Source organism: Antechinus flavipes, chromosome 2 (genome assembly GCF_016432865.1).
Source record: "Antechinus flavipes isolate AdamAnt ecotype Samford, QLD, Australia chromosome 2, AdamAnt_v2, whole genome shotgun sequence".
Taxonomy (NCBI): domain Eukaryota; kingdom Metazoa; phylum Chordata; class Mammalia; order Dasyuromorphia; family Dasyuridae; genus Antechinus; species Antechinus flavipes.
In genome coordinates this window covers 256,627,222-256,687,407 of record NC_067399.1, presented here as the reverse complement: position 1 = coordinate 256,687,407, position 60,186 = coordinate 256,627,222, and the positions used below count along the sequence as shown (strand labels likewise).

At 35.1% G+C, this 60,186-nt stretch overlaps 1 protein-coding gene across 11 annotated transcripts; it reads right to left on the bottom strand.

The window, feature by feature from the left end:
• Positions 1-250: 250 nt before the first annotated feature.
• Positions 251-44,525, bottom strand: TPD52L2 (TPD52 like 2). Of its 11 annotated transcripts, none has more exons than XM_051976804.1 (10): positions 44,357-44,525; positions 26,223-26,365; positions 22,465-22,613; positions 21,291-21,350; positions 18,601-18,660; positions 13,818-13,919; positions 9,502-9,528; positions 7,790-7,831; positions 5,765-5,813; positions 251-5,145 (listed from the first exon to the last, which is right to left on the bottom strand). In XM_051976804.1, exons 2-10 carry the CDS (start codon positions 26,319-26,321, stop codon positions 5,050-5,052), a joined length of 684 nt encoding a protein of 227 aa, XP_051832764.1. In that variant the 5' UTR covers positions 26,322-26,365; positions 44,357-44,525; the 3' UTR covers positions 251-5,049. The 11 variants fall into 11 exon arrangements, with proteins under 11 accessions (XP_051832764.1, XP_051832760.1, XP_051832762.1 ...); XM_051976800.1 differs by lacking the exon at positions 44,357-44,525 and adding an exon at positions 31,400-32,460; XM_051976802.1 differs by lacking the exons at positions 18,601-18,660; positions 44,357-44,525 and adding an exon at positions 31,400-32,460.
• Between the last annotated feature and the right edge of the window lie 15,661 nt (positions 44,526-60,186).

Below are 60,186 nucleotides of genomic sequence, written 5' to 3'. Positions count from 1 at the left end.
CTTGAAGTTGGAAACACATCAACATTAAGTTAAAAAAAAAAAACCAACAACCAGCTAATAATTGATATGAAGTTAAAAAAAAAAAAAGTCATAGGAAAAGCAGTACAAAGACTAGAATACTAAAGAGTGAAAAATAGGTAATTTTAAGTCAAATTTTTCCATTTAAAGCTATTCTAAAACAGCTGTCAGTAGCCCAGGTGAGCCTATTAGATCTGGCCATCTTCAAGAGATTCTGAAACATTCACCAAAAAAAGTTTTGGAATTTTTTATTTCTTGTGGATCTGGAAGTCTTTTCTCCAGTGAGATGAACTCTTATATAATGATATAGTGAAAAGCAGAATTGTCCTAGAATTACAGAAATTCCTAAATGGACATAAATGCTGCAAATATTTACAAGTACTATAAAAGGATCATGCATCATGCCATAATTCATGAAAGATTAAGAAATTAATCCAAGAGATAGAATTAACATGTCTTTGTAGTCTGAGAATACCCTTGATTTAAACCCTACTGAAAATGTATGGGCTATAATAAAGGGTAGGCTTGGAAAAAGTTAATATTTGTCAAAGGTAAGCTTAATATCCAATATAACAAGAGGATGGTTGAAAAATGAATTAGAATGTTAAAATCTTGTGAACTCAATGCTTAGTTGCATAAAACAAGTGATTTTGATAAAAGGATATATTGCATGTTTAAAATGTAAAAATGTAATGTTTATTTTATGTCAATAAATTATTTTGTCCTAAGTAATTTTTCCCCCTGAGGCAATTGGGGTTAAGTGACTTGCCCAGGGTCACAGCTTAGTGTTAAGTGTCTGAGGCAACATTTAAACTCAGGTCCTCCTGATTTCAGAGCTGGTGCTCTATACACTTCACTACCTAGCTGCCCCTGTCCCAAGTAATCTGAACATATGGAAAGGTTCAAAGTATTAGTTAGCAAGAACAGTGATTCTAAATCAGTTTTCACTCATACTATCTCATTGCTTATTAACCATTAAGTAGGTTGTTTGGAAATAGGCTTCTAGCAAGTGTAGGCAAGGATCTCATACAATTGAGCCAGCTGGTGTTTATATCATTTCACTTTGGCAGTTGATGTAGCTTTAAGAACAATTCACAGATAGAAGCAAATCTTAGTATTGAAAAAGAAATTGAAATGTTTCTCTCCTTAGATAGTTTCTCAGCTTTTTGGTCTCTTGACTTTTGAGCTTTATGTATCAAACTCCTCCCTTCATTCTTTGATTACAGAGGCTGCCTCAGCTTTAAAGCACATATTCTTGTGTGTTCTACCACCCTGCTATTTTCTATTTTCTTCACCCTCACTTATTAATTTTTAAAAAGGAAATTAGGATTACTAAATTAGTAAATGAGGGGTATATTTGGGACATAGTTTATGTACATTCTAGTAAATTTTTTGATAAAGTATATTACTCATGTGAAGAAGCTGGATTAGACATTAATACACTCAAATAATTCCAAGAATACTTGCTAATGGTTCACTGTTACCATAAGAAGGTCTCAAAAAGAAGTTGAAATTACATCATTTTACAGAATCATAGAATCCTAAGCACCCAGGGATTTATACTCAGTATCCCTGCGCCATTTAATATTTATCTCAATGATATGCTTGTCAAATCTGTGAACATACAAAGCTGGGAGGAATAGCTAATACAGTGGATGACAGCCTCCAAAAGAATCCTGAAGGACTACAGCATTGGACTAAATATTATAATAAGATGAAATTCAATGCTGAGAAATGTAAACTTATACTTTGGTATTTTAAAAAGTTCACAAATATAAAACAGGAGAAAGATGGATAAATTCTGAAAAGGATCTAGGGGTTTTAGTGGACTACAATTTAGATGAGTCAACAGTATGATGTGACAGCTAAAAAAGCTTTAATGGAAATGGGCTGCATAAGGATCTAGTTTTTAGGAACAGGGAAGGAATACTACTGCTGTAATCTACCTTTGTCAAAAATCTCTGGAGCACTGTATTTACTTCTGAGCATCACAGTTTAAGAATTTTTATTAGCTGGAAAATGTCCAGAAGGGGACAACCAGAATAATGAAAGGCATTAAATCTATGCTATATGAAGATTAAAGGAGTTGGCATGTTTAATTTATTGAGTGGGTGGGAAAGGAAGATATGGTAGTTTTTTTCCCCAAGTATTTTTAAGGGTTATCATGTGGAAAAGAGATTAGACTTATTCTGATGGGCTCCAGAGGAGAGAACTGGGAACAATAGGTAGAATTTGCAAGGAGGCAAATTTAGGCTTAATGTCAAGAAAAACTTCTTAATTTCCTCAAAGTGGAAGAAGCTGCCTTCAGAGGTAAATCCTGGGATTTACAACTGAAAGTAACTTTAAAAAAATCGATGTATTCTGATGGAAGTGGATCTCTTCGATAAAGAGAGCTAATTCAGTTTCAACTGATCAAGGATGGACAGAAGCAGCTACAAAGAAAGAACACTGGGAAATGAATATAAACTGCTTGCATTTTTGTTTTTCTTCCCGGGTTATTTATACCTTCTGAATCCAATTCTCCCTGTGCAACAAGAAAACTGTTCGGTTCTGCACACATATATTGTGTCTAGGATATGCTGTAACCTATTTAATAGGTAAAGGACTGCTTGCCATCTCGGGGAGAGGAAAAATCAGAACAGAAGTGAGTGCAAGGAATAATGTTGTAAAAAATTACCCTGGCATGGGTTCTATCAATAAAAAGTTATTTTTTTAAAAAATCATCTTTTCTACCAAAAAGTTAGATGACCATTTTACTTACTATGTTATGGGATTTCTTCTTCAAGTACTGGTTGAACTAGATAATTACTGAATATTCTTACAATTCTATGCAATTCTTTGATTCTTATTCTTTGATACTTTAAACTATTTTGGTCCATCCATCCTGCAATTGAATGAACTTATACATTAGGAGAAATCTACAAAGGCATGTTGATTTGGGTCCAAGTTGTTGCAAAACTCAATTGAGAAAGTACATGTAGAACTTTTTGAACTTTAAAGCGCATCTATTATTATCAATAATATAGTATTCCTAATGATTTAAAAGAACCATATTTAAGAACTATTTACTAAATCTTCAACTGAATAACCCAATTACATTTATAGCTGTATAGCCTGCAAGAACATTTTTATCCTCCACAACATAACAATAACACAAAAATACTGGACATTTGATCATTAGTATTTCTGCTAAAGATTCAGAAATTCAAATCTCCCCCTGTAAAACAAACAAAAAAACCTGTCATATAAACTCAGTTTTTCTTTTACCCTGAAAGAAATAATTTATTGACAAATATCCAACATTCAGCTTAAGGAGAAGATCAGTTACCATTCCTTCAACCTCCTGCTTCTTAGTGTTCCCCAAAACAATTTCAGCCACATATAATAAAACCTGATAAAAGGACACTACACAGTATGTTTTCTTCTTCATTTGTCTCCTAACATCTTGTGGAATACAGCCCCTAGGATTGATAAACAGATACTGATGTATCAGAACTTGCTTCTCTAGAGTAGGGAGAACATTAAGGCTGAACAAAATAGAGTTATCTTGGGCTGGAGGGAGTATTCCTTCAGCCAGCGAGATTTTATTGATATGTATACAAGCAAACAGATTTTAATCCCACTGCTGAGAGCCAATAAGGCACAAAACTTCACCCTCAAAATCATGCTCACACTAGGCAGGGCAATTGCCATGAGAAATAATGACAAATGGCATCATTTTAAAAACAGGGAAAAAAAAGTTTCAGAGCTTCTAAAAATATTGATATTAGAAAGTTAACAAAAACCCAAGACAAATTCCTGCTAATCCAAATCAACTCTCCATCGATCTCCAGCTTGTCTTGGGGGAAGGTCCAGTCCTACTTCAAATTAAGTCTTTTCTGCATTCATATCTACTGTAAACAATGGCCGGTTCAGATTTACTGACCAATAATGTACAATCATTTGGGCTTATTCAGAGTAGAATAGCCAGTAGGACGGGGATGAGTTGTTGTCCCTTAAATGTTGTTTAAGATTGAGGTTTATCTCTCATCTAGTTATGATATTCCTTGCCGGCTAGAAGCCTTTGAGCTGATTAGCTAAAGGCAGGGACCTGCTAGGAGCTGCTACAGCAATTCAGAGGAGAACAGAGAAGCAAGTTTCATACACTCAAATGAAGTTAAAGAGTAAGCTAAATAAACACACAAACTGGCACAGGCATGCTGCCATGAGGGTTAAATGCAAAACCACACAGTGCTCAAAACCCAGCTTTAAAACCTTTAAGTTCTTTATATAAAAAGATTATAAACAAGTAAAGCATAAGGTGATGTAAGGCTTGCATTTCGGCTTCAGATTTCCAAGATAATATTTCCCTAATATGAGGCAAAAGCTGCTTTGCTTCATTTTGATTTTTGAAAAGTCCACTGCATTTAAAAAATAAAGATTTTGTCTTGTTAAAGCTTGAGCATTAGTGTAACAACCAGGCAACTGCTAATTAAAATCTTCTTTCTGGAAGGCACAGAAAAATGGACAGTTTCATATCTTAATAATAAATTTTTTTTGGGAAAAAATGAGCTAGTTAGAATCTTCTAGGTTATTTATAGGAACTTTCAGAAACTGAAAGGAGAAAAAAAATAACATTTTCAAAAAGTTTGGTTCATAATTATACTTCTTTTCATTCCCAAACAAAAATCTATTTGAGCATTCAACTAAGCTATAGTGTTTTTCAAATGGAATTCATGCTTTGGCTTCTATACCCAATGAGGAAGTTCTGTCCATTTAAATGTACCCCCCCAGAAGAATAGCACAGTGATACATTTTACCTATAAACTTTAGTGTAAAATATCTGTGTACAAAACTTTTTTGTTCTCTATTTTACTCAAATCCAGCAGCAAGTGTCTATTTATGCATGAATATGATTCTCAAAATTGGATTCTGTCCATTTCCTGGTTTGAATGGTCATTATATTGGTTTTTTTTTTCTCAGAGCTGCTCATGACAAATTGAGAGGGTTCTTGAACTCATTCTGTGGCAGAGATTAAAAATCCAAAAGGGTCTAGAATGGAGCATGATCCTGCAGAGTTTTGTCACTGCTTCCTGTTGGTGAAGGAAGGTTGTCACTGCCATTCTCCCTGCCACCGACGACTTTGGACTGTGAAGGGGAAAAAACAAAGGAAAAATATATAAAAGCAGTAGGTCTAAAATAGATATATTTCCTAAGGATCTGGTCAATGCAATGACGAGTCCTGACTTTAAAAGACTAATAATTAGGTATGTCATTTTCCCACCTTTTGATAGAAAGAAAGCAAATTGCAGCAGAAAAGCCAAAATGAGCTATACCTTTTCAGACATAGGTAATGTGTTGATTGGTTTTACTTAATTATATTCATTTGTTATAAGGAAGATGTTGCAGGAAAAGTGGAAGGAAGAAAAAAGTTAACAGGAATTAACAAAGGGAAACAAAAGGGAATAAGACAAATTCAGAAATGTTCAGAAAGGACATGAACAGCATAATTTTCCTATTAAGTTTGATACACTATTAATAAACTGTAGACAAAAGAAGTTCAAAGTTTAAAATATATTATTTGCATACTGAAATATTTGTATTGACAAATTCATAATAAAACAATTTAATTTTAAAAATAGGTATATTTCAAAAAATGTACTCAGAATAGATCCTGAGTCTTCTCTTTAAACTTTTCTCTTAAGTAGCTATACCAATTACATACATACAAAAAGAAAAATAGTAGATTAGTTATAAGTACTACTACCTTTATGGTCCCAACTCGATCTTCAAAAGACTTGAAGGTTGCAGAATTCCTTTAAAGAGATAGAGGGGATATCAATGCCAAGGAGCAAATGGTTGTACATATATTCCTTCACCTGAAAAAACTGCCTCTAGAGAGAGGCTTCAATTAAAAACATCTCCCTGGGATCCTGACATTAGCCAAAGACAAGAAAAAGACATATAACATGATCGATTTTGCCAGCACCCTCCATTGCTGTTATCTCTGGGACTTTCCCCAACTTGTTCCACATGTCTAGAATGCATTCTCTCTTTATCCATACCCAAATAATCCTTAGATCTGTTCAAAACTCAGCACAGGTACCAGTTACTCCATGAAAGCTTTTCTGGTGCCCCTAATTATTAGCACTCTGCATCTTAAAATTAATTTGTATTGTTTGGTTTACTTGTACTCTTGTTGTATACTGACTCCTTCTTCCCAATAGAATGTTCACTGCTTTCAAGCAGAAGAAACTAATTTTTGTTTCTATTTCTAGCACCTTGGATAGCGCTTCATATTTGGCTCCACTTAATCAGGGTTTGCTAAACTGAAATGAATCACCAGTGACTTCTCCCAATGTTTTTCTCATCAAATAACAATATGGTAAAATGCAGACATGATCTTATAAAAAATTTCTCCTAACACTTTGACTCTCTCCTTTTTATCTTAGTTATTTATGTACAGCTTTTCTCCCTCCCTCCTTTAGATTCTAAATTTCTTGAAGACAAGAACTAAGAAATAGGATAATTTTGCTTTGTGCTGAGCAGTACCTTGTATGCAGTAAGAATTTAGCATATTTGTGGGCTGTGTCAAGTAAAGATATGATGCGGTTATAAACTACAACTGCTCCATAAAACAAAAGGCTTCTTTGATGAAATTCACTCCTATAATGTACAATCTAATTTTTAAATGGAGATTATCCTATATAAGTGACCTCCAACAAAACTGAGGTATAATTAGCAGTTTGGATTGAAAATTATGGTCTGAGTTTAGCAGCAGACAAGGAGGTGTTAGTTTACAAACAAGTATGTTTTCCCTTTATATGAAGTATGTATTCATGTCCTAACTTACTGTATAAAATCAAGATAACAGAAATTCAAAACTGTAAGTTCTTCATATTTTACAAAAGTTACTTAAATAACAATAAAAGAAGAGCTGCTGGTAAGGAGTTAAGAAAAAGATTTTTTAAAAAGAAGAGACAGAGAATAGGCCAGCCAGACTTCTCCAAAGTGACCTCATTTTACACAATCCTATTTTCTTCAAAAGATAAGTCACCTATTCCACCCTGGAACATTTAGTTACAAATGTATATATGACCTCTTGGCAACAACTGGCTTAGAGGAAATTCAGGATGTAAAAATCAGATTTTTTACTAATGGCCACAGGGAGTTTAAAATACAAAGAGAGGTTTACTGAAAAGTTAGCTCCAGGGCCATTAGAGAATATTCAATACAATTTAATTCAAAGATAGGCAGATTATATCTATAGGAATTTTAAAATATTTCCCAGGCCTCCCCTATCCAGGCTCAAATAAAATAATTTCACATGTGCCACCTGAAGGCAAAATATTTGTTACAAACTTGACTTCCTTAGTAGAAAGCCAAAGTATTCAGACAAAGAAATGTCTGTAAGAAGTAACTTTTTGATGTAGAAGGCTACTACCTGATTAGTTTAACAAGCAAAGTCATCAGTTAAGGCTCCTAAAAGTTCTTTTAGATGTACAATATTATAGCACTGTTGGGCAAGAGAATAATTTTCTCTAGAAACTTTATTAAAAGCATCATACCCAACCGTTTGGCTCTTTATTATCAACTCAAGGCAGGTCTTTTTTTTTTTACAATATCTTGGGCTTTTAGGGAGCTAAGGAAAACTGATCTTTTGATGAGGGTTCTTCTGCAGGAAAAGCCTGAAAATTATGGGAAAATGGTAGAAAGGTGATCAACTTTTAAAGACAAGTGTAAAAGGAAATACCCAAGTCTTGGTGAGTAACTGAGATCATTTATACATTACCTCATAGCTGGCATACTTATTGAATGACGAATGGAGTAGCTGCTACTTGGAAGCATTATAAAAGCAAAGAAGGAAGTAAGAATTAATAATAAAATTCAGATAGAAATCTGCGGTTCCTTAACATCCATAGGGTATTAAACATTAGTTTACAAAATCCTGCCATATAGAATGCATAAGATAATGCATCTTGATTACTGTTACACAACACAACTTGATGGAGTGAGTTGTCAACTACAGAAAAGTCTTAAGAGCTCCTTCCATAATGGTAATAAAAATATTTCTGTTCATACCAAACTACCTCTTTCTGTGTTTGATACAGTGCTATTACCTTTTAATCCCTTACTAGTTTGCTCTGGGACTTCAAAAAGTTTTTAAGAAAACTGATGTTATTGTAAGAAAAAAACTAACCACTTTCCAAATCTTTTGGTATAAATAATCTAAAGATTTCCTTAACTGATTTTCTGCAACAGTTCAAATAAAGCTGTGATAAAAAAAGAATTAAACAAAGCTAAAGAGATCAAAATGTTAAAAATGCACTGCATTTTTATTTGTAATTGGGATATCAAGATATAAGGAATAAATTAGTTAGCATAAATAGCAAACCCGTTTTTGTTAAAATTTTCAGTTCAATTTTCTTTTGAAACATAGAGTGCCAGCAGCAGAAATAATATCTCAGTGAATCTTTTCTAAGTTCCAGGGTAGAAAGAGCTCCTAAGTGCTATGCAGTAAATGGAACAAAATTTAACTTGGAAACAGACACAATACCTTTGTAGAAAATTAAGAAACAATAATAATTTAAAGGAAAAGTACATACTCCTAACCAGATGATGAAACAGTTAGGGTCTGTATATCCCTTCTGCATGACAAAGTGTCATTTTAGGATAGGCTACACTGTTACCTTGAACATATTCCCCATAAACAATGAACAAAATGAATGAAATGTTACTTAAAATTTATCTACCAATGCTGCTAGAGCTTTCCAAATCTGCTTTTTTTCAGTATAAAAAGACTTCCTTAATAAATGCTTATTTAATTTAGAAAATGGCCATACAACAAAATTTATTTTAGGGAATATAAGTAAAGAGAGGAAGAATGCATATCTGCTCTGCATCTTCACCTTTTGAAAGCTTTCACCAGTAGTCTTTAGTCCTACTTCATCTATAAAGTTCACTCGGATTCACCCAACTCAAAATGTTCTTTCTCCTCAAATCCTCTTAAGACTTTCTGTACTTCTCCTTTATGCTTATCATAATCTATCTTAGAATATATTTAATGTACCTGTCACATCCCTTTTACTAGACTGTAAGCTGCTGAAGGGTAAAGCATGTATTATCTTCCATTTTTATATCTTCCCTGACACCTCACAAATAACAGGTATTTATAAGTTTGTTGAATTAAGCTGTTATTCAAAAGAGGGGGGAAATCACTGAACAAGTGTGAAGTATGCAGCACCAAGAACTGTCATTGAATTAGTATTGAACCCAACATCTCAGGTCATAGTTGAGGTTCTATGAATTCTAAGAATTATGAAAATTTTCCTAAAAATATTGCTGAGTTGAAATAATAGTGTGGCAGAGTCTAGGATTGTTTAGGATATATCACACATACATATATCTCTCTCCAGTGCCCTGACAGAATCAATTCAGAGTATCAGTTTATCCTGTTTTTTGGAAAAAGCCTTTCATCTTATATTTATGGTAGGTTAGTCTTACCTAAAGGAATGTGAGAAGGGATGAGCCCTAAAAGACACAAAATAATTGGCAGCAGGAAGAAAGAAAAAAAAAAAAAAAACAAAGTTAGGCAAGGAAATCCAGCAAGAAAAGCCACTCCTCACCACCAATCTCTTTAGCAAGGCACTTAGAAAAGATTTTTTTTAACCTCTGAAATACATTCCCTATGCCCTATCAAGCTTGAAGTGAGGCTAACAAGCCCAAGAGCCTATGTATGCAAACTCATTAATAAGATTCAACAATAAATACTACCTCTCCAAAACCTGAGTGTTTTAATAGCTGATGTTGCTCATGAGAGAGCGCATAATTATACTACAGAATATCATACTAGATTCCTAAGCTCAAATTACTCAAGGACTACTTTAAGGATTAACTCTTTATAGTCTATATTGCAGTAAGAAAAATGGCAGGCCCAAACTGAATGCATAGCTATTCATGTAGCAGACATGGTATTTTTATCTTTTTGTAGTTTATATTTAATACCATTCAACAATCATTTTCAAGGAAACCCATATGCATTCAAAACCCTTATGTGGAACAACCACCAAAAAAAAAGAGCATTAAAAAATAACAAAGACACAAACTGTGAAGCAATTTGATCTCCATACATGCAGTATTTGGCTCTAATTTTGGCTCAAAATTTCCATGTGATAATTAAAGGGCATTTCAGACTTTCAAATATGTATCTGTCCAGTTGATAGTTTCTACCATTTAATATCTCATAGCCAAGTATCACATCCATGTTAATTAGCTTTGCATCAATAATTTAAAGTGCTTTTTTCAGCCAATTGAATGATTATCAAGGTACACTGTGCAAGTCAATTGAATGAAAAGTAGAGATACTTGAATTAGCTGGCTTAGTTAAAATGTTTATTTTCAAATTTGTAATAAAATTTTAAAATAAATCCATTGTAGACATATCACATAAGCTTCTAACATTCTTTTTTTCAAACACTTCAGTGACAAAGAATCACCTTCATAATGATTTAATAGTCTAAAATTAATGCCCTTCTATTCTAAACAATTTGAAGATCACATGAAGTTTCTCACTGTGATGATGAAATGATTTAAGAACATTAGAAATATAAGACTAAGTTGGAGCAATGGTTCTAAAAGCTAAGGATGCTAATTTGGACAGGTGCACGAAGGGACATACCTTAGAAGAGCTACATACTTACTTTCTGTGACAATGCTCACAAAAGATTTAGAATGTATTTTGAAAGTTCTCATTATAACAGTACAGTATGGAACTACCTACCCCCTTCATGGATTTATCTAAACCCTGCTTGAATCTATTCTTTCAAGGAATGGAATGGTGTATATGCTAGGTTTAAAACTCATGGATGGAGTCAAGGATCTTACTTCAGCCAGTTTATCTAAGAAACAGAACAGGAGTACATTAAAAGTGTACTTAGAACTTTCAGGGAAGAAACTCTTAAGGAACATGCAGTTAATTAAATGGAGGCCATTGGAAAGTCCATTTGGGAACTATGACCAAGGGTAGCCTATGTTTAGGAAACCTTGAAGGAATACCAGCTCTAAGAAATCAGCAAAAAAAAAGTAAATTCCTTTAGTTACCTTAATATTAGCTAAATAGAAAATGGCATTTATTAAAGGAGGAAAGCAATGAAATCAAGGACATTTAATTTCAAATTCTAACTCCCTACCTTCTCCTTGTCCAGAACATAGACACACACAGATCAACAAGGCAAAGTAGAAAAAGTGGCAGATTAGTGTGAAGAAATACTGCACATTTTACTCATTCAAAGGAAATCTTTCCACTGCAGGCAAGTAACTACAATTCCCCATAATCTATGATCACATGCACTGGGAACAATGAGTCATAATTCTCATAAATGGAAGTCTTCCCATCATTCTAAAAATTTAACTTTCAATTTCAGTAATCACAAATTGTACAAAGTTCCAGAACCTGAATAAACATTCTTAACTCTAGCACCAGACAAAGAAGATGTAATTCCCCCAGCAAATATATAGAACTAGAAATAAGATCATGTTAAGTCTTTCCATAAGGAAAAATGTTTATTATATCTGACTAAACAAAAAAAAAAGGTTAAGTCAATCTTCTAAATCTTACTTAGTTTGCTGGAGTCAGCATTAAAATTTTAGTCAATCTTGACCCAATTTCCATTCAGGATGATTTAGAGAGACATCTAATTTTAATATTTTGTTGTTGTTTTGTTGAAGCAATTGAAATGACTTGTTCAAGGTCACATAGCTAGTAAGTGTTGAACTCAGGTCTTCCTTTATAGTCTCTATTTAGCATCTAATTTCCCCAACATCTAATTTTAATAAACTGGTGAAGTTCTATATGTGAATAAGCCAAAAATTTTAAAAAAGAAAACTGTCATACTTTTTCATTTGCAAGATATATATCAATATTGACCAAAAGATCTCAAACTAAAAATGTTGCACAAGAAGTGAAACAGCTGTCAAACAGCTGTTGCTCTCCAGACCTCTTTAGCTATTTCTCAAGCTCTAAAAAAGTATTTCAAGACAAAGGAGGACCAATAAGTAGCACTATTCTTAGAAACTACATTCCCAAAGTGGCTCAAAGTATGTTATTTAAAAAAAAAAATTAATCTCTGAATGACTTTTAAATAAAATTTTCTTATAATTAATATTTATCTCTTCTCAACTCCAAGGCAATATAGACAAATAAATTATAAGGAGAATGAGAATGTGACACTAAGCAACATGTGATCAGAGATTATTACCAGTGCTTACCACCTTAATTCCCCACAGGCCCAAGGAGGGAAGGAGGAGTCCTCAAAAGTGCAGCTTCGATGAAGGAACTGTCCAGTATAATTTCAAATGAAACTTGTTACTAGAATTTGCACAAAACACCTCGAGAGTTTGCTTTTTAGGGGTTGTACTTGTCAGTTTACTTAAGACTATTATCTATTAGCTTTTTATCAGAGACAAAGATCTTTTTGCTAAGGATCTTCCAAAAGACTTCCCAGACTACATAAAGCATGGAGAAGATAATGTTTGTAACCATTAGTTAGAAATACTAACAAAACATACTATTGTCTCTCTTACCTTAGAGGGAAACAAAAACATAGCAATACTTACTTTAAAATAATATCTTTCACTAGATGAGAAAGCTAGCTATAAACTTTGGCTGAAAGATACACTGAAATTCTCTTGTTTTAACTTATCTAGAACTAATGTATATATCAAGCAAATATAGGAGAAGCAACTCTAGGACAATATTACTTTATATTTGTTTCCCAGTACACACTTTCTTTGCTCACAGCTGACTAGTACAAGAATTGTACAACTCTGAAGAAAAATAAACATCAAATAAAGGAAAAAAATCACTTATGATACACAAAAGAAAAATTAGATTACACAAGAGGTTCAAATACCGACATTATAACTTTCTTATGGTCAGTTTAGGTATTAAAAATACTCATGAATCTCAATATTTAGATAATTCTTTTACAAAATCTAAAATTCCATCAGATGTTGATTAAATTATTGATTCTGAACTCCACAAAACTTAAGATTTAGCAACTGCCTTTCATTAACATATAAAATTTAAAAAATCAAATTGATAAAGGAAAAAAAAATTACAGTAGCTAACCATAAGGATGAACTCAGTTTGTGGGAATATTTTGTATAATGTATACTATTGTCAAAGTCAGATACTGACATCATATATGAATTTATGGTATCCAGCATATATACTGACATTAGTATTCTATAAGAAGCATCATGAGCCAAATCTCAATGATCTGAAATAGAAAGAAATTAAATCCAAAACAAACTAGAAAAGAGGCTTTAAAATGGTTATTATCAATATTTGCTATTAATTTGCTATGTAATTCTGGACAAATCTTTAAGTTCAGTTTTCTCATCTTAAAATGAGCTAATTGGACTAGATGATTTCTAACTTCTAACTCTACTTCAAAATTAACTCTTAATATAGTCTATTCTAAGATTACCTATTATTACCTTATCACTACCAAACCTAGTGTGGCTGCCAAAGAGCAAAATATACTAATTTCCTAACTTCCCTTATGTCCTGGGGTACTCAAATGGACATGCCATTAAAATCAGGCAGAAAGAAAAAGGGATAAGGAGCTGAGATCACTGTATCCTATATTGAGTTTGAGAATACTGTGTTCCACAGGCTTTTCCATTCCAAACAAGACCCCATATTCCGGTAAGTCACAAATTTACAATCAAGTTTTATCCTCACTCTAATAACAAACTCTTTCCTAACAGAAACTCAGACCAAAGATTAAAGGCATTTCAAAGGAAGGAGGTCCTACCTCATATCTCCAAGTTTCCTGCTGATAGCAGAGCCCACATTGGACAAAGCAGCTGAAGTCTTCTGTCCTGCCTGGGAAAGAGTTTCCTGAGTCTTCTTGTAACTAGACAGAAGAAAAATAAGTTAAAACAACCGAACAAGAATGAGAAGGCTTCCACCCACCAGGCAAGGAAAAAGCACCCCCACTTTTTAGAAGAATTTCCCCAAAGGAAAGATTCAAATAAGTTAGTAGTGCTGACACAGAAAAAGCTGCTCCTCTACTTCCTAGAGGGCCCTTTTTATGGGGCCCCTAAGAAAGGGAAACAGCCTCACCTGTTAAGAGCTTTTAAGCAGTATTAAACCACATTTTTTCAAAAGCATGTAACTAAACTAAATTTGGATTTATCTTATGGTTCACATTCCTTGTCTCCTACTACTCATACTCATTTTCCCCTTTCCTCAAGGATTACTGAGAAACAAAAAAGATTTGGATGCTAGTACAAAGAAACAGAACTAGAATGACAAAGATCACTATGGATGTGACAGAGGACTAATGCCATTTTGAGGCAAGAGCTAGGAAAGTCTTCAAAGTTACTTTTAGCCACACTTAAACATTAAGCTAAATAGTCACCATTTTTATTACCTTAATTCATACTTTTCTCATCATGAGGACATCAATATTATGTAGTATGCAAAGAGCAATTAATAGCCAAGATTCAGAGAAAAAAAGTCATTTTTTTTTATCATCTATGGTCTAAATGCACACATTTTCATTGTTTAGAATTTTTCTTCCCCTGTCACTTCAAAAATAAGAATTCCTCATTTTACTTCCAAAATTTCTTTTTGGGATAGGGTACAAAATTCAATTTTAACACTTATCATTTCAAATATCACTGTTTACAGAATGTCATCTTGACTCTAACACTGAAATAGATTTCCGTATTCTTTTTAGTATCTTGCCCTTCCATCAACAGTCACAAACGACATCTCTCTTCTCAAGGATACTTTTGAAGTTATTTTCATTATCTGAGAGAAGGAATCTGACACTAGCACAAAATTTAATGGCCACGGCATAACCAAGAAATATATCAGGGAAATCTTGAACTGCCTCCCCTTATTCAGCAATCATCACAAAGAAAGCAAATTAAGACTTTCTCATTTTGACCACAAAATCCAAAGAGCCTTAAGATGCAACCAGAAGTCACATATCCTATATCACATAAGAGCCATGATAGCAATAATGGGTTTATATAACCTACATTTTACAGTCATGTCACCTAGGATCAAATGTCAAGAATCTTTGGTGAAATTGATATATCTTAATCACTTTGAAGTAAACAAGACAATATCTTTGGAGAGATCTAGTGTGTAGGAGGCTAGTACTTTACCAATAATATTATCTTAGTTCATTCAAGTGTCTAACAATGCTCTATAATAAGATCACAGTAAGATTGTTTAGTCATAGGGTTAAACTTCCAGAATAAAAGACTTTCCATATTTCATTCTGCAGTATCATTTTAGAAATTAATCTTCCTTAAACACATTCTCATCATACTATTCCCTTGTTCAAAGTCTATCAATGGCTCTCCATTCCTACCATTTTAAATTCTTCTGGCTGACATCCAGGGACCCTTACAATCTAATGCCATCCAAACTAACCAATCTAATTTCTAAGTATTTTCCACATGACGTCCTTATTCTAATCAAGCCAAGATCCTCACACTACTCTCCTTCTCATCTTAGCAACTATGTTCATATTATATTGTCCACTCTGCTTTACCTAAGAAAATCTTATCTATCATTGTAGGTCAAATTCAAGTATTATTCCTCCCTGATTATGCTAAGACCTCTTTGAAAGTTTCCATAATTATGCTAAGTCACACTGATCTTTTACTATCTGTACCATACAAACTAGTATTTTATTAGTGTCTTCTAGTGTTCTCCAGCCAATTCCTGTTTGTAAATCATTTTACCTCAACTGTAATGCTCTTTGAGAATGTTTTCCCCCATATTGTCAAAACAATTTTAAGTACAAAGGTGAATACTATCTATGAATACTTTCTAGATTGTGGATGGGTGGGTAGGGGACAATTCATTTCTAAGCAAACTTTAAAATTTTAAATTTTTTAAAATTTGGAATGGAATGGAATAAAAATGGAAAAATGATATGCTACATATCAGGAGTTTAATAAATACTGAATCAAAGAATTGATTAGGAAGAAATCCATATTAGTGCCAACTACTTCTTGCACTATAATGTGAGACGTATTTTAGTAAAGGGAAAAAAATTAAATACCCACTAAAAACATATGTGTGTGTGTATATATATATATATATATGTATGTATGTATGTATATATATATATATATATATGTATTATATATATATATATATACACACACACACACACATCACTTCGTATATGTAACCAAGTTTTTGCTTTCATCATCTCACTTGATTTTCACTATTATCTCTGGAATAGGTGCTATTTTAAATTTCATTTTACAGATGAGGAGACTGAGGTTAAGTGACTTTAGAGAAAACATTCTCCAAAATGTCTTCCTCTTCATAATCAATCTAATGTGTGAGTATAACATTTCCAAGAGTCATTCAAGAATGCCTTTGTAGTTCAAAAACAAAATGTTGTAACAACAATAACATTAACATGTTAGATCTAACAAAGATCTGAAATTTGCTCTAATACCTAGTCAGGGGCCCAAGGAAGCTTTTTTTTTTTTAAATAACAGAAGTTACTACACCTTAGAACTTACAGCTCATCCAGTCGAAGCTTTTCATTGTATTAGTGAAAAAATTAAGATTCTAAGAGTTTAAGTTACTTCCTCAAATCAAACATATAAGGAGACGACCTGTCCAGGAACATTTCTTCTTTTAAGACAAAATCTTCAATGTGAAGCAACTGAATTAAATCAATTCTTTATTTCAAATACTCAAAACAGCTGAGTAATTCAGAGAAAATGCTCCAACAGAGAAAGAAAATCTTGTACAACTTTTTTTTTTTTTTAAAGAACCCATCGTGTCTAAAAGGGATCTCATTTACCATCACTCTCTGACAATTACACCACAGTCTTCATTTTTCAGTTAAGTGATTTGGGTCTACCTTCCATTCTCTTGTTCAATAGAGAGCCAGTTTTATATTGCCACCCACACAGTCTCAAGCACATGCAAATCCAAAAAGTTCCATACTACAGAAATGCAAGACCTACATCAAAATCTGTTATTACAACTATGAAAAGGTTCTGCCACTAAATGATGAAGGCAAGGCTCACCTCAGAAGAACCTGCCACTCACTGTCTAGAACTCAAATTTGTTAGTAAAAAAGTAAGGATGTTCCCTGACTGTTTCCTTAACTTTCCCAAACCTGGGTATTTAACAATATTCAGTCATCTCTTCCATTTTTATTTTATTAAAGTTCAAAACCTGAATAAAACCATTACAAACATTTTGAAGGGAAAATAGGTAATTTTATTTACAGACTCAGGATTATGATTTCTTTTTTTAATCTAATACCAATTAATAATTGCCAAGTATGCATTTTTGAAATCAAAAGAAGCTTAGCAAGACTAACTCTATGATGGACAAATTATTTGCAAAATTTAGTTTTAGAGACTGAAAAAACGACTTGCTCTTTAAACTTGATATTTCTCTTTTCTAAAAGGTATATAAAACTACATGTTAATATTCTAAATTTAATAAATGAGGGTTTTAAAATAATCCCATATATTTGTGCTAAACAAAATATGACAAGTGAGAAGAATGAAACAAGACAAAAAAGAAAGCTTTTTTCACCCAGCAACAATGGCAGAAGAATATCTTGAAAACAATAGTTCTAGATAGCAGTGTAGCTAATACTTCTAAGATGGGCTTAGTTGATCATCTTGAATTTTTTTAAAAATTAGAATTTTAAAATACCTTGTAGTATCAAGCAGTATGGATTGATATGGTGCACTTTTTAAATATTTAAACAAAGCAAAGAAAATAGAAACAGAAGGAAGTTTTTTTCCCCAAAATAAAAATATAACAAATTTTGTGTGTCAAATGATTTATTTTACTTTTACTAATAACCTAGTACTAACCCCACAAATAAATAGGAGAAGAACCCCTTTCTTTCCATACTCTCTTAAAATAAAGCATAGGAACTAGTTCCTTTATCTTAGGGCTTTTCTTGCCCGTGGAAGCTGAAAATAAAGGGTGGCCTGAAAAATTCATTAGAAAAATAATCTGTACCAAGGATAAATACTCTAAGACACTGGTAGCACTGAGTGGCATTTGTAAAGCTAGCAACAGTCTACTATTTCCACCATATGCACTTTTTCCTCCTTCTGCTGTTCCCTGATCTTATTCTTCTTCTATTACCCCCTCTCTTTAGGCTGGCCATCGATTACCAGTACCAATCCTAAGCATTGTTCATCTTGGGGAAGTAGAGGCAGTACTTTCTACTTGGCGTTAGGAGGGAAGAAGAGTCAGAGGATTCTTACAGCTAAAAGTTTACTGATTCCACAACCTTCACTGACTCACATCAGCACCAATTTAAACTGCAAGTCAAGTGACTCAAGGTTTTAATCATCCCCACCCTATAACCAAACAAAGCAGGAAACTACTGAGGGTGAGGTAACCCATAGCTATGTTATGTTTCATAAATAAGGAAATATATTTTCCCCAACTGAGCAAATAATTCGAATCAAAGGAAATAATTAGATAAGAACAGAAATTGTTAATTATATCAAAGGTTTTTTTTAACCCAATACAAAAACAGAATATTTTGCACTGAAGTTTCAGACACTCACGCTTCTGAATGGGTTAATTTCTCACTCCAGTCCTCCAATGTGCTGCTTGCTGAAAGATATCTACAAATACATGGATGTTAGAAAAGACAGTACCAATACTCCTGACAGCCACTTTCCCTATAATTAAATAAGTAATGGGTATAGACATTCAAGCTTAATTAGAGCAATTTAATCTTTCCACAACTATAAGTAGCTAGATATAGACATCAACAATGTACTTTCAAATACTGCTTTTTACTGGAGTAGCAAATATCAATATTTCTAGCAGATCCAACCTCAATAAACGTATTTTCCTTCTATATACTAGCAGCAAATTCTGGGTTTTGAAATCACCTTTATAACTCTGCCCATCATCAGGAATTAGTAGTGAATTCATACATAGCAAGATCATTTATCCTTTGAGATAGTTAAGCTATGCCCCCCAACATAATTAAAATATTAAACTAATATTCATTTCCCACTGTAACATAAGCCTTAGTGAAATACTACAAGATACAGCTGCTCCTCAGAAAAATCTCAAGCCTACCATGATATGATACTTCTGGTGGTAAAACACATTACCTTATCAACTATCAGTTCTGAGCAACATATACCTGGATTTTTTCATTTTAATGAGAGAAATTTATAAGTTAAATTTCCTAAGTTTCTCCAATTAAATGGCATCAACTGAACTAAATTGTCCCTTTAGTAGCATTAACGTTTTGTGTTAAATTTTTTCATTACATTAGGGTTTCATCTCTTAAGGTCTTCCTCTTGATTTCCACAGCTGTGGATTTCTGTGCTCCTATTTCCCTACCCAGAGCACTGGACCAGTCCAATTTACCACTATTATATATTATTTTAAATTATAAATTATATATGTATAATATATAATACTACTAGTGAAAAATTAGCTCTCTAAGTATTTTGAGCTACTAGAGAAAAAAGATGATTTTTGTGGTCATTAGTAATAGTGACCTTAAAAATAACAAGTACAAAGACTGCTCTGTCCTATAAGTCTTCACAGGATCTTACCAGAACAGCTGAATCTGAAGGGAGCCAGCCCCATCAACATGTCAGCTTAAGGTAGGGGAACAGTTGTAGCCACCAAAAAAGCCCAGAAGTTTTGAGGAGACAGGTTACATCAAATAGATAGCTGACTCTCTAACACTGCCTCTTCAGTACTGACTGTTATACACATCTCAGCACTCAGAACAGGTACTCTTTAAATTATTTCTGTTGATTGCTGTGACAATCCTGTGAGGTAAGTGCTACTAATAACCTATTCTGCAGATGAGGAAAACTGAGGCTTAGTGAGATTAAGTGACTTGCCCAGAGTCACACCAATAAGTGTCTAGGGAAGAATTCAAACTCAGGGCTTCCTGCCTTCAAATCCAATGCTCTATCTCCACAATGTTGTCTATTCATTTTATGCTTCTCTAGATTCCAATTTTGAATTCCCCATATGAAGATTTTTCCCTCCCCTGCCCGGCCATGGTGTCACTGGACATATCAGGATCTCATTCTTACCTCAGGGAATATGACAACTACCTAACCTAATCTAATTTAGTTTAATCCTTTTCAAATTGCATGATAAATTTACTTAATATCCAAAGCCATGTGGATCTCAGAGCCTTTAACATGAAATTAAAACTTCCACTGCAAGTCCTAAAAGAAAGTATCAACATTACAGGAGCGTTTCTTGCAGAGACTTGGCATTCTACTAGCACACACCCAGGGTGAGAGATCCAAACCACTAGGGCAACACGACTCAGCTCCTATGAGAAAATCAAAGTACAAAGTTGTAGCCAAGCAGAGCTCAAGATAATGATTTTCCATCACCTCTGAGTTAAGTTGTATTCTTATGTGCTAGAAAGCACAAACACAGGAATTTTCTGCTCATGTTCTCTGATGATTACAGTCATACTTCCTTCAAAACAAGACCTGGAAAAATCCTGCAGGACAACCACTTCAAAAGTACTTCCTGCCCTTTTCCTCTATTAAAAAAAATTCTAGCTAGATTAGAGCCTTATTCTTATCTTTATTGACTTTGTAGAAAATTTCAAATAAAAGGATCTCTGAGTACAGAAGTGGCTGTCCTACTAACTTTTTTTTACTTTTTGCCGCTAAAATCTAAATATTAACAGACTTTCCAATAATCTTAATTTAAGGGACTTCTCACCAAGCCTAGCTTAAAGGTATATTGAAGAACAAACTGGCAGCTAACATACTTGATTTGCCTTAGAACTATCATATAGTAATCACTCTATAAAGGCCATCAATGACTAGGCTTTATTTAAACTTTGGCTCTTCCCCACCTCCATATAACAATCCATACAAATCAGGCATTTAATACATGCTTGCTTGCTAAACAACCAGGTAAGGGGAAAATGTTCTGAGAAGATAAGAGTACTTTAATTGTCCTGATAATGTTAATCAATTATAATTAGAGCAAAGTAAAATAAACTTTTAAGTATGGTCTGATAACTGAGTGAAATTTCTTAGTGCTACTGGACCCTGATTTGCAAAAGCCAAGAGAATATTTTTGGTCTAATTTTATTGATAATTGAGACCGAAATAGCCAATTAGTCATCAAACACTAAACAAAAGTTCACCCCAAGCATAGAAAGCCCTCCCTGCCACCTGAAAGAGAAGCACAGGACAGGAAGAACCAAGGGGCAGAGTGGTGCTGACAGGCCAGGTGAACTCACAGGTCAGACTGTGTCACTTTCTCATTCCACTCTCCAAGTTTCTCAGATGTTTTCACATAGCTAGAAACAGAAATTCTGGTGAATTTCTAAATCAAGATTCTAAACTGGGTTTGAAATTACATATTAAATAGTAGGAAAGCAAAGAATCAGAAATTATTAGAAAATGCCCACTCACAGTCTGACATCCTCATCATGCACAATGCAATAGTTCTAGCTTTTAGAGTGATGTTTGGCTGTTTAGCACATGCTGTTTGGCCATGAATTAAAAGACCATGCGAAACTAGATTAAGACTAGAAGTGTTAAGTTCCTTTTCAGTTCAAACATCTTTTGAATAAATACTGTTATTATTAAATAATGGGGCTCAATTACAGGTGTGTAAGGAGAAACAGGAAAGAGACTAATGGTTAGTAGCAGGCCTTAAAACCAAATGCACCTGATAACTTACATACCTGTACTTAAAACAGAGCAGTACTCAGGAATTAGATCTGCTTTGTTTTAGAATGGTTCATATGAAGTGCCAGTTTCTCCATAGGGCAGGTCTAGAATTTCTTAATTAAGGGGAATCCTGGTTCACACAATATACTCTCTCCTCATCCCTGATCATCCCCTACTCCAAGCTATTGGTTATAATAGTTGGGAGAAATTAGGATTGCTTTTCTATTCCCAGCTTTTGAAATTCTATAGCTTTTCAAATGGTCTTAGTCTGACAGGCCAAAATAGATATGTATTTTAGAAGACTAGAATAGTTATTGGGTTGGAGATTCCAAACTTATGTGACTAAGTTCTTATGTTAAGGAAATGTGTGCATTTCAATATTTATCACACTGTATGACCCACCAAAAAGTGCAATCTCTGTGGGGAACTGAATTAGTACCCTTGATTCTGAATTACTGAAAATTGTTCTTTTTCAATTTCTACATGAAAACCTGGTTTTTCTACCTCTGAGAACAAAATTCTGAAAAATTATTAGCTCTATATTTGAATAATTAAAATAGTTCCTAAACTTCAGTGCTCATCCCTAACTTTCTTTTACTATATAGATACATTTTATCCCTTGACATTGAGAGCTTAACATATTCTTGACAAAAAGGGAGAAAGAACAGCCATCTCTTGAGCACAACTGCTTTTCGTAGTTGCACCTACAAGTGAGAAAAAAGTCACAAGGAAACCTACGCATTGGAGACCTGAACATCATGCCAACTCTTTGAAAGATTCTGCTTCAGTCCATCCAAAGGAGTCAGGCCCAGCTTCCTCTTCAGCTCACCACAGTGTCTTTCTTTGGCTGCCAGGACCTGCCGTAATGTCACAATCTCTTCTTCCACCTTCAAAGTAATAAAAAATATTTATTATCATATGATCAATAATCACAATGCACATTTCTGTTGCACTTCAAGCCTTACAAAGTTTTTTCCTCATAACAACTTTGTTAGGTAAATGAGGAAATTGTTCGGAGAAACTAAGTGACTTATTCAAGGTCACTACTAATCAGTGAATTGAACCCAATTCTCTTTTTTCTTTCTGCTACATCTCATTATCTCTGTATCTTCAGTAAAAACTAACTCAGCATATTCAATAGGCTATGAGAACTAGTCTCCAAAAGCAAAATATTCATCTTAGGCTTGGAACACAATATTTAAAATGCATTATAGTTAAATATTATAATACCCTTACTAGCTACAAAGCCTTATTCATATCCTTAGTTTAAGTAAGACTCCTGCAATGGCTCAAGTCTAATGCATACTACTGTTTTTAAAATTCCTTTTTTTGAAAATTATCCTTTGGATTAAACTTCCCTATAACACAGCCTGAGTTCAGCCCATGTCTAGTTGTGTGTTATAAAAATATAGTTCTCCAATGAGGTGATTCAGGCCAATTCCAGTAGACTTGTAATGGAGAGAGCCATCTGCTTCTAAAAAGAGGACTATTGGAACTAAATGTGGATCACAACATAGTTTTTTCACCTTTTTTGTTGTTTGTTTTTAATTTTTCTCTCATTTTTTTCCTTTTTTGACCTGTTTTTCTTGTGCAGCATGATAAATGTGGAAATATGTAAGAATTGTATATGTTTAATACATATTAAATTACTTGCTGTTTACAGGAGGGAGGGGAAGGAAAGAAGAAAAAATTGGAACACAAGATTTTGCAAGAATGAATGTTGAAAATTTTCTTTGCATGTACTTTGAAAATAAAACTGTTATTTTAAATTTTTAAAATGTAGTTCTCTGAGAAGCAACAAGGATAGGGCTAGGCACTGGACCAATGATTTAATGGAGATAATGGGACTTTCAGATAAGGAAACTCCTTCTACCAATGACTATTGACCTTCTCTGAAATTTATAGTTTTTGAGCAGTTCTTAATCTTTTTTGTTATGAATCCATTTACCAGCTGGTGAAATTTAGGGCTCCCTTCTCAGAATGTTTTTAGGTACATAAAATATATAAAATTACAAAGGAAACCAATCATATATTGCAATAGTTATCACAATATTTAAAAAACAAACTAATTCACAGATTCTAGGTTAAAACCTATTTTAGAGTTGCTTAGAACATTAGAAGTCATTTATCAAAGTCACATAATATGTGTCAAAGGTGGGTCTTGAACCCAAGTCTTCCTGACTCTCAGGCCAGCTCTTTATTCATTATGTCACTGTGTCTCTGAGGAGCAAGTATAGGGTATGCATTAGGAAATGTACATGATATGAAAACAAAAATAATTAATACAAATTTATTATGAAATAACAATTTGTTGAAATTCACATAATCATACAAGGCTACCAGGTGTAATAATATCAAGCTACACCTCTTATTTGAACATTTGGCAATAAAATTTGTTTTTTAAATGTTGCTACTGTTAGAATTTAAAGACGTGAGTCAAAGCCAATAGGAAGTAGTTTCAGTAAGGTCATGGCCTTCCATGAGGAAGGTCAAAGAGAAATAAATCTATTACAGACTACTCTCTCATTTATAAAATCTAGATGCAATTTTAATAATAGCAACAGAAAGGTCATTCCACTTTATTAGAAGATCAAGAAACAGAATCTTTGCAGAATATTCAGAATCTGTACTACAGAAATAACCCCAATCATTAATACTGAGACTACATAAGGACTGACAAGTCCATCTGCAGTAAAGTATACTAAAAGGGCTTATGGTATATCCTCTAATTATTGAGGCTAGAGCTTCTTACATTTTTTATACTTGCAACCTCTTTTCACAGAGAAATTTTTACTGGACCCCTGTCTTGAATCTGAGCCAAGATATTTCTGGAAGTACTCATATATGTACAGTGCAAAGTCATGTTATGCGTTCAGAACCAATGTCCATATAGATTGTGACCCACAGTTTAAGAAGCTTTGACCTAGATTATTTTGATTGGGGTCTGAAAGTGACAAAACTCCTTCACCCAATAATCCCATCAGGAGCAGTTAGGTCTTGGTGTTTGGTTTATAAATCCCTTAAAGTATTCTGAAATAAAAAGTAAAATATTAATTCCTTTGGATCATGGATGGTTTTCCCTTAAGTTTTTTTCCCAACTTACAAATAACTGTAATATTGTAATTGTAATAATTCTCAGCAATATGAAACCTGATATACTGGTGTGTAAAACGTATGTATCTTAACACAGTTTATTAAACCCCTGAAGTTGGATTCTAAATACCAAAATATGTTTTGTATTAAAGATATCCTTTCATTAAAGAATTTTGCTATCATTCTATCCCTTGTTTTAGCAGGAGGTAAAACATACTGTAACCTGAACAAACTTATACTAACACTTTTAATTACAAAGAGCCTATCAAAATGCTCAGTAAGTTTCTTTTTTTGTGTCTTATAATTTTAAACTAATCAGTTTTAACTTTGTATCCCAAGAAATTTAGTGGAAACAGCAAAAAATCATTTTTATAGTTGATATGCATAAAAGTTATATTAATAGGTCCTCAATCTTGTTGAAAAAATTTAATTCACAAAAAGTTCTTTGATAATCTCTAAGAGCAGCCCAACATAGTGCTAGAGAACCAGTCTCAGAATCAGGAAGGAGAGTAGTCAGATGGCACAGTGGATAGAGCACTGGCCTTGAGTCAAGAGGACCTGAGTTCAAATCCCATTCAAATACTTTAATACTTCCTAATAGTGTGAGCCTGGCAAGTCACTTAACCCCAATTACCTCAGGGGAAAAAAAAGAAAGAATTAGCAAGACCTGGATTCAAGTTCCATTTTTCAAACATACTGGCTCTATAATTCAGGCAAATCACTTAACCTTTCTCTCAGGCAACTCTTTTAAGACTCTCAAGATTCTCAGATACAGAAAAATTGCAATTCTAAATTGGTAAATAAAGATTCTTCACCAGAAGATCTTCAAAAGAATTAAATTTTAAGTCTCATTTAAGGGAGGGAAGAAAGAAAAACTTAAGGTGGCTGCCTTCATCCTAGCCTTCCCTTCCTTTAATAGTTTTCAAGCATTATCTCTTGCCATGCTAACTCATCATCAGTCAAAAAACAAAACTATAACAAAGTTATCAGGGAAAAGGATGTACATACAATATTATTATCAAGTCTACCAGATCACTAGCTTCAAGAGGCAATGGAGGCTGCCTAAAGAAAGGAAAACCTGGGTCCTCAATTTAGCTACTAGGTGTAACTATAAACAAGTTACATCCCTCTCAGCTTCAGTTTCCTCATCTATAAAATAGTTAGAGTAATAGCTGTACTCTCTACCTCAAAAGTTACTATGAGTAAGGTACTTTGTAAATGGCAAAACATGGCTATTACCTGGTGCAATAATAACAGGCAACCATGTTTAGAATGAGCATTCTCAGATTTCAATCACAGTATGCTTTCTCATTGTAACATTTTATAAGGACACTACAGTATCCTTTCCTCTTTAAAGAAAGGAGATTGTGATTAATTTTGAGCAAAGAAAACATTATTGTCACCTTAGTGAGTTCAGATCTGAGCTCTTCTTCTTCTGCCTCTGTCAAGCCCTCAGAAATGGAGGTCCTGGCAGTTCCTGTATCCACAGGCACATCAGTCATGGTATCTGATAGCAGACCTTTGTTGGGAGAATTCAGGTTGATATCTGTCCATTAGAAGAAATAGGATGAGAAAAAACAAATTAACAACTCTGGATGATCTTCAAATAACACAGATCTCCCTAAGGGAAAGGAAAGGCTATAGAAAAGACCAAGTGGGAAGTAATACCAATTGTTTATTGAGTTTTAAAAAGGCATGAAACAGAAACACCCTGAGCTTTGGTCTCCCTTGTGAAAATTCTAACCTCTGAGGTGGTACAATCCTCGCTACAAACATGGCAGCAATTGTTAGTCGGGTTTTTGTTTGTTTAAAATAAAAAAATTTCATATGACAGGAAGCACTTCTAGCTTCCCATTCCATCGAATTCCTCTACCACAGTGCACATCTGAATTATATACGAGAAGCACCTGTCAATAATACCACCACTGAAGGATGTCAGCAAAACTAAAACCATTAGCTCAGGCATTATGTTATGTCCTATATTCAGAGACTCCACCGCGCATTATGTTGGCAGAAAGTGGAAGAGGTTACAAAAACCATTCTCTCCAAAGTTACCAAGGATTTTTTAATTGCCAAATCAACTGGCTTTTTCTGCAATCCTTTCCCTTCTTGAACTCTCCAAAGCATTTAATATCACTGATCATCTCCTTCTGAATCCTCTCCTCTCTGAGTTTTTATGATCTTGTTCTGTCCTGTTTCACTTCCTATTTGTCTGAAGGCTTATTTTGTCTCCTTTGCTCATTCTTCATCCACATCACATCTTTTAATTATGAATGTCCACCAAAACTGTCCTAGGTCCTCTTCTCTTCTCCTTTTACACCAAGGGTTCTTAACCTGGGCTCTACAAATTTTTCAAAATATTTTAATAGTTGTATTCTAATATAATTTTTTTTGCTATTTTATGCATTTTATTTTCTGTATTTAAAAAAAAATTATTCTGAGTAGAGGCCCCTAGACTTCACCAAGCTATCAAACGAATTCATCACATACACAAAGAGGCTAAAAACTCTAGTTCTACATTATTTCACTTGATGAGCTCATAAGTAGACAAAGGCTCAATTACCACCTCTATCCAGATCTATATCCAGCCCAAGTCTCTCTCCTTGGCTACATCTTCATTTATTTGTTTGTTTGGAGATTTTTTTTTTTTTTTTACCTCAAGTATTACCTAGCCTGAATGGGTATGGCCTCAGTCAAACTGAGACCTGTTAAAGACATTAGTTTAAAAAAAAACTAAGATCTCCCATTTTATCCAGGGTAACTTCCAGTCATCTAGATTTATAATCTGCTACTGAACCCAGATGGTTCTGGAGAGGAAAGTGACTTTGCACAGTCCTTCACTTAAATCCAATTCACTTTCATGTCATAGCATCACCTCCTTGATGTCATGGTCCTTTTCACTAAGGACAAACAACATCATCAACTCCAACAGGATACCCTATAGGCATCTCAAAATCTTTATGTCCAAAACAGAAATCATTATCTTTTCCCCCAAATCATCCCTTCTTCCAAACTACCCTATACTATCAAGGACTCTACTAATTTTGCCAGGCATCCAGACTCACCACCTCAGCGTTATCCTCAATTCTCTACTCTCACTCAACCCACATATTTAATTGTTGTCAAATCTTAACATTCCTCTCTTTATCACATCTTTCATATGTAATAATATGTGCCTTTTTCTTCACTCACACTGTCAACACTTTAGTACTGATCACTACTCACTTATCTAGCCTTTTAATTGGTCTCCCTGCCTCAAGTGTCCCCTCATTCCTCACTTAGATACCAAAGTGATTTTCCTAAAGCAAAGGTCTGGCCATACCAACACCTTATTCAATAAACTTTTTTATAGTATAGTAGCTTTTTATCACTTCTGGCATTAAATGTAAAATGTCCTGTTTCTCACTTAAAGCCTCTTATATTTTTCTATCTTCCAGATACTCTGGTCTACTCACCGTTCCTCACATACAATACTCCCTACTTTGTATCTTTGGACTGGCTTTTAGTTTCTCTGACTTCAAGATTCAGCTCAAGCCTCTAGCTCTATAACTACTAGAGTCTTCCCCTCTCAGATTACTTTCCATCTACTCTGTATATATCTTGTGTTAATTAGTTACATGGACAAGAGACTGCTTTTGCTTTTCTTTGTATTCCTAGTGTTTAGCACAGTGTATGGCACAAAGCAAGGGCTAAATCCATGCTAGGTGTTGACTGACTACATCCATGGCTGCACTACTTTCCATATCAAATTCAAACTTCTTGTACTCAATGAGATCTGTCCCTTCTTAGCATATTGTCTTTTGGCCTTATGCATATTGTCTTTTGGCCTTATACTCTAGAAATCTAGAAGATACCACAGAAATGTAGCTTATTTCACTTCTTAGAACATAACTATTGTAAAACATTACAAATTAATAACAAAATATTTGTCTAGCATTCAATGTACATCATTAAAAATGACAAAGGCATTCCTTTTAAAAGCAAAATTTACAGCAGATTATAAGATTCTTAAGGACAAGGAAAATGTCTCATTCACCTTTATATCCTTAGTAGCACTTAGCTTTGAGCCTTGAACCCCAGGCATATGTGTGCTCTGTAGGTAACAATTGAATGAAAAAGTCCTCTTTTTAAAAATTCTGAATTTAAATTCTGTTGAATTCATATTCTTTTGCTTAATCATTTTTATCTGTTAGGTAACCATTAAGGTAAATGAACATCTGAATTTTGCTGCAGTTCTTACCCATCAATTTTATTTCCCCCCAATAGTATTCTATTTTTCTAAATATATATATAAATAGTTTTCAATATTCACTTTGGAAGATTCTGTGTTCCAAATTCTTCTCCTTCCCCCGCCCAAGACAGCAAGCAATCTGATATAGGTTAAATAAATGCAATCCTTTTAAACATATTTCTATATGTATTATGTTGTATAAGAAAAATCAGACCAAAAGAGAAAAAAAAACATGAGAAAGAAAAAAACAAAAAATAAAGGTGAAAATATTATGCTTCAATCCACATTCAGTTTCCATAGTTCTCTCTCTAGATGCAATTTTATTTTAGAAAACTATACTCTGGAGAGGAATGTAGTAATTAAAGAAAATAGAAACCAAGAAATACTTTCCCCATACCAATCACTAAATTATTAAAAACAAACAAAAAACTCACCTACTGAGATATAAAAACATGAAATCTCAAACTAAAAACAAGCAACCCAAACCCAGTGACACTATAAACAATCCAAACTTTGATAGATGTAAAATCTGTCAAAAATGTAAAACATTCTCTCTACTCTGAAACCCCTGACTTTATTTTTACCCAAACCTTAAAATGATTCAGATTTCTTATCATATTCTTTTTACCAGGTTACTGAAACACAACTGAGGCTTTTTCTGAAAGACTGGATTAGGTGTGTCAGTATTACAACTTGACCCACCAGCTTTGCCAATTACACCTCCTCCTACCCTTCATTAGATAACACTAGACACCCACATTAAAAACAGATATAGGCCAAGATGAATGTCCCCCTGACGACCTCAGTAGGAGAGAAATAACACAATGAAAGTGAAAAGAGTTACTGTGATTATTCAATAGCATTCTGGATGCCTACCCTACAAATCTTATTCTATATTTAAAGTACCTACTACAGATATTCTCCAAATACCAGTGAGAGAAGGAAAGGAGTGGAGGGGATTGAGAGGGGGGGGGGGCAAAGGAAGGAAAACTCCTGTGTGGGAGATCTGTCAGGGAAAGAAACATGAAAATAGATTGACAAAATGGAGGGAGGGGAGAGGGCAATGAGGAATCTAGGTTGTTTAAGGGGAGTCTGGAAATGAAGTAATTAAAGATGGAGACGTCTACATGGATGAAGATTTGGAAGACAAGGGTAAGGAAAGCTGAATCAAAGCTAGAGGAAAATAAAGGAGAGCAGAAAATTAAAAATACTAAGAGAAAGAGGTCTAAGAAAAATACAAGACATAGGAGAAACTTCTGAAAGGAAGACTGAAATATCTGAAAACTGTGGGGTAGGAAACCTGAGAGAGCTAAGTTCAAGACAAAGGAGTGATAAAAAATGAGGGTAGGCATCATTGAATGTAGTTTCTTAGTTAATAAGTATTTGCAGAATAAAGATGATGGAAAGAAAAGACTAAAGGGTTACTTCAAGGGCTACTCCCAGAAGGCTGGGGAAGGAAGAGGTGCATGCACTGAAAAGAGATCTGTTGAAAAGTTGCTGAAGAGGAAATGGCTTAGAGAGACTGGATGGGAATTAATCATGGAAGATACAGGACAGGAAAAGAAGGGAAACAGCCAAAGAGGGTCCCAGATGATAGATGGAAAATGTTCGCGGTGGTTTTAAGAATCAGATTCAGAACAGGAAGGAGATTGTCGAGTCAAATCTGCTTATTTTACAAAAGAAATTACTGCGGAGAAACTTGCCTCCTAGAGTACTATTAACAGGCAGGGGCAAAATGCAAAAAATTTCAGGTCCTCTAATTCCAAATCCGAGTTCTCTTCTATTCTGGGCTACCTGGATTTTTTTTTTTTTTTTTTTTTTTTTTTTTTTTTGGAGGGGTTGGGGAGTAGGGAGTCGATCCAGAGAAATAAGAGCTGGAAGGGATGAGATGACACATTCGGGAGATGGCCAAGGTTATATAGAGGGCCGACAGACGTATCCCCATCCGATGAGTGTGTTTGGAGGAGGAGGTAGGAATTCCGATGGGGGAACCCAACAGGAGAGACCAGGGAAGCCGGGGATGGGTCTACCAAAGAAAGGTGGGGGGCACCGAAGGGCACATACAAGGGTTGGGGACCACAGAGGAACACATATGGGGGGGGAGGAAGCGGCTACGTGCCTGGGAGCCACAGGGATATCTGGGCAGAAGAGAAGAGGGCGAGAGGAGGGTATGAGGGAAGGGAAGAAGCCCAGAGTGCAGAAAGGAGTCAAGGGCTAAAGGGGCTGGGGGCGGAGCCCCGAGGGGCGGGCTGGACCAGAGGCGGGGCCGGGAGGCCTGTCTGTCCGTCAGTCAGTCGGCCGGTCTAACAGTATGGGCCTCCGTCCCTGCTCTCCGCCCGCCTGGGCTACCTTGGCTGGCAGGATCCATGTCCGGGCCGTATGCGGGGCAAGGGCCGAGGCCAAGCTTGGGGTCCGTCACTTCCACTCGGTGTCTAGAAGTCTCGGAGCCACTGCAGCTGCCACCACTGCACGTAGTTCCACCCGCTGCCACTCACTTCCCCTAGGGGGCCCCTAGCTGCGCTCTGGCCCCACCTTCCTTCGGAACCATCCAATGAGAGCATCCTCCGGCCACGTCCGCACTCGAATTCCGTCTTTCTGATAGGAGAGTGCTGGGTCACGTGATATAGACAAGGCAGGTGGGGTTTAGGGGTAGTCCGGCCCAGTTCGGATTCACCATTGAGATTAGCTTGCTCTGGGCTAGAAAGGCAGGAAAGGCGTCCAGATGAGGGTAGTGTGGGGACTCGGAGGACTCCGCAGTATAGTATTGCGTCTGCATTATAGCTTGTTTTCTGTGGTTGGGCTGCCGTCTCCTTCGCCTAAACCTCACCGCCACCTAACTCGTTCACTTTTGGGTCTTCCTCCAGGCCACACCAGCCCGAGCATTCCCAGCCAAATCTCGCGGGGAAAGTAGCTTGAAAGTTTCCCAGACTTCTCCACCAGACCTTCCCCCTCTTCCCGGCCTTCGCTGTCTTCAGTCTTGGTTATCGGTCTCCAAGTTTGCTGCTTGGATCTACACCTGCAAATCCCCCACTTCTTTCATTGGATGCCTCTGTCTTGTCGGTGGACTTAGTGATCTTTCAGGTCTATGGGAATTTGGGGATCCCACTGCTAAGAAATGGAAGATATTTTTAGTTCAGTCCAATAAACAAGATTAACTCCTTGAAGACTGGCTGTTGTGCTTTAGTATCCCTATCACAGTTAACTTGCATTTAGATGCTTAATAAAAAGCTTTTTGGATTTAATATGAATTTAGTACAATATTGTGCAAAAGCAAGAAGCTGCATGGAGAGGTGGATAGACAACTGTGGCTTGAGTTATGATCTGATTTCAAATCCAGCCTCTGGGACATACTTGCTATATGACCTTGAAGTCTTTTTACCCTTCGGTGCCCCAGGCATTCTTAGACTCCAGTTTGGTGAGCAAATGTATTTCTGCATCAGAGTTTCCTCTATAGGCTTTTCTTATACTAACACAGGTTGGATGTAAAAGAAAATGTAATGGCACTGTGCTTGAACTTGAGTCGTTATTTTGTGACCCAGGAAAAGATGTCTAACTTCAAAATTTCCTCCACTAAAGGAATTGCCACTAAAGGGCAATTCTATTTGTTTTATCCTACTTTACAAGTAGGATAAGAGATTTGTTTTTTTGGGGGAAAAGTAAGGTAGTTCATTTACATCAATTTTCCTGATAAAGTTTTGGTACCTAGAAATAATTAACACCAATTGGATAATGGTGAAGTTGTGAATCATTACAACCATTTTAGAAAGTTGGAGTCATGCAATTAAAGTGACTAAAATGTACGTACTTTTTGAGATTCCATTGCTGGACTTATTTATACCCCAAGTAAGTTATTGAGGAGAATGTTCCCATATACTCCAAAATTTATAGAAATCCTTTTTGTGATAAAGAATTAGAAACAAAATAGATGCGCATCAAATGAATAATGGCTACGCAAATTATGGTACCTTATTGGGTTTTTTAATTTTAATTTTTTTATTAAAGTTTTTATTTACAAAACATATACATGGGTAATTTTTCAACATTGGCCCTTGCAAAATCTTCCGTTCCAAATTTTCCTCTCCTTCCCCCTAGTCTCTTCCCTAGATGGCAGGTAATCCAATACATTAAATATGTTAAAATATATGTTAAATCCAATATATGCATACATATTTATACAGTTATCTTGCTGCACAAGAAAAATCAGATCAAGAAGGAAGAAAAAAATGGCAAAAGGAAACAAAATGCAAGCAAACAACAAAGAGAATGAGAATGCTATGTTGTGGTTCACACTCAGTGCACATGGTCCTCTCTCTGGGTGTAGATGACTCTCTTCATCACAAGCTCATTGGAACTGGTCTTAATCATCTCATTGTTGGAAAGAGTCACAGTCATCAGAATTGATTGACATATAGTCTTGTTGTTGCCATGTATAACGATCTCCTGTTTCTGCTCATTTCACTTAGAATCAGTTCATGTAAGTCTCTCCAGGCCTCTCTGAAATAATCCTGCTGGTTTCTTACATTACAATAATATTCCATAATATTCATATAATATAACTTATTCAGCAATCCTCCAATTGATGAGCATACATTCAATTTCCAGTTTCTAGCCATTACAAAGAGGGCTGCTACAACATTTTTGCACATATGGGTCCCTTTTCTCCTTTAAGATCTCTTTGGTATATAAGCCCAGTAGAAACACTATTGGATCAAAGGGTATGCACAGTTTGATAACTTTCTGAGCATAGTTGCAAATTGCTCTCCAGATGGGTGGCTCTGTTCACAGTTCCAACAATAATGTATCAGTGCCCTAGTTTTCCCACATTCCCTTCATCATTATCTTTTCCTGTCATCTTAGTCAATCTAATAGAAGTGTAATGGTATTTCAGAATTGTCTTAATTTGTATTTCTTTGATCAATAGTGATTTGGAGCACCTTTTCATATGACTAGAAATAGTTTCAATTTCTTCATCTGAAAATTGTCTGTTCATATCTTTTAACCATTTATCAATTGGAGAATGGCTTGAACTATTTTAAATTTGAATCAATTCTCTATGTATTTTAGAAATGAGGCCTTGATCAGAACCTTTGAATGTAAAAATGTTTTCCTAGTTTATTGCCTTCTTTTCAATCTTGTCTGCATTAGTTTTGTTTGTACAAAAACTTTTTAACTTAATATAATCAAAATTATCTATTCTGTGATCAATAATGATCTCTAGTTCTTCTTTGGTCACAAATTCTTTCCTCCTCCACAGATCTCGGAGGTAAACTATTTTATGTTCTTCTGGTTATATCCCAGGCATTCCTGTCCTGACTTAATCAATGGGATCATTTTTTTTTTTCCTGAGACAATTGGGGTTAAGTGACTTGCCCAGGGTCATATAGCTAGGAAGTCTGAGACCAGATTTGAACTCAGGTCCTCTTGACTTCAGAGCTGGTGTTCTATCCACTGTACCACCAAGCTGTCCTGCATCTTATATTCTTCTAATTTGTTTATTATATCATTCTTTATGTCTAGATCATGAACCTATTTCAATTTATCTTGGTATACAGCGTTAGATTTGGGTCAGTGCCTAGTTTCTGCCATATTAGTTTCCAATTTTCCCAGCAGTTTTTGTCAAATAATGAATTCTTATCCTCAAGCTGGGGTCTTTGTGTTTTCAAACACTAGATTGCTATAGTTACTGACTATTTTGTTCAGTGAATTTAACCTAATCCACTGATCTACTGCTCTATTTCTTAACCACTACCAAATGGTTTTGATGATCACTGCTTTATAATATAGTTTTAGATCTGGTACAATAAGGCCACCTTCATTTGCTTTTCTTTTCATTAATTCCCTTGAAATTCTTGACCTTTTGTTCTTTCAGATGAATTTTGTTATTTTTTCTAGGTCAGTAAAATAGTTTCTTGGGAGTTTGATTGGTATACCACTAAATAAATAGATTAGTTTAAATAGTATTGTTATCTTTATTATATTCTTTCGACCTATCCAAGAGCATTTGATATTTTTCCAATTATTTAGATCTGACTTTATTTGTGTAGAAAGTGTTTTGTAGTTTTGCTTATATAGTTTCTGACTCTCTCTTGGCAGATAGATTCCCAAATATTTTATCCTATCAACTGTTATTTTAAATGGAATTTCTTTTTGTATCTCTTGCTGTTGGATTTTGTTAGTGATGTATAAAAATGTTGATGATTTATGTGGATTTATTTTGTATCCTGCAACTTTGCTAAAGTTGTAGATTACTTCTAATAATTTTTTAGTTGATTCTCTAGGGTTCTCTAAGTATACTATAATACCATCTGCAATGAGTGATAATTTAATTTCCTCATGTCCTACTCTAATTCCTTTAATCTCTTTTTCTTTTATTGTCAAAGCTAACATTTCTAATATGATATTGAATAGTAATGGTGATAGTGGGCAACCTTGTTTCACCCTGATCTTATTGAGAATGGTTCCAGTTTATCCCCATTACATAGGATGCTTACTGATGGTTTTTAATAGATGCTACTTACTATTTTAAGGAAAAGTCCATTTATTCCTATACTCTCTAGTTTTTTTTTTTTTTTGATAGGAATGTATGTTGGATTTTAGCAAATGCTTTTTCTGCATCTATTGAGATAATATAGTTTTTATTAATTTGGTTATTGATATAGTCAATTATGCTAATAGTTTTCCTAATACTGAATCAGCCCTGTATTCCTGGTATAAATCCTACTTGGTCATGGTATATTATCCTGGGGATGATTTTCTGTAATCTTTTTGCTAATATTTTATTTAAGATTTTGGCATCAATATTCATTAGGGAGATTGGCCTATAATTTTCTTTCTCTATTTTGGGGTTTAGGTATCAGTACCATGTGTGTCATAAAAGGAATTTGGTAGGAGTCCTTCATTCCCTATTTTTTCAAATAATTTATATAGTATTGGAGTTAATTGTTCTTTAAATGTTTGGTAGAATTCATATGTAAATATGGTACCTTATTGTAATGGGATATTACCTCACTGTAAGAAATGATGAATATGATGAAAGCAGAGAAAAATGGAAAGATCTATATGGACTAATGCAGAAAGAAGTAAGCAGAGTCAAGAAAACAGTATACACAATGGCTACAAAAATGTAAACAGAAAGAACCATCACCAAAAAAAAGTTAATATTGCAAAATTACAAAGAATTACATGGTCAAAAGATACTCCTGTTCTACTCCATGGTGGAATGTCCATGATTGTGAAACATGTTTGTTGTCTGTGGCTATCAAAGAGGACCAAAATGACATCACTGAGAGAATGAAGTTACAGAGTATCCTAATGTAGCTGATCAGACCAATATAAGCTTGGAATGCTCTGCCATTATTGCACACAAATAGTCCATTTGAACATTTGGGGTAGCCTCTCTAGTTTTGCACATTTCCCATTTCCTTTGGGCTAATTCAATTTTGCTTTGCTCATAGAATACAGCACCTTCTCTGATGAGGGGATGCCAGATAGGACAGTCCTGTGCCAATGTCTCCCATGTCATACAAGCAATTCTAAAGTTCTTAAGAGATACCTTGAGAGTGTCCCTTTTCTGACCACCTTGTGAGTGCTTACCCTGTGTGAATTCTCCATAAAATAATTTGTTTGGCAAGTGTACATTTAATATTCGAACAATGTGGCCAGCCCATTTTTTATTTTTCATTTAAAAATGTCATGTTATGTAAGATAATTTTCTGAGAGAGGAAAGGGGAAGGGATGATGAGGAAAATCTTGATGATATTTAAAAAAAACACCAGTAAAAACTTATTTAAAAAGAAAAAGTATAGTGATGCCATTAAGAAAAATGGGTTTCTGGAAAAATATTAAATGCTCTTGGATTGGGCGAGCAAATATAATAAAGATGACAATACTACCTAAATTAATCTACTGATTTAGCGCTATACCAATCAGACTCCCAAAAAACTACTTTGATGAATTAGAAAAAATAACAACAAAGTTCATATGGAAAAACAAAAGGTCAAGAATTTCAAGGGAATTAATGAAAAAAAAAATCAAATGAAGGTGGCCTAGCTGTACCAGATCTAAAATTATATTATAAAGCAGCAGTTACTAAAACCATCTGGTATTGGCTAAGAAATAGACTAGTTGATCAATGGAATAGGTTAGGTTCAAAGGACAAAACAGCCAATAACTTTAATAATATAGTGTTTGACAAACCCAAAGACACCAGTTTCTGGGATAAGAATGCATTATTTGACAAAAATTGCTGGGAAAATTGGAAATCAGTATGGCAGAAACTAGGCATTGACCCACACTTAACACCGTACACCAAGATAAGGTCAAAATGGGTTCATGACCTAAGCATAAAGAATGAGATGATAAATAAATTGGAAGAGCATAGGATAGTTTACCTCACAGACCTGTGGAAGAGGGAGGAATTTATGACCAAAGAAGAACTAGAGATCACTATTGACCACAACATAGAAAATTTTGATTATATCAAATTGAAAAGTTTTTGTACAAACAAAACAAATGCAAACAAGATTAGAAGGGAAACAATAAAGTGGGAAAACATTTTTACAATCAAAGGTTCTGATAAAGGCCTCATTTCCAAAATATATAGAGAATTGACTCTAATCTATAAGAAATCAAACCATTCTCCAATTGATAAATGGTCAAAGGATATGAACAGACAATTCTCAAAGAAATTGAAACTATTTATAGACATATGAAAATATACTCCAAATCATTATTAATCAGAGAAATGCAAATTAAGACAACTCTGAGATACCACTACACACCTGTCAGATTGGCTAGAATGACAGGGAAAGATAATGGGGAATGTTGGAGGGGATGTGGGAAAACAGGGACGTTGGAATTCTTACAAACTGCTAACTAATTAGAGTTGATCTAATCTTATAAGAAGATGTTTTGAGCAGAACCTGAAACAAGGTACTACGTAGAACTAATTAGTACAATGCTTGTGTTTGCACCTTTACTCATTGGAGTTCACAAGTGTACCAGTTTCACAAAGTAAACTTTGTAACTTTATGAGTTCACACCTCCCTTGAAGCTCTTTGGGCCAGAGAGCACTATAGGAGAAAACCCACAATCCCTCTCTTGAAGGAGCATAAATAGAGCTTCAATGGGCCAGTCAAAGAAGTTCTTCAGAGTGAAGAAGCTACAAGCGGAGATTTCAGCGGAATTACGCCAAGGCGAGGCAAGAAGGAATATTTTCCACTTGGCTGGCTGGTGGCGGAAGAAGAGTTTTCAGAGGAAGAAGCTACGAGTCGAGAGTTCAATGGACAACCAGATTCATCTTCATCTCACACCACTGTGGTAGGTGGCTGGGCTCCTGCACGCCCCCCACTGAGACCAAGCTGGTCTAAAAGACTCACCAGAAAGCTAGTCGAGCCCCAAGTGAAGGAGACAAGAGATTCATTCCATCTCTGTGCTGGTTGGAGGCAGAAGAAAGCAGAGGCAGAGGCTGAAGGACAAAACCTTTGGATTTGGTGACATTTGGAGGGAGCTCTTGGAACCAAGCAGAGAGATAGACCTCTAAGCTAACCGGGCTATATTGGAAATAATAAAAGATCTGAACTTTTATCACCTGGCTGAGTTTCGAGAAGAAGAAGATCACCACACAGGGACACTGATACATTGTTGGTGGAATTGTGAACACATCCAGCCATTCTGGAGAGCAATTTGGAACTATGCTCAAAAAGTTATCAAACTGTGCATACCCTTTGATCCAGCAGTGTTTCTACTGGGCTTATACTCTAAAGAGATACTAAAGAAGGGAAAGGGACCTGTATGTGCCAAAATGTTTGTGGCAGCCCTGTTTGTAGTGGCTAGAAGCTGGAAAATGAAAGGATGTCCATCAATTGGAGAATGGTTGAGTAAATTGTGGTATATGAATGTTATGGAATATTATTGTTCTGTAAGGAATGACCAGCAGGATGAATACAGAGAGGACTGAAGAGACTTACATGAACTGATGCTGAGTGAAATGAGCAGAACCAGGAGATCATTATATACCTCAACAACGATACTGTTTGAGGATGTATTCTGATGGAAGTGGATCTCTTCGATAAAGAGAGCCTTAATTGATCAAAGATGGACAGAACCAGCTACACCCAGAGAAAGAACACTGGAAAATGAATATAAACTGCTTGCATTTTTGTTTTTCTTCCCGGGTTATTTATACTTTCTGAATTCAATTCTCCCTGTGCAACAAGAAAACTGTTCGGTTCTGCACACATATATTGTATCTAGGATATACTGCAACCCATTCAACATGTAAAGGACTGCTTGCTATCTGGGGGAAGGGATGGAGGGAGGGAGGGGAAAAATCGGAACAGAAGTGAATGCAAGGGATAATGCTGTAAAAAATTACCCTGGCATGCGTTCTATCAATAAAAAGTTATTTAAAAAAAAAAGAAAAGAAAAATGGGTTTCAGACAAGATTAGGCATGTTTAGGGTAGTATAGTTATTACAAGGTTTAGGCTTTTTTTGCCCCCCAATGAAGGTAGATGAGATAAAAAGAAAGTAAATGCTTGATAATTGAAATATTGATTTTAAATAACTATAATTCAATTTTTAAAAGACAGCTGAAATAAGGAACACTTAAGTAGAGTTGTCCATTTGTTAAATAGAAATAAAAAAGATCAGTATTGGAATTACAGATCTTAGGAGGGATCTGTGTAGAACTATTAATCAAAGCCATTATATTAGATGAAGTTGAAAGATAAAAGAAAAGGAAAGGGCAAAAGAAGAACTTTGGGGGCAAAAAGGAAAAAAAAAGAAAGAAAAAATGAGCTAGGAAATTCCATTTTACTTTTTTCTCTTGGAATCCTTAGTTCCATTTAAGGTTCTGCTCAAATGCTACCTTCTAAGGGTCTTTTCTGATGATACCCAGTTGTTAAGTGTTCCCTCCCCAAAATTCCTTTTTTTTGGTTTGGAGCTCCAATTTCATTAGTATAGGAAGCTTCCCTGTGAGAAAACTTATTCTGTCACTGAAGATCTGGAATTGCTCTGCAATTTATAGTCTTAGAGTTTACTTAGAACTCTGAGAGATTAAATATCAATAGTTTGTATAAAAAGTGGGACTTGACTCCAGACCTTCCTGGCTCCAAGGCTAGGCTTCTATTCAAGTTAACAGAAGGTTTTTTAAACAATTTGTATTTATTTTGTATTTACTTATTCAGCAGGTACTTATTACCTACTATTTTGTATTTACTTAATTAGGAATTACTTATTACCTACTATATTCCTGGCATTGTGCTATGTATTAGATGTACAATTATAATGAATGGAACACCTTGAAAAGATCTTAAATCTTAATAATGGAAACAGTATACATATACACTCATACATATACATATGTGTGTATGTCTATACAGATAGAACACAAAGAGAATAAAATATCAAATAGTTTGAGAGGGAGGGCTTTAGCAAATGAGAAATTGGTTCCATGTAGAAGGTGATGCATTTGCTGCATCTTGAAGGAAGAGATATTAAAGTAGACATAAAGAAGAAGTGTACTCTAGACTATTTAAAGTAGACATGAAGAGGATGTGTACATTAGACTGGGGGACAGCTATTACAAAGACATAGAGATGAGAAATAGAATGTTGTGTCAAGAACTAAGAGAAAGTTGAAATTTATTTGAATATAAGAATTGCATCAAACCAGAGAGGGAATACAAGGAAGCTGGAAAAATTGGTGGGGACAGTTTTCAAAGGAAGAAATGTAAATAATCAACAATCATATAAAAATGTTCCAAATTGCTACTAATAAAAACATAAATTCAAACAATTTTATAGGTATCACTTCATATCCATCAAATTGGTCAAGATGATAAGAGATGAAGTAGCTATAAGGAAATTCTAAATGAGTTTCCTCAATCAACTTGAGATTATAGATTTGGAGTCATCTCAGGTACACTTTTCAATGAAATCTGTATTTTTCCACTGTGGTACAGGTTGAGTTCCACCTCCTAGATTCCATATCTTCTTTCAAATACCAGCTACTGTCCTACCATGTATAAGAAGCTTTTCCTACCTCCCCCACTTAATTCTGGTGCCTTCCTTTTGTTGATTATTTTCAGTTTATCCTGCATATAGTTTGCACATAGATGTTTTCATCTTGTCTAGCCTATTAGATTGTAAGTTCCTTCAGCAAGAACTGTCTTTTGCCTTTCTACCTTCTTTCTTAGCAAATAATAGATACTTAATGTTTACTGACTGACTGGGGCTTCCTCCTGATAATTGACTGACTTTAAATCTGATTTCTTTTGGTCTAAAAAAGAAAGTTGCTTGATTTTTCATATCTTCCTTTGTCATTTTTTCCTTTTATGTCTTCTTTTGTACAACAATGATGGAAAGAAATTTCTCTCCTCTAACACCCAGAAGCAGTCGATGCTATTGAACAGAGCCTTATAGAAGAGATGTCCCAGTTTAACAGATAGCAGTAACTCTGACACTGAAAGTTCCCTACTGAAGCACAAGGAAAAAATATACACATGTCTGTGCCCCCTCAGCTGAGAGAGGAATTCTCATGTCTGGGTGCTGCCTGGGGAGAATTTAAATTCTGAGAGACCTTTGAGTTGAGTGTTGTTTGATACCAGACATTCCTTAGAGAAACAGGTTTTTTGGTTTTTTTTTTTTTTTGAAATATTGTGTTCCTTGGAAAAAAAGAAGAAAATGAATTTAGTTCCTGAGCAGCATCTCATTTAGAGAGCAAAATGAATTACTTGGATAGATCCAGTCCAACAACAACAAAAGTTTATTTAATCAGAAGTCCCCAAACAATGTGTACCTTCCAGGAAAAGTAATAGTAACTGAACGGCACTATGAGTCTGAGGGGATAATTATGTACATTCTTGTGTTACAGGGATTTCATTAGAATTCAAAGGTATCAATTTAATGACAGCATCAAATTCATTATTATGGGAGACAGCAACCCCTAGTGTGTTTTGTGAGCTATTTGAGTATTCAGTGAATTTCTGAATAAGTACATGAATTGCTCTGGGTCTTTTATATCTGGAGGAGAGTTTATCTTTGACTAAACCTTGAGATCAGAAGGCCCAGAATATAGTCATAGATGTTGTTGTTATTCAGTTGTTTTAATTCTTTCTGACTCTTTGTGATCCCAGACATTAGAATGGTTTGCCATTTCCTTCTTCAGCTCATTTTACAGTTGAGGAAACTGAGACAAACAGAGCTAATTAACTTGCCTTGGTTAACAAAGCTAGTAAGTGTCTGAGGCCAAATTTGAACTCAGCTTTTCCTGAAACCAGATCTGGCACCCTATTCACTGTTCTACTTAGCTGCCCCAGTCACAAATAGTGAAAAGTAAATATGAAGTGTTAAGCTAGTTGTTAAGATGGAATCAGATCTAGTGATGGCCTTACAAAGTTCAAAAAAATCCTTTGACTTTTATAGACCATATATGCGGAGGATTGGTCCCACCCCTGAGTGACTTAAAAGAAAGTTGAAGAGTTTGATAACAAGTCAGTTTGGATGAGTTCAGGCTAGGTCTAGCTTTGTGATGTGGTGTTCTATGTTAAAGGAGCATAGAGAGAAAATAGGAGATTTTTCTGTTCTCCTCATACCTTATTGACTATGGCATGTCGCAGATGAATTTACCTACTAGGAGACAGAATTCTCCAGTTCAAGACAAGCTGAAGCATGATTAGGGAAGCAGAGCTAAATATTTTCTATAAAGATATGCAGTGGAAATGCTGCTGGATCAAAGAGCATAGACAATTTGATAACTTTTTGAGCATAGTTTCAAATTGCTCTACAGAATGGCTGGATCTGTTCACAATTCCACCAACAATGTGTTAGTGTCCTAGTTTTCCCACATCCCCTCCAGCATTCATCATCTTTCCTGTCATCTTAGTCAATCTGAGAGGGTTATTAAACTGTCCATTCCCTTTGATCCAGCAGTTTTTCTACTGGTCTTCTATCCCAAAGAGATCTTAAAGAAGGGAAAGGGACCTGTATGTGCAAAAATGTTTGTGGCAGCTCTGTTTGTAGTGGCTAGAAACTGGAAAATGAGTGGATGCCCATCAGTTGGAAAATGGCTGAATAAATTGTGGTATATGAATGTAATGGAATATTATTGTTCTGTAAGAAACAATCATCACGATGATCTGAGAGAGGCTTGGAGAGGGTTACATGAACTTACGTGAAATGAGCAGAAGCAGGAAATCATTATACCTGACAACAAGATTATGTGATGATGAATTCTGATGAACAGGACTCTTTCCAACAATGAGATGATGAGACCAGTTCTAATGATCTTGTGATGAACCATCTGTACCCAGAAAGAAGACTGTGAGAATTAAGTGTGTATCACAACATAGCATTCTCACTTTTTTTTATCGTTGTTTGCTTGCGTTTTGTTTTTTTCTCATTTTTTTCCCTTTTTAATCTGATTTTTCTTGTGCATAAAAATTATTGTATAAATACATATACATATATTGAATTTAACATATTTTAACATGTTTAACATATATTGGATTGCTTACCATCAGGTAAGGGAGAGGGGGGAAGAGGGGAAAATTTGGAACACAAGGTTTTGTAAGGGTCAATGTTGAAAAATTATCCATGCATATATTTTGAAAATAAAAAGCTTTAATTAAAAAAAAAAAAGAGAGATACAGTGACTCAAGGAATGAGGCATTTTCAAGGAGTATGATCCTTTAGTAATAGAGAATACACCATAAATTCAAGGGATATTTCTTCTAGCAGATTGGAACTGAACTTTGAAGAAATGAAGATGCAGGAAGCCCAGATAAACAACTTCCTGGCCTCCCCTCCCCACACATATCTGCAACAAAGGTAAATAGCCTTGAAGAAATAGTAGTCAGACTCAACAAGAAGAGAAAAGTACATCAGGGACCCTATAGTACTGAAGGGGTGAATGGCCTTGTCTTCTGTATTCCCTACATGTATATCTCAATACTTTATAGGTTCTACAGGTGTGTTTTTATTATAAATGTATACTGATACCATAGGTATGTATATTTATGGGTTAGTATGTCCCAGATTTAGAGAGAATATGTTATATCTTTTGTTTTTAACCTCTCATCTGATCTTTGAGTAAAGCATTTCTTAATAAAGAGGATCTCTTAGTAAAGAGCTTGGAGTTTTGTCTACTAGACTACTATGAATGGAAATATGTTGGTGGGACCTCAAGATATAGTTTTAGGAATTCAAATCCACTGAATACATATACCTCTAGAACCTATAAGAATAGTAACTGCCCTTGAGAAGTAAGGTTATAGTTTTCTGCAGGATAAAGGAAAAATGTCTCACCTGTTGAGGTCCTGGTAGTTAGATGGGCCTTGACAGAGAGAGTCTGAATTATTGTAAATAATCAGGAAGCCTAGTTACTCCCCAAAAGCAGGGAGGAGCACTGACAGGATTAGAAGTAGACTTTTTGAATTGAGTAGGCCTTTTGTAAGTAGGACCATTATTATAGCCCCTTCCCTGGTGGAAGTCTCTGGAAGAATTCCTAACTGAATTCTTTCCATTGACAAAAGCATCATAATTCCACAGTTAACTGTATCCAATCAGAAAACTAAGTTATATAACACCCCATCCCCCACCCCCAGGTTATATTTTCCCTATAAAAAAACCTACTCTACCATAATTTCCTCACTAACTCTTTTTAGGTGCTAAATCACTTTTAGAGTTAACCCCCAGTCAATGGCTCAATCCCCTTCCTCTCTTCTTTGCTAGCTAATCCCTACAGGGATCCTAAATTTTAGGGTTTATTTAATCCTTTTTAGGATTAGCCCTGAAATCCCCTCTCTTCCCTCCCCTCACTTGCCATACCTTAATGGCATCTCTGCTAAGGAACTTGTCTTTTCCTTTCTTAATTTTTTTTTTCTTGCTAAAAATCATTACGGATTTAGTCTATTCTTAGCTGTGTGATAACATTTTTGCCCCTTGATTTGGAGGAGGAGGAAGTCTACAAATAATTTTGAGATAATCTGTGACATTGGTTTATAATCCTAGTATATTTCGGGGTATCAATTCATACCCCATCATTTTTATTGGTAACCCCATTATTTCAGTGGTCTAGTATGGGGATAGTCTGACTATACCCCGTAAATTCAATGTACCCAGTATATTTAATATTTGTATAGGATCTGGGAACCCCTTTTTATCCACATTTTATTCACATCCAATACATAAGCAATTTCTTTGACTAAACTTGTGAGTTCAGTGACATATATTGCTCTCAGTAAGGAAATTCCTTGCACCTAATGTTAACCTAAACTAATCTGTATCTTAAGAGTCTTAGTAAACTGCCAGAGATAAGGAGATTAACTGCCTTTCTTGCCCAAAGCAATCAGCCATCCACCAGTGTGTCAGAAGAACAACCTGAACCCACATCTTCCTGACTAGGAAAAGCTCTCTATTCACTTTCCATACTGCCTTTCGTAAGGTTTATCTTGATTACATCAGAAGATTTGTCTAGAGAAACTTAGGTTGGGGCAATGACCCAAACAGACAGAATAACCACAAAGGGATCATCCCCTAAAAGAGAACCTGGCATCTTTTAAGATCCCATCAGTTTTGGTACTTCACCTCACCACTACTTTCTGTCTCTGATTGGACTCCATAGCCCCATTTAAGGGGAAAGCGCAACTCAGATATTTCTTCATCTCACTTGACTATACTTTTTTGACTGACACTAACTGACTTCTCTGATGCCCTCTCATTGGATACCTTCTCACACTCTTTTGAGCTTCCTTTTGTATTTTGTATTCTCCCATTAGATTGTAAACTCTTTGAGGACAGATTTTCTTTTTCTGTATTTGAATCCTTATCATTTAGCACCACATGTGTACAAAGCACTTAGTAAATATTTAATATTATTTATCATTTTTGTATTGATTCAATCATTCTAGAAAGCAAAGTTGAACTATGTCCAAAAGTTACTATTCGTATATACCTTTGATCCAGTGTTCTACTATTGAACGTTTCCCTAGGAGTTCAAAGACGAAAAGACCCTATATATACCAAAATATTCATAGGAGTTTTTAAGTTGTAGCCAAAACATGAAAATAAATTCCGTGCCTACAATTGTAGAATGTTTGAATATAAGGGATATGAATATATGGAATGAACTCAGGAAAAGTTGTACGACCTGATATAGAATGCAGTAAACAGAAGGAAAAGAACAATATTAACCTAACCCAAGGTTATGTTGATTGCCTTCTGAGACCCATGCATCTTGGCAGTTTATATATCTTGCTAGAACAGAAATGCTGAGTAAAATCATGCTTGCTATGGTTACTAGAATCAAGGACATTCTATCCCTCAGTTTTGCCTGCTGCCATAAGGCCAAGTTGATCTGTTTGTCAAGAAATGTGTAAATATTTTTTAATCTACCAATGAGAACTCAAGTATAAATCCCCACACATTTGTTCAATCTTGTCTCCTGTTAAATAGATTATCCTTCAAGGAGTGTTGATCTTGTGACTACACCATGGATGTCAACTGTCGTAAAAGGAGATGAGCTTGTTTGGGATAAGGTTTACTCAGCATAGAATCAATGAGCAAATAATATTACTCACAAATGAGAACATAATGCTTATTAAAACACATAAAGCATTTATTCATAGAACTATGGGCCCTTCTCTCCTAACCTCAGAAAGCTTCAACCAGACACAGGGTCAATTTAGATTCAGAAATTTTAGAAAATATATAATTTGCTTTTGTTTAGTTCTCCACTATTTTCATTTCAAACATGCAAAAGATTGCCCATTAAAATTCAAACTTAGTAAATGAAGAGGCAGAAACTCTGAAGGAACTCTGGGACTCAGGTTATAAAGAATGGATCATAGATAACAGGCAACTTCTGGAATTTAGGATAAAGAGCAAACTGGAACTCCTCAAGGACTTTTTTTTTTTTTTTTTTTTTTTTTTTTTGCAATCTTGGCCTAGGATGTCTGTTTACTGACAGACCTCAGCCTTTCTGGACTTAGCCCACTGAGAAACAGGGTAAAAAGATTCAGTGATTTGCCCCAGCAAAGATGTTCAGCTGGGGACCTCTTCCCTAGCTTCATCTCTTTCTCTCACTTCCTTGGAGCCACCAAGCCAAATTCCACAGCAAGATGAACAAAGATGGATATAATGAAGGAGTGCTGCACCTACAGTGATACAAACCAAAAGAACATTCAAGTAAAGCCAAACACAGAGGAATAGTTACGACTAATTTTGGCTCTGGAAGAGAAATTATTGTCCTCTCTTCCATAAAATAGGAGAGCTAAAGATACAGAAAATTGTATGTACTATCAGATATGTTTTCACTTAAATATTATTTTTTATAATGGGAGGTTGATAGGAGTTTTCCCCAAGAGTAGAACCTTTTCAGAACTTCTGATTTTATTCATGGCAAAAAGATCTAGTGGTGAATTGGTGAAGAACTATGGCCAGGAGGAATTAATGATGTTAATTAGTAATGAGAAGGTAGAGAGAAGCAGGCTTCCTTTGGGTGAGCTAATTAATTATCTCCTGGGTATCCAGGAAGAGGCTGGTGGCCCAAAATCTCTCCAGGTCTAGGGATAGGGCTCTTTATTTAGATCTGCATCAAGCAAGGTGAATCAGTTTCCCCCAGCAGACAATGAATGTCTCTTTCAGAAATTCCTTGTGGTATTCTGATGCCTAGAGAAATGGAACAAGCTTGGGAATAATCAAGGAAAGAGGTCTCTTCAGGCTCAGGGTAGAGGGAAGTAAATGAAAGGTGACAGGGATGGAGCTACACCATCCTGGGAACACTTCTGTCTTCCATCCCAGTGACCTTTTCTTTTCCTTAAAGTTTTTCTCCTCTTTAGCTTCTTGAACTTTCCCAAAGCTCAAAGTTTGGGTAGGAAAACATTCCATGTATAATCAGAATCTAAAAAAAAGCAGAAGGAATGAATAAAGGAATCAGTTGATCAATTAAATGCTTATTTCGTGCTAAATGCAAAATTAAACAGTCTCTGTTCTCCAATAACTCATATTTGAGCCTCCTAAAGTGAAGGAAGAACACATAAAATATTCAACTGCAAGACAGATGGAAAAGCCCAGAAGTCTTTTTTTTTCTTTGTTCTTTTCTTTTAATGATAGCTTTTTATTTTTCCAAATATATGCAAACATAGTTTTCAACATTCACCTTTGGAACACCTTTGTCTTCCAAATTTTTTTCCTCCCTCCTGTACACAGGCAAGTAATTTAACATAGATTAAACATGTACACTTCTTTTAAACATATTTTCATAATTGTTATGCTGCACAAGAAAAATCAGATCAAAAGAGGGAAAAATGAGAAAGGAAAAAAAAAACAAGTAAACAACAATAAGAAGTGGCCAAAATGCCATGCTTTGATCCCCATTCAGTCTCCATAGTTGATGTAGATGCTCTTTCTATCATGTCTACTGGAATCACTTAACTATTGAAAAGAGCCAAGTCCATCACAGTTGATCATCATACAATTTTGTTGTTGCTACGTACAATATTCTTTTGGTTCTATTCACTTCACTAAGTATCAGTTCATGTAAGTCTGATGAGGTGTGTGAATGAGTGCAATTCCTTCTCCTGGGAGATGCAGGTTTGAAAGTGAAAGAATTTGCTGACCCCAGAGGTTGTGACAAAAATAGGAGGTTTTATTTTTCACTAAGAGGCTTTCCCTTAGCGGTCCTATTTTCTCAGTGGAGAACATCTGCAAAGAATAGTTTCCAGAAGACCTATTTTATGGGGGAGGTTTGATAATCAAATCAGGATTTCTCAATTTAATGTGAAGTTTTTCCTGAAACTATGACTTCCCAAAAGATCAATAGGAATTTGATTTGCCCTTGAATGGTATTGCCTATCTCCCTCTTGAGAGGCTGTAAAACTATTTGGAGTCTGGGTTTTTGCAGATTAGAGGGGACATGGTTTTTGTGATTTTACAGAGTTCACTCAGGCCATACCCAGAGTTCACTCACGTTAAGTTTTTTCAGGTTTTTCTGAAATCATCTTGCTGATCATTTCTTATATAATAAGAATATTCCATGACATTCATTTACCATAACTTATTCAATCATTCCCCAATTGATGGGCATCCACTCAGTTTCCAGTTTCTAGCCACTACAAAAAGGACTTCCACAAACATTTTTGCACATGTGGGTCCCTTTCCCTCCTTTAAGATCTCTTTGGGATATAATACCAGTAGAAACACTGCTGGGTCAAAGGGTATGCACAGTTTGATAACTTTTTGAGCATAGTTCCAAATTGCCCTCCAGAATGGTTGGATCCACTTCCAATTCCACCAACAATGTATCAGTGTCCCCGTTTTCCCGCATCCCTCCAACATTTGTCACCCTGCACCTGAAAGACTGCTTTGTCTCAAGAGTCACATATCAAATTAGGATGGCAGGAAATATAGAATTAGTAATTTTAACCATAAATGTGAATAGGATGAACTCTCCCATAAAGAGGAGGTGGATAGCAGACTGGATCAAAAGTCAGAACCCTACAATATGTTGTTTACAGGAAACACATTTAAAACAGGGATATACATACAGAGTAAAGGTAAAAGGCTGGAGCAGAATCTATTATGCTTCAGGTGAAGTCAAAAAAGCAGGGGTAGCCATTCTTATCTCAGATCAAGCAAAAGCAAAAATTGATCTAATTAAAAGAGATAAGGAAGGAAACTATATCTTGCTAAAGGGTACTATAGACAATGAAGCAATATCAGTATTAAACATATATGCACCAAGTGATATAGCATCTAACTTCCTAAAGAAGAAGTTAAGAGAGTTGCGAGAAGAAATAGACAGCAAAACTATAATAGTGGGAGATCTCAATCTTGCACTCTCAGACTTAGATAAATCAAATCACAAAACAAATAAGAAAGAAATTAAAAAGGTAAATAAAATATTAGAAAAATTAGGTATGATAGATCTCTGGAGAAAACTGAATGGTGACAGAAAGGAGTATACTTTCTTTTCAGCAGTTCATGGAACCTACACAAAAATTGACCATATAATAGGACATAAAGACCTCAAAATTAAATGCAGGAAGGCAGAAATAGTAAATACTTTCTTTTCAGATCACAATGCAATAAAAACTACATTCAACAAAAAGTTGGGTGTAAATAGGCCAAAAAGTAATTGGAAACTAAATAATCTCATCTTAAAGAATGATTGGGTGAAACAGCAAATTATAGACACAATTAATAATTTCACTCAAGATAATGACAATGGTGAGACATCATGCCAAAATTTATGGGATGCAGCCAAAGCGGTAATAAGGGGAAATTGTATGTCCTTAGAGGCTTACTTGAATAAAATAGAGAAAGAGAAGATCAATGAATTGGGCCTGCAACTTAAAAAGCTAGAAAAAGACCAAATTAAAAACCCCAATCAATTACTAAACTTGAAATTCTAAAATTAAAAGGAGAAATTAATAATATAGAAAGTAAAAAAAAAAAAACTATTGAACTCATAAATAAAACTAAGAGTTGGTTTTATGAAAAAAACCAATAAAATTGATAAACCTTTGGTAAATCTGATTAGAAAAAGGAGAGAGGAAAATCAAATTAGTAGTCTTAAAAATGAAAGGGGAGAACTTTCCACCAATGAAGAGGAAATTAAAGGGGTTACTTTGCCCAACTTTATGCCAATAAATTTGATAACCTAAGCGAAATGGATGACTACCTCCAAAAATATAGGCTTCCCAGATTATCAGAGGAGGAAGTAAATTGCTTAAATAGTCCCATTTCAGAAAAAGAAATAGAACAAGCTATTAATTAACTCCCTAAAAAAAATCCCCAGGATCAGATGGATTTCCATGTGAATTCTACCAAATATTCAAAGAACAATTAGCCCCAATGCTTTATAAACTATTTGAAAAAATAGGGAATAAAGGAGTCCTATCAAATTCCTTTAATGACATAGATAAGGTACTGATACCTAAACCAGGTAGGTTGAAAACAGAGAAAGAAAATTATAGACCAATCTCCCTAATGAATATTGATGCTAAAATCTTAAATAAGATATTAGCAAAAAGACTACAGAAAATAATTCCCAGGATAATACACCATGATTAAATAGGATTTATACCAGGAATGCAGAGCTGATTCAATATTAGGAAAACTATCAGTATAATTGGCCATATTAATAACCAAATTAACAAAAACCACATGATCATCTCAATAGATGCAGAAAAAGGCATTTGATAAAATCCAACATCTATTCCTATCAAAAACTCTTGAGAGTATAGGAATAAATGGACTTTTCCTTAAAATAATCAGTAGTATCTATTTAAAACCAGCAATAAGCATCATATGTAACAGGGACAAACTGCAACCATTCCCAATAAGATCAGGAGTGAAACAAGGTTGCCCACTATCTCCATTACTATTTAATATTGTATTAGAAATGCTAGCTTTGGCAATAAGAGTTGAGAAAGAGATTAAAGGAATAAGAATAGGCAATGAGGAAACCAAATTATCACTCTTTGCTGATGATAGGATGGTATACTTAGAGAACCCCAGACATTCTACTAAAAAGTTATTAGAAACAATCTATACCTTTAGCAGAGTTGCAGGATACAAAATAAACCCACATAAGTCATCAGCATTCTTATATATCACTAACAAAACCCAACAGTTAGAGTTACAAAGAGAAATTCCATTTAAAGTAACTACTGATTGTATAAAATATTTAGGAATCTATTTGCCAAGGGAAAATCAGAAACTTTATGAGCAAAACTACAAAACACTTTCCATACAAATTAAGTCTGATCTAACCAACTGGAAAAAATTAAATGCTCTTGGATTGGGTGAGCAAATATAATAAAAATGACAATACTACCTAAACTAATCTATTTATTTAGTGCTATACCAATCAGACTCCCAAAAAACTATTTTGATGACCTAGAAAAAATAACAACAAAGTTCATGTGGAAAAACAAAAGGTCCAGAATTTCAAGGGAATTAATGAAAAAAAAATCAAATGAAGGTGGCCTAGCTGTACCAGATCTAAAATTATATTAAAAGCAGCGGTTACTAAAACCATCTGGTATTGGCTAAGAAACAGACTAGCTGATCAATGAAATAGGTTAGGTTCAAAGGACAAAATAGCCAATAACTTTAATAATATAGTGTTTGACAAACCCAAAGACCCCAGTTTTTGGGATAAGAATGCATTATTTGACAAAAATTGCTGGGAAAATAGGAAATTAGTATGGCAGAAACTAGGCATTGACCCACATTTAACACCATACACCAAGATAAGGTCAAAATGGGTTCATGACCTAGGCATAAAGAATGAAATGATAAATAAATTGGAAGAGCATAGGATAGTTTACCTCTCAGATCTGTGGAAGAGGAAGGAATTTATGACCAAAGAAGAACTAGAGACCACTATTGACCACAAAATAGACAATTTTGATTATATCAAATTGAAAAGTTTTTGTACAAACAAAACTAATGCAGACAAGATTAGAAGGGAAACAATAAACTGGGAAAACATTTTTACAGTCAAAGGTTCTGATAAAGGCCTCATTTCCAAAATATATAGAGAATTGATTCTAATTTATAAGAAATCAAGCCATTCTCCAAATGATAAATGATCAAAGGATATGAACAGACAATTCTCAGATGAAGAAATTAAAACTATTTATAGCCATATGAAAATATGCTCCAAATCATTATTAATCAGAGAAATGCAAATTAAGACAACTCTGAGATACCACTACACACCCATCAGATTGGCTAGAATGACAGGGAAAGATAATGCAGAATGTTGGAGGGGATGTGGGAAAACAGGGACACTGATACATTGTTAGTGGAATTGTGAACACATCCAGCCATTCTGGAGAGCAATTTGGAACTATGCTCAAAAAGTTATCAAGCTGTGCATACCCTTTGATCCAGCAGTGTTTCTACTGGGCTTATACCCCAAAGAGATACTAAAGAAAGGAAAGGAACCTGTATGTGCCAAAATGTTTGTGGCAGCCCTGTTTGTAGTGGCTAGAAGCTGGAAAATGAAAGGATGTCCATCAATTGGAGAATGGTTGAGTAAATTGTGGTATATGAACATTATGGAATATTATTGTTCTGTAAGGAACGACCAGCAGGATGAATACAGAGAGGACTGATGAGACTTACATGAACTGATGCTGAGTGAAATGAGCAGAACCAGGAGATCATTATATACCTCAACAATGATACTGTTTGAAGATGTATTCTGATGGAAGTGGACCTCTTCGATAAAGAGAGCCTTAATTGATCAAAGATGGACAGAAGCAGCTACACCCGGAGAAAGAACACTGGAGATGAATATAAACTGCTTGCATTTATGTTTTTTCTCCCGGGTTATGTATACCTTCTGAATCCAATTCTCCCTGTGCAACAAGAAAACTGTTTGGTTCTGCACACATATATTGTATCTAGGATATACTGTAACCTGTTTAACATGTATAGGACTGCTTGCCATCTGGGGGAGGGGGTGGAGGGAGGGAAGGGAAAAATCAGAACAGAATAGAGTTCAAGGGATAATGTTGTAAAAAATTACCCTGGCATGGGTTCTGTCAATAAAAAGTTATTAAAAAAATAAATTAATAAAATAAAAATGATTAATAATACAATATAAAAAAAAGTCACATATCAAATGAGAATACTTAGCATAGAGCCTTCTTTGTTCTCAGCTTATAAAACACCTTTAGTGGGAAAGGGACTTTGAGAATGTGACCCAGGAGGAAACATACACCTTGCCTCAGACTTTTTCCCACTCCGAAATCCTGACATGGCTCTGACTAGGAATTCTCTCAGCCAAGAAACTCAGACATTGGTCCTTCTTTGGAGTGGTGATTTTGTATGTTGTTTGTTATATTATCTTTATTGTTATGGTGATCGCTGTTTGTTGATTATGCATTACTTTTATGCTATAAATTGTCTCTCTACTTATGTCTTGTTTGAATCAAAGTTTTAAGCAGTAATAAAGTTGTATCCATCTTCTTTAAGGCTGTGTCTGTTGAATTCCGAACCTAGATTAACTTTATAACTCCTGCAACAATGTATTAGTGCCCCAGTTTTCCTACATCCCCTACAACATTTATCATTATCGTTTCCTGTCATCTTAAGTCACTATGACAGGTGTGAAGTGGTACCCCAGAATTATCTTAATTTTTATTTCTCTAATCAATAGTGATTTAGAACATTTTTTCATATGAATAGAAATGGTCTGAATTTCTTCATCTGTTCATATCCTTTTGAAGAGGGAGGGAAATTGTTCCCTTTACTGAAGCTCCTTTCTCTTTAAGATTATCACTCTGAGATTGCATCCCCTTTGTTGTTCTGAGAGAACAGGCTCTCCCAAGTTCCAAAGAGGCTAGAGAAGGTCTATCCTTCCAAGATGAGAGAAGCAAACACTATTCAAAGGCAAATCAACTCCCATTGATCTTTTTGAAATTCTCATTCAATTGAGAAATCCTGGTCTGATCAGCCCCCACCAAGATGCCCGTATACCAGCTTCCTTCAACTAAGTTCCTTGCAGATGACCCAAGCAATTTGCTAGGACCCTGCCCGCTGAGAAAGCATTCTCAATGCCAAATTCCATTTCCCTAATAGATTTTTGCATTTATAGAAGTCAGTCTCTTAACAAACTGATTTCTGTACAACAGTAAACTTTCATTAATAATTCGGGAATAAGTGAATTCTTTCACTTTAAAACCTGCAGCCGATTAAAAGGGGATTATAACAACTCTCTTATTGCCACCAACCTCATCATTTTTGGTTCCCTGATTGGGAATTGAAGGGATTCAAACCTCATCACTTTGACCATTTATCAATTAGGAATTGGCTTGTATTCTTATAAATTTGAGTCAATTCTCTATATATTTTGGAAACTAAGCCTTTATCAGAAACTATATGCAAAATTTCCCCTCTAACTTTCTGCTTCCCTTCTAATTTTGGCTGCATTGGTTTTGTTTGTACAAAACTTTTTAAAATTTAATATAATCACAATTATCCATTTTGTATTTCATAATGTTTGGTAGTTCTTTTGCCATAAATTCCTCCCTTCTCCACAGATTTGAGAGATAGACCCTCTCTTGTTTTACTAATTTGCTTATAGTATCATCTTTTATGTCTAACTCATGAACCCATTTCGACTTTATCTTGGTACAGGGTGTTAGAAGTTGGTCAGTGTCTAGTTTCTGCCAAATTATTTTCCAGTTTCCCTGGCATCATTTGTCAAATACTGAGTTCTTATCCCAGAAGCTAAAATCTTTGGGTTTACCAAACACTAGATTACTATAATTATTGACTATTGTGTCTTGTGAACCTAACTTATTACCAAATGGTTTTGATGACTGCTGCTTTTTAATATAGTTTTAGGTCTGGCACAGTTAGACCACCTTCCTTTGCTTTTTTTTTTTTTTTTTTCATTAATTCACTTGAAATTTTGTTCTTCCAAATGAATTTTGATATTTTTTTCTAGGGCTATAAAAGCCCAGAGGTCTTAAAGGAAGTGTCTGACAGCTGGTAAAACCCAAGGATCCTTAGGAAAAGATCTTAAGAAAGGACAGTTAAACCATTATAATCACTAGCTAAATTCAGTAAAAAACAAACAAACAAACAAAAAACTTCCCCAAGACTTTTAGGTATATTAATCCATTATTAGTCTTTACAAAGGAATATATATTATCAGATAATGAGAATGGGTCCAAAGTCTTTGAGAATTTTTTTGCTTACTATATCTATATAATAAATGTGGCATGTGATTAGTAAAGAATGTGGCTATTCTGGGGGAAAATAGGACATTATGGAGGAACACTAGGTGTGGTTGATTTAGGCGGAGTGAAACTATTATTAGGCCAAGCTGGCTAGATGTGGAAAAAACTACAATCTTTTTAATGTCATTTTGTGTAATGGTACAGATGGTGGTGAATAAGGTTGTGATACTTTCTAAGCAGAGTATAATAGTTAAGGCTGTTTAGTTGTTGCCATCTGGGCTTAGCTTTTTCTCCGGGTCTTTTCCCCACCTACTAATATGCATGAGTGTGAAAGGGGCTTTAGAGAATTGATAAATCAGGAGAACCAGGTCTCAAAATCTCTGACAAACTGGGGAAGAGAGTAATAGCTAGTAATACCTAGCATCTATAGAATGCTAATTATGCTAGGCACTATGCTAAGCACTTTACAAATATCCCATTTATTTTTACCACAACCTTGAGAAAAGAGATGCAGTTATTATTCCCTTTTTACAGTTGAGAAAACTGAAGTTAAGTGATTTGCCTAAAGACACAGTGTCTGAGGTTAGCTTTGAACTTAGGTTTTCTGACTTTAAGCCAAGTAACATCACCTAGGCATTCCATATAGGACAATGATGATAATGATGAAGTGTAGTCTAACCATCAAAGCTTAAAACCTAGGGAATATTCACCCTCAACTCTTAGAGAAGTTATTCCAGTCAATTCAATAAAGATTTACTGTATGCCAGGTACTACATTGGGCTTTGGGAATATGAGGGGGGGAAAAAAAACCCATCCATTATGCTTAAGAATTTATATTGGGAAGAAACAAGCTATACATAGAATATGAAATACAAAATATAGACAAAGTATTTTTTGGAGAACATGGGAAGGCAGACCCAAGAGGCAGAGTACATGTGGTCTAGAAAATGCACCAGAATGAATCTTGAACCAATCAATAAATATTTATTAACCATCTAACTGTGTAACATATTATTCTAAGAACTAAGGCTACAAAAGGAAATAAATAATAATTCCTATCCTCAAGGAGTTTATAATCTAATGGGGAGATAACGTGTGTGTGTGTGTGTGTGTGTGTGTGTGTGTGTGTGTGTGTGTAATATGCAGGTAAAAAAAAATCATTAATCATAAGAAATCATTTTTCCAATCAATGTCAGCATAGAGTGACAGACAAACAACACAGAGTGATGTGGACATTGGGTTTAGGGTAGGCACCAAGGCAAAAAAGATTCCCAGATTCAGCACAGAGGGGTCCAAACCCAGGTAGAGTTCAGGAATAGGTGCCAAATGTCAGTTCTGTTGTTTACTACCTGACTTAGAGACACAGAGCAGAACAGGGTTCTACCTTCTGACAAAGTCAGAAACCTGCAGTAGAATTGATAATGAAGGAGGGTACAGCTTCTAAGGGAAATAGATCAGTAATCCTAAAGTCTCCTAACTTTAGAGTGCTTTTGTTCTAAAAATCTGTCTGTCAATGATTCTAAAGTCTTCTGGACTTAGAATAGTCTAATAAACATTACTGACTGTCAGATAATCTGCTGTCAGTAATAACCAAGTTTCTCAGACAATAGTGAATAGATCATCCCTCAAACCTACTTGTAAGCCATAAGATTAGCAAATAAGTAACATGAAGTTCTTATCTCTCTACCTTTTCCCGTAAATTTGTCTTTTTGCCCTTGGTTCTTTACTAAATTCTTTTTCCCCCCTTTCTCCCCCGCCCCACCTTTTAAAATTTTTTATTAAAGCTTTTTATTTAACTTATGCATGGGTAATTATCTCAATACTGACCCTTGCAAAACCTTTTCCAAATTTTCTCCTCCTTCTCCCCACCCCCTCCCCTAGATGGTAGGTAATCCAATATCTGTTAAATATGTTAAAATATATGTTAAATCCAATATATGTATACATATTTATACAGTTATCTTGCTGCACAAGAAAAATTGTATCAAAGAAGGAAAAAAAACTGAGAAAGAAAACAAAATGCAAGCAAAGATCAACAGAAAGAGTGAGAATGCTATGTTGTGATCCATACAATTCCCATGTCCTCTCTCTGGGTGTAGATGGCTCTCTTCATCACGGAACAATTGGTTTGAATCATCTCATTATTGAAGAGAGCCACATCTATCAGAACTGATCATTGTATAGTCTTGTTGCTGTGTATAATCATCTCCTGATTCTGCCTATTTCACTCAGCATCAGTTCATGTAAGTCTCTCCAAGTCTCTCTGAAATCATCCTGTTGGACATTTCTTACAGAACAATAACAATCCATAACATCCACATACCACAATTTATTCAGCCATTCTCCAATTAATGGGCATTCATTCAGTTTCCAGTTTCTAGCTGCTACTAAAAGGGCTGCCACAAACAGTTTTGTACATGTGGGTCCCTTTCCCTCCTGTAAGATCTCTTTGCATATAAACCCACAGAAATACTGCTGGATCAAAGGGTATGAAGTTTGATAACTTTTTGTCTTTGCTAAATTCTTTTGAAACTTAGCCAGCTTCAATCAGTTACAATTACAATAAACTTTGCCCCTTGACTTGGAGATGGATTCAAGCCACAAATTCTTTTGAGACACATTGCGAAACTGGTCTGTGACCCCAACCTCTTGGGGGTCTCCTTTTCAATAGGACAGAAATCTCAGATCAAAAGGACCCTAGAGTTCCACTACTCTGAACTAGCAGAACTTTTCAGCTAATAGTGGCTGCAGCTAGCAGCAATTTACTATTGCTCAGCCCAAATCCAGGTCATGAACTTGTAGAATTTATATCAGAGGGGCAGGAATCAGACTTGCCCTGTATCGGACCACTTTGGAAGCACTGGAAGTTTGTAGGTCCTCCACCTGAACCATTCCTGAGAGCCTGGAGCCTTATTGTTCATCCTTCATTCTGGAAGAGAACCAATAACATCAGGAGAGTGATGACTTGCTATTGAAATGGAATTAATAAGACAGAGCTGTGCAAAGTCATCAACCTTATTCTCTCCTCCAAAGACATAGGCATCTAGTGTCAAGATATAGGCTAAGAACCCATTGAGTAGCTTGGTGTAGGTCTTAGAGAGAATTCCACTGGCTGGCTTCAGGATTCCGAATGTTAGTGCTCCGGAGGTCATGAAGAAGCTTCAAGGAAGGCGGTGTAGAAGCATTATGAACGAGTTTGCCAGAATAATTTTGGAATGTTTATCCTACAATTATTATATGGGTAAGAGATCCTTTCTATCAAGAAGGCAGAGGGTAGTCAGGTTAAAATAATTCCCCAGGGGAATAGCTAGTACAAATGAGTGGCATCCAGGGTTGGGATGGTGACATTTGGGAAAGGGGCCTTTACAAATAATACATCAGGTCCCATCTTAGGGCCTTAGGGATGCTGAGGGCACATCCAACAATCCTGAATGCCCTCACCTGCCCATGGAATTTCCTAGCCTGACTAAAGACTAAGGAACCCCCATCTCTCCACTGGTGGGGGCTACAGAGTGACATAAAGAAAGCTGGAGAAAAAATACTAAGAGCAAAGCTCTCATCCTCCCATTATTATTACTTTACACACACATAGAAATTATTTATCTGCTGGTCACATCTAAAAAAACCTCCAAAAAGTTATCAACTATATATCAGTGTCCCAGTTTTCCCACTTCCCCTCCAATATTTGTCATTATCTTTTCCTGTCATTTTAGCTAATCTGACAGGTGTGTGTATCTCAGAGTTGTCTTAATTTGCATTTCTCTGATCAGTAATAATTTGGAGCACTTTTTCAAGTGGCTACAAATAGTTTCAATTTCTTCATCTGAAAATTGTTCATATATATCCTTTGACCATTTATCAAATGGAGAATGGCTTAAACTATTATAAATTTGAGTCAATTCTCTCTATCTTTTAGAAATGAGGCCTTTATCAGATCCTTTGGATGTAAAAATGTTTTCTTAGTTTATTGTTTCCCTTCTAATCTTGTCTGCATTAATTTTGTTTGTACAAAAATTTTTTTAACTTAATATAAACAAAATTATATGTTTTGTGATCAATAATGATCTCTAGTTCTTCTTTGGTCACAAATTCCTTCCTTCTCCATATCTCTGAGAGGTAAACTATCCTATCTTCTAATTTGTTTATATCATTTTTTATGTCTAGATCATGAACCCATTTCGATCTCATCTTGCTATACAGTGTTAGGTGTGGGTCTATGCCTAGTTCCTATCATACTAGTTTCCAGTTTTCCCAGCAATTTTTGTCAAATAATGAATTCTTATCCCAAAAGCTGAGGCCTTTAGGTTTGTCAAACACTAGATTGCTATAGTTATTGACTATTTTGTTCTGTGAACCTAATCTATTCCACAGATCAACTAATCTATTTCTTAGCCAATACCAAATGGTTTTAATATAGTTTTAGATCTGGTA

Bases quoted from the DNA above. Each gene is read 5' to 3' on its own strand.
- TPD52L2 (XM_051976800.1), bottom strand. The intron at 22,614-26,222 runs GTGACAATAATG...ATTACTTTGAAG, and splicing joins TCAGATCTGAACTCACTAAG to GTGGAAGAAGAGATTGTGAC. The intron at 5,814-7,789 runs GTAATGTATAAA...ATCTCTTTAAAG, and splicing joins ATAAGTATGCCAGCTATGAG to GAATTCTGCAACCTTCAAGT.